The sequence below is a fragment of the Ranitomeya imitator genome, chromosome 2 (assembly GCF_032444005.1).
Source record: "Ranitomeya imitator isolate aRanImi1 chromosome 2, aRanImi1.pri, whole genome shotgun sequence".
In the NCBI taxonomy this organism is placed as follows: domain Eukaryota; kingdom Metazoa; phylum Chordata; class Amphibia; order Anura; family Dendrobatidae; genus Ranitomeya; species Ranitomeya imitator.
This window is the reverse complement of record NC_091283.1, coordinates 657,680,954-657,753,042: the sequence shown is the minus strand read 5'-3', so window position 1 is coordinate 657,753,042 and position 72,089 is coordinate 657,680,954. Positions and strand designations below refer to the sequence as shown.

At 43.6% G+C, this 72,089-nt stretch overlaps 1 protein-coding gene across 3 annotated transcripts; it reads right to left on the bottom strand.

Annotated features, from left to right (window-relative positions):
- Positions 1 to 14,266: 14,266 nt before the first annotated feature.
- LOC138665457 (membrane-spanning 4-domains subfamily A member 8-like) lies at positions 14,267 to 62,100 on the bottom strand. 3 transcript variants are annotated; one of them, XM_069752962.1, is made up of 9 exons: positions 61,927 to 62,100; positions 60,072 to 60,213; positions 43,168 to 43,262; positions 40,356 to 40,498; positions 35,341 to 35,460; positions 33,481 to 33,537; positions 30,047 to 30,196; positions 28,028 to 28,150; positions 14,267 to 14,788 (listed from the first exon to the last, which is right to left on the bottom strand). In XM_069752962.1, exons 3-9 carry the CDS (start codon positions 43,181 to 43,183, stop codon positions 14,750 to 14,752), a joined length of 648 nt encoding a protein of 215 aa, XP_069609063.1. In that variant the 5' UTR covers positions 43,184 to 43,262; positions 60,072 to 60,213; positions 61,927 to 62,100; the 3' UTR covers positions 14,267 to 14,749. The 3 variants fall into 3 exon arrangements, with proteins under 3 accessions (XP_069609063.1, XP_069609065.1, XP_069609066.1); XM_069752964.1 differs by lacking the exons at positions 43,168 to 43,262; positions 60,072 to 60,213; positions 61,927 to 62,100 and adding an exon at positions 40,610 to 40,672; XM_069752965.1 differs by lacking the exons at positions 43,168 to 43,262; positions 60,072 to 60,213; positions 61,927 to 62,100 and adding an exon at positions 40,610 to 40,656 and having other exon boundaries at positions 14,659 to 14,788; positions 28,023 to 28,150.
- Between the last annotated feature and the right edge of the window lie 9,989 nt (positions 62,101 to 72,089).

Genomic DNA, 72,089 nt, shown 5'->3' with positions numbered 1-72,089 from the left:
TTCATTTGGCTCATCCTGTTCGGCCTGGGGGCTCTGGTGAGGGTTTGGTGACCCCTCCTCGGGGGGGGGGTACTGTTGTGAATTCTTTTTTCGAACTCCCTCCTGTGGTCATGAATGGTACTTCGGCGAGTTCTGTCCATGGACTCCCTCTGGTGGCTGTGAGTGGAGCTGCTGCTTCTGAGGTTCCTTCCACAGGTGACGTAGTTTATACTTTGGCTGGCTGTTCTATTTAACTCCACTCAGATCGTTACTCCATGCCAGCTGTCAATGTTCTTGTATTGGTTCAGTTCGCTCTTGGATCTTTCTGGTTACCTGTCTACTCCAGCAGAAGCTAAGTCCCTGCTAGTTATTATTTGTTCATTGTTTCCTTGTCCAGTTGGCTATCATGATTTTGCCTTGCTAGCTGGAAGCTCTGGGATGCAGAGTGGCACCTCCGCACCGTGAGTCGGTGCGGAGGTCTTTTTGCACACTCTGCGTGGTCTTTTGTAGTTTTTTATGCTGACCGCAAAGATACCTTTCCTATCCTCAGTCTGTTTAGTAAGTCTGGCCTCCCTTTGCTGAAACCTGTTTCATTTCTGTGTTTGTGACTTTCATCTTATCTCACAGTCAATATATGTTGGGGGCTGCCTTTTCCTTTGGGGAATTTCTCTGAGGCAAGGTAGGCTTTATTTTCTATCTTTAGGGCTAGTTAGCTCTTAGGCTGTGAAGAGGCATCTAGGTCGTGTTAGGTACGCTCCATGGCTATTTCTAGTTGTGTGATAGGATTAGGGGTTGCGGTCAGCAGAGTTCCCACTTCCCAGAGCTTGTCCTGTGTGAGTTTAACCATCAGGTCGTTCCGGGTGCTCCTAACCACCAGGTCCATAACAGTTGGCGCAAAGTATTAACTGCTCTAAATGGAGGCCAGGGCCCCTGTATATTTTTATATCATCTATCATTTCAACAAATTTGTATTGGCAGTACTATTGAAGGATTCAACAGCACAGACTACACAGTGGTGGAGCAGGGAGAGGTAAGTTTTGCAAGTGGTAGAGCACTGTTCGAGCTGAGGGGGAACACTCTCTCGTGGGCGGCGGTACTGGCACAGGGCCCTTCATATTACGACGGTGTGTCTGACGTTGGTTGTGCACCACCACCATCAGAGACACTTCATTGTACTATGAGGGACCCTGTGCCAGTGCCGTCGCCCAAGAGTGGGCACACCCACCTGTCCAGGCAAATGGCACTCGCACGGGTGCTTGCGCCAAGTGGCGACCACGGCCCTGTGGGGGGAGTCAGCCCATTTTAGGGAGGTACAAAAATGGCCTATAGTGGACATTCAGCAGCTGCAAATGGAGGAATTGGAGCAGTTAGTAAGAGGAGGCCAAAAGCAAGACATTTTTAAGGCAAGCTAAGTGTCAGCAGGGGAAGGTGGGGCAAAATAATTTGAAATCCATGATTGGTTAATTTTAATGAAGCTTAGATCATTAACATTCTGGGTAGCCAGACGTGTCCTTTTTTTGGTCAGTATTGAACCAGCAGCACTGAAGACTCCTTCTGATAGCACACTAGCAGCTGGGCAAGCGAGCTCCTGTAATGCATATTCTGCCAATTCAGGCCAGGTGTCTATTTTAGATGCCCAGTAATCAAAGGGAAATGACCTGTGAGGGAGAACATCGATAAGGGAGGAAAAATAGTTGGTAACCATACTAGACAAATGCTGTCTCTTGTCACTTTGAATTGATACAGCAGTACCTGTCGTGTCTGCGGTCATTGCGAAATCACTCCCCAACCTGGTCATAAAACCCCTCTGTCCAACGCCACTTCAGATTTGTGCACCTCTAACACCTCTGCTATGTTGCCCCCCGCAGCTCGTGTGAGAACCATCACCGCCTCTGTGTGCTGGGAATGCCTGAACCAAACGGTCTACAAGAGTTGCTTGTTTGGTAGCTAATATTTGCTCCAGGTTCTCATGTGGCATGATATTTTGAAATTTTCCTTTGTATCGTGGATCCAGGAGGCAGGCCAACCAGTAATCGTCATCGGTCATCATTTTGACAATGCGAAGGTCCCTTTTTAGGATACGCAAGGCCTACTCTGCCATGTGGGCCAATGTTCCAGGTGTCAATTCACTGCTTGTGCTGGGTTAAGGAGCACTTTCTTGCAAATCAACATCACTTGTGTCCCGCAAAAACCCTGTACCTGACCTTGCAACGCCACCAGTTTCTATTGCCCCTTGAGAAGCATCCTCCTCCCATACATATTCATCCCCATCCTCCTCCTCCTCCTCTTCATCTGCCACCTCGTCCAGGAGAGTTCCCTGAGCAGACAATGGCTGACTGTCGGCAAGGTTTCCCTCCTCCTTGGCTGCAGACGCCTGCTCCTTGATGTGCGTCAAACTTTGCATCAGCAGAGGCATTAGTGGAATGCTCATACTTATGATGGCGTCATCTGCATTACCAGCCGTGTGCATTCCTCAAAACACTGAAGGACTTGACAGAGGTCTTGGAGCTTCGACCACTGCACACCAGACAACTCCATGTCTGCCATCCAACTGCCTGCCCGTGTATGTGTATCCTCCCACAAATTAATTACAGCACGCCTCTGTTCGCACAGCCTCTGAACCATGTGCAGTTCCACCTTGTTGCAACGTCAATTATTAGGCAGTGCTGGGGAAGATTCAGCGATCGCTGATGGTTGTGCGTACGGCTGGAGTGTACGGGCGACCGGTGGATGTGCGAGCAAAGTCTTCGCACCTTCAGGAGCGGGACTGGTAACTCCGGATAATTTTTCAGGAAGCACTACACCACCAGGTTCAAGGTGTGAGCCAGGCAAGGAATGTGTTTCAGTTCTGAAAGGGCTATGGCAGCCATAAAATTCCTTCTGTTATCACTGACTACCTTGCCTGCCTCAAGATGTACACTGCCCAGCCATGACTGAGTTTCTTGCTGCAAGTACTCGACCAGTACTTCCGCGGTGTGTCTGTTGTCGCCCAAACACTTCATTTTTAGCACAGCCTGCTGATGGTTACCACTAGCTGTTCCATAATGGGACACCTCGTGTGCAACACTGGCAGCTGCAGATGGAGTGGTCGTGCGACTGCGCTCTGTGGACAAGCTTTCACTTCTGGAGGAGGAGGAGGAGGGGTGGCGAATGCCTACAGCCAACTGTTTCCTAGACCATGGGCTAGGCAGAACTGTCCCATTCTGGCTGTCCCCTGTGGACCCTGCATCCACCACATTAACCCAGTGCGCCGTGATGGACACGTAACGTCCCTGGCCATGCCTACTGGTCCATGCATCTGTTGAGAGGTGCACCTTTCTACTGACTGATTGCCCCAGTGCATGGACAATGCAGTCTTTGACATGCTGGTGGAGGGATGGCTTTTCTCGCAAAGAAGTGTTGACTGGGTAGGTCATAGCATGGTATTGCGTAGGCCATCAGGGCTTTGAAAGCTTCGCTTTCAACCAACCGGTAGGGCATCATCTCTAACGAGATTAGTCTAGCAATGTGGGCGATCAAACACTGTGTACGCAGATGACAGGATGAATACTTTCTTTTCCTAACGAGAGTCTCTTGTAGGGTGAGCTGGACTGGAGAACTGCATATGGTGGAACTAGCGAGGGTGGTGGTGGACATGGCAGATTGAGAGAGGGTTGGTGATGGTATTCTTGATGTTGGCCTACCTACAGTGTTTCCTACCAAGAACCTTGTGATTCCCTGACTGCTTTGGCCTTGCGACAATACCTCCACATTTGCTGCTGGTGGTGTCCTAACCGGTGGGCTTACTGTGAGGAAAGCAATGTAGCGTTGCTGACTACCTTCATTCTGAGCAGGTGCACTAACGGTACGGGACGTTTGGTAGTTAGTCCAGGCTTGCAAGTGCATGCTGGTTAAATGTCTACGCATGCACGTTGTATTTAAACTTAGGAGATTCTTCCATCTGCTAAAGGTCTTTGAGCACTTCTTACAGATAACTTTGCACTGATCATTCGGATCTTGGTTAAATAATGCCCACACTGCACTCTTCCAACTATGGATTACCTTTTCAGGCATTGCACGCTGTGCTACTTTCACCGGATGGCCATGGTGTCCTAAAACTGTTTTTGGATTTGACAAACATTTTTGGCCAGATACGGGCCTGCCAGATGAAAGCTGTTGCGATGTAGATGGCTGCTGCGGATCATCCTCCTCCGCTTCTGAGCTACTGGCAGTGGCACCCTCTTCCCCCAATGGCTGCTAATCTGGGTCAACAACTGGGTCATCTATCACCTCCTCTTCAATTTCATGTGCACCTTCCTCTGTGTCACCGTGTAAGGTGCTATAGTGTTCGTGACGGGGCACCATAGACTCATCAGGGTCAGATTCTGGCTCAGTACACTGCGAGGGCAATGTAGTGATCTGAGTCAATGGAACAAGCATAATAATCTAGCTGTGGCTGTGCATCTGTGCACTCCATGTCCGATTCATCTTGTAATCTTCATCTTAACAATTTCCCTCTCTAACCCAGGCACGGTATGTGTAAAGAGCTCCATGGAGTAAACTGTAGTTTCGCCTGCCGCATCCTTCACTTTTGGTTTGGGTGAAGAACACAAGGACGTGACTTGTTCCTGAGCGGGAGCATCCACTGACGACTCGCTGCTTTTAGATTTCGAACCTTCTGAAGAGGAGGCGAAAGAGCTAGAGGCTGAGTCAGCAAGGAAAGCCAAAACTTTTTCCTGCTGCTCCGGCTTTTAAACCTGTTTTCCTACTCCCAGATAAGGGAGCCTTCGAGGCCTTGTGTAGCCAGACGATGATGTTGGCTGAACACCTCGAGCCTTTGGTGCTATTGTGCTTTTCCCACTACCACCAGATCCACCACCAACACCACCATCAGTACCAGCTGGCAACGCCCGCTCACGGCCTCTTCCACCAGACTTCCTCATTTTTGGAAAAATCTAACCAAAATAACAACCGTTATATGGTACTGTGAAGCATGGTAGAAGGTGTATATAAACTTGTGGAGAATTTTAATCTCACTTTCTTTGGGGGGGGGGGAGACTGCAACAAAACTCAGGCGTAGTGTATTACACTACACAATGTAAGTGGCAGAACGTGGCTGGAAGATGTACGACAAACTAACAGAACTGTGACGTAGTTCCACTTAATGCCAATTTCAATCTCCTTTTTTTGGGGGGAGACTGCAACAAAACTCAGGCCCAGTGTATTACACTACACAATGTAAGTGGCAGAAAGTGGCTGGAAGATGTACGACAAACTAACAGAACTGTGACGTAGATCCACTTAGTGCCAATTTAAATCTCCCTTTTATTTGGGAGAGACTGCAACAAAACTCAGGCCCAGTGTATTACACTACACAATGTAAGTGGCAGAACGTGGCTGGAAGATGTACGACAAACTAACACAACTGTGATGTAGATCCACTTAGTGCCAAATTAAATCTCCCTTTTATTTGGGGGAGACTGCAACAAAACTCAGGCCCAGTGTATTACACTACACAATGTAAGTGGCAGAACGTGGCTGGAAGATGTACGACAAACTGACAGAACTGTGACGTAGATCCACTTAGTGCCAATTTCAATCTCATTTTTTGTGGGGTGGAGACTGCAACAAAACTCAGGCCTAATGTATTACACTACACAATGTAAGTGGCAGAATGTGGCTGGAAAATATATATAAAAAATACAAGGGCTGTAGTACAATTTCAATCTCCCTACAATGATCTCAGGACAAGTATGGCAGCAATAAAAAGGACTGCTGCACACAAAAGTGTTGACAAAGAAACAAGAGAACTGTGCAGAAAGGAGCAACAGGATTTTTGCTTTTATAAAAGCAGTTGGTTTGCACAGCGGCGTACAAACAGCAATGCAGCTATCAGGGAGCCTTATAGGGCAACCTAATAAGCTACGGAGCTGATGCACAAAAAAATAAACTCCACTGTCCCTGCAAAGAAATGTTGGTGTTGGACAGTGGAAATCGCTACAGCACAAGCAGTTTCAGGGTTAATCTTCCCTCCCTAACTATATCCCTTCTTCTGATGAAGCTGCAGCAACCTCTCCCTATGCTAAGATCGGCAGAAGTAAGATGGCGGTTGGCGTGCACTCCCCTTTATAGCCCCTGTGACGCTGCAGAAAGCAAGCCAATCACTGTAATGCCCTTCTCTAAGATGGTGGGAACCGAGACCTATGTCATCACGCTGCCCACACTCTGCGTCCTCCTTCATTGGATGAGAAATGGCACTGAAAGCGTCATATGAAACACGACTTTGGCGCGAAGATCGCCGATCTCATGGCCGATCCCACACTAGGATCGGGTCGGGTTTCACGAAACCCGACTTTGCCGAAAGTCGGCGATTTTTGCATTTGTCCGATCCGTTTCGCTCAACCCTATGTGGATATAATGCTTGGAACTGCCACACTAAAAACAGCTCCCCTCCAGGCGGTGTGCCTCCTGGCGGTGGTTGCCCAAGAACATGATCCACCTCCATAGCCATAGGTGAGGGAGACACAGTTGAGGAAGTCGTGGATTTAGGAGTATTAGAACCTTGAAAATAGGACCCCTTTTCACGTTTGGTCTCCTGGATCGTTCTTGAAACCGTAGATCAATCCGAATTGCCAGGGAAATCAAGTCATCCAGAACTGTAGGTATGTCCCGTCCCACCAGCTCATCCTTTATTCTTCCTGAAAGACCCTGCCAGAAGGTAGCTACCAAGGCTTCGTTGTTCCAGGATAGTTCAGACGATAGCGTACGAAACTGCACTGCATACTGAGCCACTGTAAGATCCTCCTGTCGTAGTCGAAGAAGAGCCGAAGCTGTCGATGTAGAATGACAGGGTTCATCGAAGGTCCTGCGGAATGTCTCTAGAAAGGACTGAAGATTAGTAACCACAGGATCCATTCTCTCCCACAGCAGATTCAACCAGGCAAGAGCCTCTCCATCTAGGTGAGACATTATGAAGCCCACCCTGGCCCAATCAGAAGCAAACATATGCCCCAGGAGTTCAAAGTGCAACGTACACTGGTTAATGAACCCCCGACACTGAACTAGATCACCACAGAAGCAGGTGGGAGCTGCCAGGCGAGGGCCTTTACTTGCAGTACAGCTAGATACCTGGATACCAGTAGCAGAGACAGGTGCAGTCAAAGCGACCAGGGTGTCCATGCGAGCAGACACGTTGTGCAGAAAAGACATGATCTTGTTCTGTTGGTCCTTCAGATGGGTAACTTCTTGACATAGCTACACGGCCGGTAGAGTCTGGGATCCAGCGGTTTCCATGGCCGGAACAATCTGTAACGAATGGAAATGGAGGCAAAGAAGTTGAAGTTCACATTCGTTTTTATTTAGGTTTAATGTGGAACCTCGGGACCACGGTCTGGGGGGCTCCGAACGGGGTGTGACTACGTGAGCCCCAGACACCCGTGGTAAGTCCCCTCGAACAGGGTCAGAGTGGATAGCCTGGGGGACACAGGTGCTACCTCCAGTTAGACCCCGAACTCGTGGCAGCTGTCCCAGCGGGACAATTAGACAAGCAGGGCTAGCGGGAGACATGAAGCTAACCAGGTGATACCGGGTGTACGGGTAGAAGCTGGTTCCAATGGTACTGGCGTTATCCGGAGATGATGATGGCAGATTGGCTGAATGAGACGGGATTGCTTAGATAGAACAGTCGTCGTCCAGGATAGCTGGGTAACTGGTAGCTGATGATCTGTGGAAACAGACAGTATAAGCGGAGTACTAGAAAAAGCACTTCAGAAACAGGAGCACATGCAGACAGGAACCGGAAGAAAGCAACAGTGGATACTTGTTGCTCCGGCGCCCTCCCTATGGTGGAGGAGCTAGAAATAGCAATGAATAACACGCCATTGGCCAGAAGCATATTTTAACAAATGCGCGCTTAAGAGACCGGGGGCGAGCGCGCGCGTGCCCCAAGCACTCTGCCCGAGAACCTGCTGGCAGCACGCCAGGAAGCAGGAGAGGAAGGAGGGGGAGAAACCGCATCCTAACAGCGTGGAGCCAGAGGAGCGGGAGTAATGACGGGGACCCCGCAAAGGTACAGCGACCGGACCGGGTGTAACACATTATCATAACCCAAAAAAGAGTCCTGGCTAGGTTCACAACCTGCAGGATGTTGTAGGTGTTAGAAATGCAAAGCATACGGTTCCCTACAGAATAGCAAAACGTTTGTGAGTAACAGCACACATAGAGCCCACTATATTAGACAGTTCATCAATTGTCACACAAAGGGGGATGTCTACAAAGCCACCTGTGAATGTGGCCTAGAATATATAGGAAAAAAAAGAGAGAGTTCTGTAGAAGGATTAGAGAGCATATCCACGATATTGTCAACAAAAGAGATATCTCTATGGCGAATCATGTGAATAGACATCAGCAGGGAAACCCGAAGAAGATCACATTTGTAGGGATCGATAGGATTAACCCCTCAATTAGAGGGGGTAACTGGAACCAGATGATCCTTCAAAAGGAGTGTAAATGGATCATCTGGTACATCCAAAGGGTCTCAATGATCAACTTTCCTTTTCTTCTTTCTTTTAGATTAGGACTGATTAGGAATATCAGAGAGGGACAGCCATCGACGCAGTGCCACTGCCACTGCGCAGGTTCTAGGGTGCCAACCTCTGTGTGAGGTAGTTTTGAGCCAGTATAGGGTACCTGTTGTGAATTCTGTTGTCGAACTCCCTCCTGTGGTCGTGAATGGTACTTCGGCGAGTTCTGTCCATGGACTCCCTCTGGTGGCTGTGAGTGGAGCTGCTGCTTCTGAGGTTCCTTACACAGGTGACGTGGTTTATCCTTTGGTTGGCTGCTCTATTTAACTCCACTCAGATCGTTACTCCATGCCAGCTGTCAATGTTCTTGCATTGGTTCAGTTCGCTCTTGGATCTTTCTGGTGACCTGTCTGCTCCAGCAGAAGCTAAGTCCCTGATAGTTATTATTTGTTCATTGTTTTCTTGTCCAGCTGGATATCATGATTTAGTTTTGCTAGCTGGAAGCTCTGGGATGCAGAGTGGCATCTCCGCACCGTTAGTCGGTGCGGAGGTCTTTTTGCACACTCTGCGTGGTCTTTTGTAGTTTTTTTGCTGACCGCACAGATGCCTTTCCTATCCTCTGTCTGTTTAGTAAGTCTGGCCTCCCTTTGCTAAAATCTGTTTCATTTCTGTGTTTGTGACTTCATCTTAACTCACAGTCAATATATGTGGGGGGCTTCCTTTACCTTTGGGGAATTTCTCTGAGGCAAGGTAGGCTTTATTTTCTTTCTCTAGGGCTAGCTAGCTCTTAGGTTGTGAAGAGGCATCTAGGGAGAGTCAGGAACGCTCCATGGCTATTTCTAGTGTGTGTGATAGGATTAGGGGTTGCGGTCAGCAGAGCTCCCACATCCCAGAGCTTGTCCTGTGTCAGTTTAACTATCAGGTCGTGCCGGGTGCTCCTAACCACCAGGTCCATAACAGGTACCTAAGCGATATTAGGCCCCAGCCCCTTATCTCTGTTCCCATCTCTGTTTCTCTTCTGCCTGGTCTGTCCTCCTGGGATGTGTCGGTCCGTGTGCGCACGTGCGGTTCTAACGCTATGGTATTGCTCCTTTTGCCGTCAAACATTATGTCTACTGGCTTTGATGAATGCATTGGTAATGTATACGATATGTATGTGTGTCCTATTACGCCGTCTCTGTCCCTAGGATGATAAACTCAGATTTAACAAGGGGGTATGTCCTGATCTTCGGGGGTCGCTGTCTTAGTAATGCCAAAGGATCCTTTTGGTGTATTCCGTGGTGTGAAACCTGCACATAATAAAGTGGCATTATGATAGACCATAAGTTATGGTTTATAAGGTGAAGTACCGTGATTGCCCGTTACAGTAGCATGTCCTGAACTGCTCTGAATAGAGGGTGTGATGTAAAATGTTATGTTTTCATCTGTGGAGCAGATTGTTTATCACAGAGGAATACGGGAGAAGTCCCGCATATGTGCATGTGCACATTCAGCGCTTGCATTCCACGAAAGGCTTGGTGTCGCATATGGATGATTTCCAGTTCGCATATGCGTTCCACCAAGCGAGCTTCTGGTATGTGTATGCAGTCCAGGGACCGGAAATTACACAAGGCAGAAACCGGAAGTCTGTCTAGGTTTGAATGCAGGGCGCAAATCTAAGGCCGGTCAATACTATATTGTCCACGCGCAACAACCACGTCTTGTTGATAACATGATCACGCTGGCCCCAAAGCATCCCCTGATGAACATAGCGAAACGCGTCGAGAGTGGGGGAGAAAGTGTCCATGGCTGAATCTGGATTTAAGGTTGTGTTTGTGACAATATCCATGCGAGAGAGATCTTTCCAATTTGTGGAATATGCTTATCATATATGCTGCATCAATCACCTTTAATCTTAAAGAGTAAGGTGGGAGATTTGTGTCTTATAGTATGCACTGATGGAATGAGAGTTTGCAATAATAAGTAATACCACCCGGAGTTTGACATTGCTGATATTGTTGACCTCTTAATCTGCTGCTTATTGGTCTTTAAGGACATATGGTTTCAGAAGAGATTCTTATGTGTGGCAAATATCCAGGCCTAATAAGTGTAATGAGGTCCTAGTATACAGTCACAACCACTACAATGATATGCTGTTTTGGATATAAAATATCTGTGTTTTGATGAACTGTGAAGTGGGTGTCTTTGACTATTTGAGTTGTATGGAGGATGCACTGATTGGGCATGACCATAGCACTGGGATTGTCCAAAAGTCTGATCCGTAGGGAATAGATACACAAATGTGGCGCCCAGGGTCCTGGTAGTCACAGTAATGTTGCTTTCCTCACGGGGAGAGTGATGTTACGTTTAGAGGCAATGAAGGAGAACTCTTTGTCAGGTAACACAATTCATGCAACATGTTCACACTCCAGACCAGAAGGGGGAGCTCTAAGCCTGTTTAAGGTGAACTCCCCTATAAGAACATCCTGATCTGTAGGGAAAGAGTTCAGTTCCTGTCAGAGAGACAGAGGGAAAGGAAGCAGAGGAGCCGTGTAGGCTGAAGTGCTACAGCTCCTGGAAAGAGACTGTCACGGGGCTACAGCGACAGAGAGGTTCCAGACAATCGCAGCGCTCTGGGCCTCATTCACACATGATGAACAGAAGCTCTTCTCCTGAATTCTGACCTGGCTGTCTTGTGCCAGCAGGGCAGGAGTTAAATCTTGTTGCTGAAGTTGCTGAGAGCTGGTCTCTCAGCTGAATTAGTTTTTGTAATCTCCTCTCCTATACAGACTCAGCTTTGACTACAACCGTTGTCAGTGATCAGTTCTGCTGCCTGGCTTGAAGTAGGAAGGAGTATGGTGTTTGCAGCTTGGAGGTTTATTTACAGAGATTGGTGTCTGCTGTTTTGGTTGCATGTTAAACCTTTTTTCCTTCCTAGTTTTTTCCTTCTCTTCCCTTCTCTGTGTTTCCTCTGTGGTTGTATGAGCATTTGGTGAGTTTGAGATTTTAGTAACCTTGTCTGCATACCCTGTTTACTTGTCATATTAATACACTGGTGCAGTCCTCCTCCCTGGCGGGAGAGGGGGCCAGGATACGCTGGCGGCTCAGGCCTCCTAGCCATTATAGGTACCCCTGAGATAAGCGAAAGCCAGGGCCCCTTTATAGTGGCAGGGACAGGTGCGGGTCCCAGTACGCCGTCCTGCCCCTTTATCGCCATAAACGGCGTGACAGAGACATTTTGAAAGCAGAATTGATTGCAGTGAGTGTGAAGGAAAGCAAAGCACAGGAGAGGATACCAGAAGGGGACCAGCCCCAAGCAGGCTGCCTCCTTCTGAGGCGCAAAACGCCGGAAGCCGGGACACCGAGGTAGTAAGGACCTCTATGCCTTACTTCAGAGACTGGCAGGACAGCTAATTGCACGTTACCTGTCCACACCCACACCCAGTAAGCACACGGTGGCACCCCTCAGAGGCTGGGGCATGCTAGAGTCCCTGTAAACCGCCTCAAGCCACCAGCCATACGGGTTTTGTCCTATCCGACTATGGGGGGACAGAGAGAAAGACACAACATCTGTCAGGACCCTATTTGAAGCTTATGCAGTAAGGGACTACACCACTACAGCGCAAGGGAAGGCTATTGATTTCCACCTGGACAAGGGGACTCTGGACTTGCCTCCAAACCGGCCAGACTCTACCTGCCCTGTGATCCGGTGCCCTGGACTGTGGCTGCGGTAGACTTTAGTAAACGAGGTAAAGAGACTGCAAACCTGTGTCCTCGTTCTTCAGTACACCTCTCACCATTCTACCATCTACACACTGGGAAGCCCTGGGGATATACTTCACCTGTGGGAAAATATACCATCTAGCTGCCATAACATCACCCCAGCGGACCCCTTAAAGCAGCTGATACCTGATACCACAGGTGGTGTCACGAACATAAACTTTATCCATTTAAAGACCTTTTCCTTTTATACTGACGTCCCAGGGCCACTGACCGGGTCGCCGCCGTGACATCCCCCTTGGAGCCGACCGGACCCGGTACCGAGTACCCCCTTGTCCTGATGGGGCGCTCCACAAACCCTACTCCAATAAAATAAAGGGCTGTGGGTTATGTGGAAATATAGTTAAGGGCCAGACTATTGCAATTCTAGGGGTTTCATGCAAGGATTACCCCACATGGTCATGTGCACCCCATAAGTTTTTAGCGTTGTTTGTCCTTTGCACCTTGCACTTTTGTCTTGTTTTGTTTGGTTCATTACTCTGAGAGTGTTTTTCTAAAAATTTAATTAAAGGTTATATCTTAATCCAAATGCTAAATGCTTAATACTGTTTGGATTTCACCACTGGTTAAATTCAAATTAGGGACTTTGCAAGTCTGAACAGGAACCTGTCGAGCAAAGGTATTTTTCTCTCCTGGTTTGTACATTACCCGTGTGAGTTTGTTTATACAGTAACAACATCGAATTTCAAAGGATTCAATCACCTCTACATACTGTCTGTAAAAAGCAGGGGTGGCAGTATCATAGTTTAGTTAGCAAGGCCGAAAAAAGACATTTATCCAGTTCAGACTATAATTGGGGCAGAACAATTTGCCATCATTGATGGAACAATGAATTCTGACTCTTTCAGATGTCTGATGTTCGCATATAAGTGCAAATAATGATTTTCCAATATAGCACATGATATTCTATGGAGCCATTCACATGTTCATGATTTTTCACTGACCAAGTGTTCTGAGGAAAATCACAGAGACCTGTCCACTTTTGATCTAAGTGTCAGGACAAATTCGGCAATATAAGTTTATAGGTCTGAGAAAAAATGACATCAAATTGCTGACTGCATTTTATAGACTATTTGAATGGAGAAGGTGAAGAGACTTTTTTATCTTCACATAAAAGAAAAACTGTTGGCACTAAGACTACACTCTGATGAAAGTCTGATGAAAATAACTGGCCCGTTTCTCTCTTGCGTGAGAAAAACTGACATCGGGCAGCACGGTGGCGCAGTGGTTAGCACAGCAGCCTTGTAGCGCTGGAGTCCTGGGTTCAAGCCCCGCTAAGGACAACATCTGCAAAGAGTTTGTATGTTCTCTCCGTGTTTGCGTGGGTTTCCTCCGGGCACTCCGGTTTCCTCCCACATTCCAAAGACATACTGATAGGGAATTTAGATTGTGAGCCCCAATGGGGACAGCAATGATAATGTGTGTAAAGCGCTGCGGAATATGTTAGCGCTATATAAAAAGAAAGATTATTATTATTTTTATTACATCTGAATGAGGCCTAACAGACGTGATTTTAAATCATTTTCCTCATTTAATATTACATGCATTTTTACTTCTTTGTTTGAGCAGGTTCTCTTTATCTATTTTTAGAAGTTATGTGAAAATCTGATGTAATTATAGGTAAAATTTTCAAAAAAATATTGAATTTTCTGAAGGGTTCACAAAGTACTAGCACCACTTTGGGTGATCCTGTGGATAGGAGATAAGATTTTATTCTAGAAATAAAACAATAACACATCCAACATAAGAAAGCGAAATAAACCCCATTCTTTATTTTTTTGCATTGATTTTCCATATTTTACAAATTGTATATTGTCCACTTGTTAATTATATAGTATGAATAAGTTCACCCCATTACATCTCACTTTTGTTATTTCATACTTAGCAAATCATTATTCAGATACTGGTCATACAAGAAAAGTGCGTCAAAAAACGTTTGTAGTACAATCCTTTATGTACACATAGCCTTATGATCCATTCACATGTCAAAGTTTTGCATATGTGTTTTATTTATTTATTTTTACAGATAGAAAATGAACCTATTATAGTCTATGGTGTCATTCACATGTCCTTTTTTTGCGCACCAATGGTTCGCAAAAATAAAGAAGTAAAGACATGTCTGAGTCTGGTCAGATTCAAGGACAAGATTGACGTATATTAATGAATGAGTCTGTGATGCAATGGACCACATACGGATGCCATCCATATTGCATCCGTGTACTGTCTGTTAGAAAACATGGACATGCAAATCCAGTCTCAGGCTGGTTTCATATGTCTGAATTTCATATTCCGTGTACGGACTACAATTTCACGACGGGCCATGGCTTTCATGACCTCAGCTCAAAATCTCATAGGCATATTTAAAGGAGACCCGCGGCCGATATGGAAATTGCATTTCGAACACTGACGGTTATACTCGGACTTGTAAAGTTGGTCTTTGATCCAGTCTAAATTAAGTAATTCTAATAATTTCAGCTGCTGCATGTTGCATGAAGATGGATTCTGACTTATCAGAAGCTGGTAGGGTTTGGGTTCTGTACTATCATGACCTGTAAACATATACAAAAATAAAAAAATGATTAATTATTATAGTAATCTGAATTATTAAATCAAATTCTGAATCTACAAATATACTAATGTTAAATAATTTCCATTAAAGAAGATCTGTCACTAGGTCAAAAGTGGAAAGTTGTTGCTCTTATTTCTTCCTGCTGCTCCCCGAATTATTCTATTTATTTTTTTTAAATCTCTATTTTAATTTAGTGCTACTTGTTATACTCTTTAACAAGGGATCATGGTTCACAGGGTAATAATGCAGAGCAGCCTTAAGTCACACCCCTATGAGTCACGCCCCTTTGGAAAAAAACATAAAAATTTGCATAAAATAAAGACTATCCCATATCAGAATCAGTGGATGGTTGGTGTACTGTTGAATCTAATATAAGTAACACTGGTTCTTGATCTGATGCTGCTTGTGATCTGGTGATCTACGGCCAGACACATCGATAATCTGCATTTGAACTTCAAATATGTGAAATATAGCCGCAGCTTAAAGGGAACCTGTCACCCACAAAATGTAAGATGAGCTAAGCCCACCGGCATCAGGGGCTTATCTACAGCATTCCGTAATGCTGTAGATAAGCCCCCCGATGGATCCTGAAAGATGAGAAAAAGAGGTTAGAATATACTCACCCAGGGGTGTTCCCCGCTGTGGTCTGGTCCGATTGGCGTAGCGGTCCAGTCCGGGGCTTCCTATCTTAATAGGAAGACGTCCTCTTCTTGTCTTCACGCTGCGGCTCCGGCACAGGCGTACTTTGCCCTATTGAGGGCAGAGCAAAGTACTGCAGTGCGCAGGCACCAGGAAAGGTCAGAGAGGCCCTGCGCACTGCAGTTGACCGTGACGACCATCGGATCGGACTGCCTGCCCAGGTGAGTATAATCTAACCTATTTTTCTTATCTTTCAGTGTACATCGGGGGCTTATCTACAGCATTACAGAATGCTGTAGATAAGCCCCTGATGCCGGTGAGCTTAGCTCATCTTCCATTTTGGGGGTGACAGGTTCACTTTAATATGCTTGTTTGGTGGAACATATTTATAACACTTGTGGTCTAGTGACTAACACAAACCATGTGCATTGATAATTGATTTACAATTAGACACCTGATGCATGTAATGTGGTCATAACTTACATGCGTATATTTGGTGCTGCATTTATATTCATGGCATATATAATTATGTGCCATGATATATATATATATATATATATACCTTATATACTCGAGTATAAGCCAAGATTTTCAGCCCAAATTTTTGGGCTGAAAGTGCCCCTCTCGGCTTATATACGAGTCACGGTCGGCGGTGAGGTCGGTGGGTGAGGGGGAGAGGGCGCTGAGGCATACTTACCTGCTCCCGGTGCTCCTGGCACTATCCCTGCAGTCCCACGGTCTCCGGGTGCCGCAGCTCTTCCCCTGTTCAGCGGTCACGTGGGACCACTCATTAGAGAAATGAATATGGACTCCACTCCCATAGGGGTGGAGCCGCATATTCATTTCTCTAATGAGCGGTAACGGTGACCGCTGATAGAGGAAGAGGCTGCGGCACCGAAGACCAGCTGTCCGGGGGAAGGAGCGGGACGCCGGGAGCAGGTAAGTATTACATATTCACCTGTCCGCGTTCCACACGCCGGGCACCGCTCTGTCTTCCCGTCCTCTGCACTGACTGTTCAGGTCAGAGGGCGCGATGACGCATATAGTGCGCGCCGCCCTCTGCCTGAACAGTCAGTGTGGAGAGACGCCGGGACGCTGAGGAGCTGCAAGCAAGAGAGGTGAGTATGGCATTTTTTTTTTATTGCAGTAGCAGCAGCAATGGCACAGCTTTCTATGGTACATCTATGGGGCAATAATGAACGGTGCAGAGCACTATATGGCACAGCCATGGGGCAATAATGAACGGTGCAGAGCACTATATGGCACAGCTATGGGGCAATAATGAATGCTGCAGAGCACTATATGGCACAGCAGCTATGGGGCAATAATGAACGGTGCAGAGCACTATATGGCACAGCTATGGGGCAACAATGAACGGTGCAGAGCACTATATGGCACAGCTATGGGGCAATAATGAACGGTGCAGAGCACTATATGGCACAGCTATGGGGCAATAATGAACGGTGCAGAGCACTATATGGCACAGCTAAGGGGCAATAATGAACGGTACAGAGCACTATATGGCACAGCTATGGGGCAAGAATGAATGGTGCAGAGCACTATATGGCACAGCTTTCTATGGTACATCTATGGGGCAATAATGAACGGTGCAGATCACTATATAGCACAGCTATGGGGCCATAATGAACAGTATGGAGCATCTATTTTTATTTTTGAAATTCACCGGTAGCTGCTGCATTTTCCACCCTAGGCTTATACTCGAGTCAATAAGTTTTCCCAGTTTTTTGTGGCCAAAATTAGGGGGGTTGGCTTATACTCGGGTCGGCTTATACTCGAGTATATACGGCATATATATATCGATATATATATATATTTCAACAGTCATTATACTGTAACTAGCTATTGAACCCGTTCTACGCCCGGGTGGCGAGCATTTATATTGGTATATGGTCTCCATCCTGGTATGTGCTGCTCCATCCTGCGTTCCCATCCTGTCATGTGCTGCTCCATCCTGCGTCCCCATCCTGTCATGTGCTGCTCCATCCTGCGCCCCCATTCTGTCATGTGCTGCTCCATCTTGCATCCCCATCCTGCCATGTGCTGCTGCCATCCTGCGCCCCGTTCTGTCATGTGCTGCTCCCATCCTGCGCCCCCGTTGTGTCATGTGCTGCTCCCATCCTGCGCCTCCATTCTGTCATTTGCTGCTCCCATCCTGTCATGTGCTGCTCCCATCCTGCGCCCCCGTTCTGTCATGTGCTGCTCCCATCCTGCGCCCCCGTTCTGTCATGTGCTGCTCCCATCCTGCGCCCCCGTTCTGTCATGTGCTGCTCCCATCCTGCTCCCCTGTTCTGTCATGTGCTGCTCCCCTCCTGCGCCCTTTCTGTCATGTGCTGCTGCCATCCTGCGCCCGTTCTGTCATGTACTGCTCCCATCCTGCGCCCGTTCTGTCATGTGCTGCTGCCATCCTGCGCCCATTCTGTCATGTGCTGCTGCCATCCTGCGCCCGTTCTGTCATGTGCTGCTCCCATCCTGCGCCTCCATTCTGTCATTTGCTGCTCCCATCCTGTCATGTGCTGCACCCATCCTGTGCCCCCGTTCTGTCATGTGCTGCTCCCATCCTGTCATGTGCTGCTCCCATCCTGCGCCCCCGTTCTGTCATGTGCTGCTCCCATCCTGCGCCCCCGTTCTGTCATGTGCTGCTCCCATCCTGCGCCCCCGTTCTGTCATGTGCTGCTCCCATCCTGCGCCCCCATTCTGTCATGTGCTGCTCCCATCCTGCTCCCCTGTTCTGTCATGTGCTGCTGCCATCCTGCGCCCGTTCTGTCATGTGCTGCTCCCATCCTGCGCCCGTTCTGTCATGTGCTGCTGCCATCCTACGCCCGTTCTGTCATGTGCTGCTGCCATCCTGCGCCCGTTCTGTCATGTGCTGCTCCCATCCTGCTCCCCTGTTCTGTCATGTGCTGCTCCCATCCTGCGCCCGTTCTGTCATGTGCTGCTGCCATCCTGCGCCCGTTCTGTCATGTGCTGCTCCCATCCTGCGCCACCATTGTATTATATGCCCATAAGACGCTCCAGTGTGTATGCCCACGTATGCTGCTGCCATATAAAAAAAAAAAAATACCATACTCACCTATCGTCCGGCTCCACTGCAGGTGTGTCTTCAAGAAAATGGCGCCGGAAAGCGCGGACTGCGCAGGCGCCGATTCCGGCAGCAGGAATCGGCGCCTGCGCAGTCCGCGCTTTCCGGCGCCATTTTCTTGAAGACACACCTGCAGTGGAGCCGGAGTGTGTCTTCAAGAAAATGGCGCCGGAAAGCGCGGACTGCGAAGGCACCGATTCCGGCAGCAGGAATCGGCGCCTGCGCAGTCCGCGCTTTCCGGCGCCATTTTTTTGAAGACACACTCCGGCTCCTCTGCCTGTGACTGGTAAGTCAGAGGGCGGCGCCGGCGCGCATTAAGCGCGTCATCGCGCCCTCTGAACTGTCACAGCAGAGGAGCCGGGAGACGGAGCCGCACGCAGCGCTGGAACGGGGAAAGGTGAATATACTTACCCTCCTGGCGGTCCCTGACTCTCCGGTGGAAATCGCGGTATGCGTTCAGTGCTTACGCATACCGCGATCTCCTGGGAGTGTCACTCTGTGGGGGCCAGACTGCGCCGGCGCTTGCGCCTGCGCAGTCTATAAAGGCTTCGGACAGAGTGACGCTCCCAGCGTTATATTATAGATGGCCAGAAGTGCTGGCAACCTTGAAATTATTACAGAAAATGAAATATTTCTGCCAGAAAATGACTGCAGCTTCATAAGTTTTCTTAGACATATGTTTATTTCATTTGTGTGCACTGGAACAACATGAAAAAAGGATAATTAAACATAATTTCACGCAACCCCAAAAAATGTTGACACCTTTCCAAAATTGTGGGTAAATAACTTTGATTCATGTATGTGTTGCTTGTTCAAATGCACTGTGGCAAATAACAGGTGTGGGCAATATGAAAATCACACAACTGAAACCAAATAAAAAGGGAGAAGTTATCTCAATATTTTTGTGCCTGTGTGTGCCACACTAAGCATGGAGAATAGAAAGAGGTGAAGGGAACTGTCTCAGGACTTGAGAACCAAAATTGTTGAAAAATATCAATAATCTCAGGGTTACAATTGCATCTCCAGAGATTGTGATGTTCCTTTGTCCATGGTTCACAATTTAACTAAGAAATTTACAGCCCATGGTACTGTAGATAATCTCCCTGAACGTGGATGGCAGAGATGAATTGATGAAAGGTTGCAACACAGGAAAGCCTGAATGGTGGATAAACACCCCCCAATCAAGTTTCAAAGAAATTCAAGCTGTCCTGCAGGCTCAGGTTGCACAAACTATCCATCGACATTTGAATGAAATGAAACACTATGCAGGAAACTGAGAAGGACCACACTGCTCACACATAAAGGCAAAAAAAGCTACACTGCAATATGCCAAAGTTTACAAGAGTAAGCCAAATCCTTCTGAGAAAGCGCTTTGTGAACAGATAAGAAAGAGCTTTTTGGTAAAGGACAGCATTCTACTGTTTACCAAAAATTGAATGAGGCCTACAAAAAAAGAACACCGTACCTACAGTGAAAAATGGTGGAGGTTTAAAGATGTTTTGGGGTTGTTTTGCTGCCTCTGGTATCTTGTGCCTTCACTGTGTGCAAGGCATCATGAAATCTTAAGATTACCTATGGATTTTGGGTTGCAATGTAGTGTCCAGCGGCAGAAAGTTGGGTTTGCATCTTAGGTCATGACCATAACATAATTCCAGAAGCACCCAAAAATAGATGAAAACTAAGTGCTGGAGAGTTCTAAAGTAGTCAGCAATGAGTCTGTATCTAAATCCCATTGAACACCTGTGGAGAGTTATTAAAATTGCAGTTGGGATAAGGCACCCTTCAAATCTGAGAGACCTGGAGCAGTTTGCAGAAGAGTGGTCAAAAGTTCCAGTTGAGCACTGTAAGAAACATTTTGATGGAAATAGGAAGCAATTGATTGCTGTTATTTATTCCAAAGGGTGTGCAACGAAATATTAAGTTGAGGGTGCCAACAATTTTGTCCGGCCCATTTTGGGGTTTTATGTGAAATGATGTCCAATTTGCATTTTGTTCTCCAGTTTTTTGTGTAGTTCCAATACACACAAAGGAAATAATTAGGTGTATAACAAAACTTGTGCAATTGCAGTAATTTTCGGTGAGAAATACTTCATTTTTTTTAAACAATTTCAAGGGTGCCAACACTGTCTGTACATACTGACTGTATGTACATGGTTACAAACTAAATGCAGTTTTTTATATAATGTGAATGGCTACCTTCAGTTATATAAATAAACTCATTTGCACCTTATTATGGGAGTCAATTTTCAACCATATGAATGTCAGCATAATTACATCTTCATATTTCAAACTAATTGAATAATAATAATAATCATTTTTTATATAGCGCTAACATATTCTGCAGCGCTTTACAGACATCAATTGAATGTTTTCATCCTGTGTTCACTCATAGGCATACAAATTGATGTGCATTGTTACTGTATATAGACACTGGATCCATAAAGTATGATGCTATTTTATATACATATGTTTTCTCTTGCACTTATACTATTGATATACAATCATATGTACTGGCCCTGGATATATGTATGGATGCCCAACATATGTACGTTACCCTAGTTAGTCTTGTTCATACATACAGGTGTTTATAATTGAGTATTATTTAAGACCCACACATATATATATATATATATATATATATATATCCATGTGGCCTCCATAACCACTGCTGCCTGTGATCATATATTAACTGTGGACTCTCAGTTCTCTTTATTTTTGTTGGATATATATTTGAGTCACTATGATTGTATGCAACTATGTTATGTAATCAATATGAACATCTGGAATTATATAGAAATTAATAATTCAATGCAGTGCTATTAGCAGTAGTGGTATTAGTAGTGAAATATTAAATACACCTTTACTACGACCTTAGAGTTTGAGGGTAAATAGCAGCCAGATGCTGATAATCAAATGCCCTTGAATGACTGTCCATCACCAAATGTAAAAGCAGAAGTTTGGGCAGTTTGCTGGTCTGGAATAGTTTACGCATGTGTTGAAATAATGCCAAGGAAAGGAAAACATTAGCAATAACTAATCATCAACAATTACGCTTAAACATAAGCGGATTATTAAGAGGGCAGTCTGGGCTACTGTTGTGAATTCTGTGGCTGAATTCACTCCTGTGGTCACAAGTGGTACTGCAGCTTCTGAGCTTCCTCCCTCAGGTGTTCTGGTGAGCTCGTTAACTGCTTCATTACTTAACTCCGCCTGATGCTGCTATCCTTGCTCCTTGTCAATGTTTCAGTGTTGGATCTGAGCTTCTCCTGATTGTTCCTGTGACCTGCTGCTCTGTATAGCTAAGTGCCTTTTGCTTTTTTGTTGCTTTTTTTCTGTCCAGCTTGTCTTTTGTTTTGCTGGAAGCTCTGAGACGCAAAGGGTGTACCGCCGTGCCGTTAGTTCGGCACGGTGGGTTTTTTTTGCCCCCTTTGCGTGGTTTTGCTTTAGGGTTTTTTGTAGACTGCAAAGTTCGCTTTACTGTCCTCGCTCTGTCCTAGAATATCGGGCCCCACTTTGCTGAATCTATTTCATCCCTACGTTTTGTCTTTTCATCTTACTCACAGTCATTATATGTGGGGGGCTGCCTTTTCCTTTGGGGAATTTCTCTGGGGCAAGTCAGGCCTATTTTTCTATCTTCAGGCTAGCTAGTTTCTAGGCTGTGCCGAGTTGCCTAGGTAGTTGTTAGGCGCAATCCACAGCCGCTTTTAGTTGTGTTTAGGATAGGATCAGGTGTGCAGTCTACAGAGTTTCCACGTCTCAGAGCTCGTTCTTGTATTTTTGGGTATTTGTCAGATCACTGTGTGCGCTCTGATCGCTAAGCACACTATGTTTCTGGATTGCCTTCATAACACCTGTCATTAGCAAACATAACAGTACAAGGAGCCCAAATAATAATTCTCAATAGAGGGAAAGAAAAAGTTCTGACATCATTTTTTTTTTTTTTTTTTCCTGCTCTGTGTTCACTTTTTTTTTTCCCCTAGACATTTGGGTGCTTCTGGACACAGGTGTGGACATGGATATTCAGGGTCTGTGCTCTTCAATGGATAATCTCGTTATAAATGTACAAAAAATTCAAGATACTATTGATCAGAAATCTATGTTAGAACCAAGAATTCCTATTCCTGATTTGTTTTTTGGAGATAGAACTAAGTTTCTAAGTTTCAAAAATAATTGTAAGCTATTTCTGGCCTTGAAACCTCATTCTTCTGGTAATCCTATTCAACAGGTTTTGATTATTATTTCTTTTTTGCGCGGCGACCCTCAAGACTGGGCATTTTCTCTTGCGCCAGGAGACCCTGCATTGAGTAGTGTCAATGCGTTTTTCCTGGCGCTCGGATTGCTGTACGATGAGCCTAATTCAGTGGATCAGGCTGAGAAAAATTTGCTGGCTTTGTGCCAGGGTCAGGATGATATAGAAGTATATTGTCAGAAATTTAGGAAATGGTCAGTACTCACTCAGTGGAATGAATCTGCGCTGGCAGCTTTGTTCAGAAAGGGTCTCTCTGAGGCTCTTAAGGATGTCATGGTGGGATTTCCTATGCCTGCTGGTTTGAATGAGTCTTTGTCTTTGGCCATTCAGATCGGTCGACGCTTGCGCGAGCGTAAATCTGTGCACCATTTGGCGGTACTGCCTGAGGTTAAACCTGAGCCTATGCAGTGCGATAGGACTATGACTAGAGTTGAACGGCAGGAATACAGACGTCTGAATGGTCTGTGTTTCTACTGTGGTGATTCCACTCATGCTATTTCTGATTGTCCTAAGCGCACTAAGCGGTCCGCTAGGTCTGCCGTCATTGGTACTGTACAGTCCAAATTCCTTCTGTCCATTACCTTGATATGCTCTTTGTCGTCATTTTCTGTCATGGCGTTTGTGGATTCGGGCGCTGCCCTGAATCTGATGGATTTGGATTATGCTAAACGTTGTGGGTTTTTCTTGGAGCCTTTGCGGTGTCCTATTCCATTGACAGGAATTGATGCTACACCTTTGGCCAAGAATAAACCTCAATACTGGGCCCAGCTGACCATGTGCATGGCTCCTGCACATCAGGAAGTTATTCGCTTTCTGGTGTTGCATAATCTGCATGATGTGGTCGTGTTGGGGTTGCCATGGCTACAAACCCATAATCCAGTATTGGATTGGAATTCCATATCGGTATCCAGCTGGGGTTGTCAGGGGGTACATGGTGATGTTCCATTTTTGTCGATTTCGTCATCCACCCCTTCTGAGGTCCCAGAGTTCTTATCTGATTATCAGGATGTATTTGAAGAGCCCAAGTCCGATGCTCTACCTCCGCATAGGGATTGTGATTGTGCTATCAATTTGATTCCTGGTAGTAAATTCCCTACAGGTCGATTATTTAATTTATCCGTGCCCGAACACGCCGCTATGCGCAGTTATGTGAAGGAATCCCTGGAGAAGGGACATATTCGCCCATCGTCATCACCACTGGGAGCAGGGTTCTTCTTTGTAGCCAAGAAGGATGGTTCGCTGAGACCGTGTATTGATTACCGCCTTCTTAATAAGATCACTGTTAAATTTCAGTATCCCTTGCCATTGTTATCTGACTTGTTTGCTCGGATTAAGGGGGCTAGTTGGTTCACTAAGATAGATCTTCGTGGTGCGTATAATCTGGTGAGAATCAGGCAAGGAGATGAATGGAAAACTGCATTCAATACGCCCGAGGGTCATTTTGAGTATCTAGTGATGCCGTTCGGACTTGCCAATGCTCCATCTGTGTTTCAGTCTTTTATGCATGACATCTTCAGTGAGTATCTGGATAAATTCCTGATTGTTTACTTGGATGACATTTTGATCTTCTCAGATGATTGGGAGTCTCATGTGAAGCACGTCAGAATGGTTTTTCAGGTCCTGCGTGCTAACTCTTTGTTTGTGAAGGGATCAAAGTGTCTCTTCGGTGTGCAGAAAGTTTCATTTTTAGGGTTCATCTTTACCCCTTCTACTATCGAGATGGATCCAGTTAAGGTCCAAGCCATCCAGGATTGGATTCAGCCGACATCTCTGAAAAGTCTGCAAAAGTTCCTGGGCTTTGCTAATTTTTATCGTCGCTTCATCTGTAATTTTTCTAGCATTGCCAAACCATTAACCGATTTGACCAAGAAGGGTGCTGATTTGGTTAATTGGTCTTCTGCTGCTGTGGAAGCTTTTCAGGAGTTGAAGCGTCGTTTTTGTTCTGCCCCTGTGTTGTGTCAGCCAGATGTTTCTCTTCCGTTCCAGGTCGAGGTTGATGCTTCTGAGATTGGAGCAGGGGCGGTTTTGTCACAGAGAGGTTCTGATTGCTCAGTGATGAAACCATGTGCTTTCTTTCCCAGGAAGTTTTCGCCCGCTGAGCGTAATTATGATGTGGGCAATCGAGAGTTGCTGGCCATGAAGTGGGCATTCGAGGAGTGGCGTCATTGGCTTGAAGGAGCTAAGCATCGCGTGGTGGTATTGACTGATCATAAGAACTTGACTTATCTCGAGTCTGCCAAGCGCTTGAATCCTAGATAGGCCCGTTGGTCGTTATTTTTTGCCCGCTTCGACTTTGTGATTTCGTACCTTCCGGGCTCTAAAAATGTGAAGGCGGATGCTCTGTCTAGGAGTTTTGTGCCCGACTCTCCGGGTTTATCTGAGCCAGCGGGTATCCTCAAGGAAGGAGTCATTGTGTCTGCCATCTCCCCTGATTTGCGGCGGGTGCTGCAAAAATTTCAGGCTAATAAACCTGATCGTTGTCCAGCAGAGAAACTGTTCGTCCCTGATAGGTGGACTAATAAACTTATCTCTGAACTTCATTGTTCGGTGTTGGCTGGTCATCCTGGAATCTTTGGTACCAGAGAGTTAGTGGCAAGATCCTTCTGGTGGCCATCTCTGTCACGGGATGTACGTACTTTTGTGCAGTCCTGTGGGATTTGTGCTAGGGCTAAGCCCTGCTGTTCTCGTGCCAGTGGGTTGCTTTTGCCCTTGCCGGTCCCAAAGAGGCCTTGGACACATATTTCGATGGATTTCATTTCTGACCTTCCCGTTTCTCAAAAGATGTCAGTCATTTGGGTGGTCTGTGATCGCTTTTCTAAAATGGTCCATCTGGTGCCCTTGGCTAAATTGCCTTCCTCCTCTGATTTGGTACCTTTGTTCTTTCAGCATGTGGTTCGGTTGCATGGCATTCCTGAGAATATTGTTTCTGACAGAGGTTCCCACTTTGTTTCAAGGTTTTGGCGAGCCTTTTGTGGTAGGATGGGCATTGACCTATCCTTTTCCTCGGCTTTCCATCCTCAGACTAATGGCCAGACCGAACGAACCAATCAGACCTTGGAAACATATCTGAGATGTTTTGTTTCTGCAGACCAGGATGATTGGGTGTCCTTTTTGCCGTTGGCTGAGTTCGCCCTTAATAATCGGGCCAGCTCGGCTACCTTGGTTTCTCCATTTTTTTGCAATTCTGGGTTCCATCCTCGTTTCTCTTCAGGACAGGTTGAGTCTTCGGACTGTCCTGGTGTGGATTCTGTGGTGGATAGGTTGCAGCAGATCTGGACTCAGGTAGTGGACAATTTGACCTTGTCCCAGGAGAAGGCTCAACGTTTTGCTAATCGCAGACGCCGTGTGGGTCCCCGACTTCGTGTTGGGGATCTGGTTTGGTTATCTTCTCGTCATATTCCTATGAAGGTTTCCTCTCCTAAATTTAAACCTCGTTTTATTGGTCCGTATAGGATTTCTGAGGTTCTCAATCCTGTGTCTTTTCGTTTGACCCTCCCAGACTCCTTTTCCATACATAATGTATTCCATAGGTCGTTGTTGCGGAGATACGTGGCACCTATGGTTCCATCTGTTGAGCCTCCTGCCCCGGTTTTGGTGGAGGGGGAATTGGAGTATATTGTGGAGAAGATTTTGGATTCTCGTGTTTCTAGACGGAAACTCCAGTATCTGGTTAAATGGAAGGGTTATGCTCAGGAAGATAATTCCTGGGTTTTTGCCTCTGATGTTCATGCTTCTGATCTTGTTCGTGCCTTTCATGCGGCTCATCGTGGTCGGCCTGGGGGCTCTGGTGAGGGTTCGGTGACCCCTCCTCAAGGGGGGGGTACTGTTGTGAATTCTGTGGCTGAATTCACTCCTGTGGTCACAAGTGGTACTGCAGCTTCTGAGCTTCCTCCCTCAAGTGTTCTGGTGAGCTCGTTAACTGCTTCATTACTTAACTCCGCCTGATGCTGCTATCCTTGCTCCTTGTCAATGTTTCAGTGTTGGATCTGAGCTTCTCCTGATTGTTCCTGTGACCTGCTGCTCTGTATAGCTAAGTGCCTTTTGCTTTTTTGTTGCTTTTTTTCTGTCCAGCTTGTCTTTTGTTTTGCTGGAAGCTCTGAGACGCAAAGGGTGTACCGCCGTGCCGTTAGTTCGGCACGGTGGGTTTTTTTTGCCCCCTTTGCGTGGTTTTGCTTTAGGGTTTTTTGTAGACTGCAAAGTTCGCTTTACTGTCCTCGCTCTGTCCTAGAATATCGGGCCCCACTTTGCTGAATCTATTTCATCCCTACGTTTTGTCTTTTCATCTTACTCACAGTCATTATATGTGGGGGACTGCCTTTTCCTTTGGGGAATTTCTCTGGGGCAAGTCAGGCCTATTTTTCTATCTTCAGGCTAGCTAGTTTCTTAGGCTGTGCCGAGTTGCCTAGGTAGTTGTTAGGCGCAATCCACAGCCGCTTTTAGTTGTGTTTAGGATAGGATCAGGTGTGCAGTCTACAGAGTTTCCACGTCTCAGAGCTCGTTCTTGTATTTTTGGGTATTTGTCAGATCACTGTGTGCGCTCTGATCGCTAAGCACACTGTGTTTCTGGATTGCCTTCATAACACCTGTCATTAGCAAACATAACAGGCTACTGCCTGGGCCCAAGGCAAGATTGCCCTCATTATAATATTTTTGCACCATCATTGGTGGCACTTATCGCCATCAGGGAGGGTTCCTGTTGCTCTGCTGCCAGCAATAGAGAGACGGAGCGTAGCTGCAACCTGTTGCCTTCTCTATGACTCAGCCGGAGCGATCAGCTGCATCATTTACCATGTATGCAATGGCAAGAAGTAGATGGAAACAGCTGTAAGGGATCCCCATAGAGGAGAGGATATTTACCGTATTCCTTTTTTTCTTCTTCTTTCTTTAAAGTGAATGAATTGGGGAGGGGGGGATGGGTGAAATCACAGTATGATATAATACATTTGGATGTAGATAGCGGAAAGAACAATATGTTATAATGAATTGGGATGGGTGAGATCACACTGTTATAATGAATTGGGATGGGGGATGGGTGCGAGAACACTATATTATAATGAATTGGGATAGCATCCCGTCTTGTTATGTATAGCCCTGTCCCTTATTACATAGTATCCTTTATTTTCATAAATAATGCCAGGATGGTGTACATACTGCAGTACATAATAATCATTAGCAAGACAGCAAGGTACTGAATACGTATGACTAAACATGGCTACAGACAGGTACCATACCTGGGGTACAGTCGGAGTCTTCTGTTTTAGTGAGCGAATACTAAATGCCACGGCTGAGGCAGACATGCTGAACTGCAGGAATGTGATCAACAATAGGTGGATAAGAGTGATCAAGCGGATAATCTAAAATAAAATAGTAAATACATGAGTATTCCGCAAAAGTAACATTATGCTCAAACTAGGTTATCACAGTTTTACTGGAAAAAAGCAATAAGCTACAAAAAAAGGAACATTAGTAATGCCAGCAATATTGAAGACATTAGATATGGCCTCTGATACTGCTCATTGGTCTGATTAAAGGAAGCCGAAATCAGTGAAACTTCTTGAATGTGTTATATTACATTCCAAATTCATCTGAGTTTGGCTAAGTGCACACTGAATCTGTGCACCTTGGCCTACAGTATATATACAATATATACACTTGATATTGAATAAATCAAATTTTTTGAACATTTTGCTTCCTTTTTTATGATTAACATATCAATAACATACTGTGTAAATTGATCTTGCACACTAATGGTCTGTGTGCTCTCTGAGTGTAGCACATAGACAGCACACAGGCAGAAAATACAGTCGCCTGAATGAGCCCTAAAGTCGGCTAAACCTGCTAATTTTGCAAAATTAACTGATCAGTTAATACGGGAGTCTCAAAGTTGGTTCAAAAGCCTCATGTGGCCCCTACGCATGCCATCTGTGGCCTTTGGGGCACTGGAGCTTCTGAGACAGGGAGAAGGCTAAAAGAGGAGCGCCCACTGCCCATTAATGACAATATGTTGGAGCGTAGTGTGTTGCAGCTGAGGCATCTGTTTTCTGCGCTCCTGCATTGCTGGTCGTAGTTGAATATGGAAAGGAGGTTTTTTTTCATCCCTTCCCGAAATCTGCCATACATGTACGATGCAGCAGAACACGACTCACTGCAAACCACCATACATGTACAGTGCAATGATGGCGGCTCTAGCTCACAAGAGGAATCAGTACCATCATCAGCAGGTGTCAGCTGTATATCTTAGCTGACAACCTGCTGCAATGGCCACCGTAGGTATTAGCACTAATTGTGCCCATTTAATTAGATCCATCTGTCATTCAGTGGCAAGAGCACGGTTACAGCCACGGCTCACTATGCACAAAGTTGTGACTGGAACCGTGCCGACACCACCCCTATGACTGAAAGAGTGGGGCTGCTGGGGAAATAAAAAGTCTCTTTTCAATGCAAGTATATGAGATCTGGCCTCGTTCTGGCTCTCATACACTTACAATGACAACATGTGACTGTTATCCCTGACTTCCGATCATTCAGAAGTTGCGGTCACAAAATGGCAAGCAAAGTGATGCCAACAAAAGGTGAAGACAGGGGTAGGTAAGTATAATTTTATGGTATGTGACTTATAATAAGTAGCACCACTCCAGAGCTGAAAAGAAATGCTGGATTGGTGCTGTAAGCGGGTCTATGTGCTCTCAAATGCCAGGGCTGAATTTCAGTCCAAGTCTGGCCCTGGGAAACGTAAGGCCAGATGTGGCAATTGCTATGGCTGTAACTTTTTTTTTGGGTCAAACACCTTTTATCCCACAGAATAAAATAATTGCATAATTGGCAGTTTTTCACAATGGCAATTGGCCACTGTGGTTCTCAACCGTGACACGAATGCCACACATGGCCTCACCCTAACTGCATTTTATCACTGATACATGAATGGTAGTTCTATATTATGTGTAGCTTCTGACATGATGCTAAACATGCATCACTAAGACAGCAATTCATTTTTAAAACATCTATCTTATCTTTGAAATATTGTAGATCAATACTGTAGAACATTATCGATCACACTGGTAGAACGATTGACTTGGCTTCTGAGTCACTCCACTATGCTCCACCGTTCTACCTCACCTCTTACTATAAAGTATTCTAATTTAGGACAGTTACTGGTTTCCACTTTATAACTATGGACTGTCTTTCCAAAGTTCATTCTGCATAAATGAGACAGGAAACTATAATAATATTAAGGAAAATATAACACTTACCAGGATGGTATTTTGAAATAAAGAGCATGGATTTGGGAAACATGGTCCATATCTATAATAATATGTACGAGCTAGATCAACAATGACCAGTGAAACTTCACACAAAGCGATTAGACTGCTGATCACATTTGTGCCTAAAGTTCCTTTAACCTAAAATGATAAGAAAGAAAAATAATCTCAGATCTGCTTATTCAATCCAGATTCTGTACTTGATCTACTAATGCAGTCTAATATAAATGTCTGGAATCATGCATCCAGGCTGCAATTCATGCTGCCAATAATTTGGGAAGCATTGGGAAGGTCTCCACAGTTTTATAGTCTGGGCAAGGTGCGAAGAGACCCTTCAGCAGTCCAATAAATATCATAGAGCCGACATCTGTGATTGAAACCCCTCTCTTCAGTGAGAACTAGTAACATCCCTCAGTTCGCACATCAGTGGTGAAAACTGTCCAGCCTAATGTACTGTTGTGCATGCCCTAGTGTCCGTAGTGAAAGCAAATACAATATTTAGTTTTTGTGACATGGAAAATGGAACTAAAAAAACACATTTTAAATATTGATTTTCTCATTCTTTCCTTAACCCATTACTTGCTAAATTAAAATTTTTACAAGTACGGATTTTTCAGAAAAGGGCATCCCCATATTCAATTAAAAATGACAATGACATGATCTCCTATTTTGAAAACATTCATTTTACAAACACAACACAAAAAATTTGACCTAATTATAAAAATTATAAAATCTTAGTTGCTAGAAGCTAAAGATTAGGCGTCCCAAAAAAAGGACATTAGTAGATAATGGGTTAACCAGGATCTCCAAACATTGGTACGGACTTCTGGGAAAGTCGATGTTCGGTATTTAGCACTGGACAGGTACAATCGCTGAATTCATAACTTCGGGTTCGCCCATCTGTACAGGAGACTAAGGGTATGTGCACACGATCAGTAAACACGGGTTAGGTGCTTCGTACTTGTGCAGTGTCCAACCTGCAGGGTCCAGATGTTACAGCATAGTGGATGGGATTTCAAGAAATCCCATGCCCACTATGCATCCAGAGATGTCCGAGGCTTACCCACAAAAACGGACATGAGGCACATCTTTCCAGACCGCAGCATGTCTATTTATCTTGCGGTGATGTGAGTCGCTAAATTGTAAAATCATGTTAATTAAATGATAGAATTAAGTATTTGCTGCGCTTTTGTCTACTTTTTATTCACACAGTTTGGTCAGAAATCTCTTGCACACTGTTTATTTTTTCGTTGCAGATTTGCAGTATCTTCATATATGCAACATGTCAATAATTTCAGCGCTTTTGCAGCGTTCTTCACCTATTCTAATGAATGGAGGAAAAAACGCATCAAAATCGCATAGAAAAAAAACATACCAAAAATGCATAAACATTTTTCAAAAATGTGCTTCTCATGCCAACACTTCCGTATTTGCAGCAGAAATGTCTGCAGCAAATGCCTCATGTGGGCACATGCTCTTGGGCTATGTTCACATGCAGCGATTTTGCAGTGTTTTTTTTTTTCTGCAGCGAACACCAGCTGTCTTGGCAGTAAAACTATGTTCAAAATGCATGTTTTTGAGGCGTTTTTCATGGTGTTTTTGCGTGCAAATTATGTGTTTCAGTAAATGTTTAATAAAGTTAATTTTATTAATAGAAAACACTGCATAAATCCAGCTAAAACTTTTGTTGCATTTTTGCACTTTCTCATTGCTTTCGGTGGGTGAAAAAATGCTGAAGAAATGCTGAAAGAACTGACATGCTGCAGATTTAAAAAAACTCTGAAGTTTTAAAATTCATTCCGGAAAAAAACAAGTGTGGCACTATTAAAAGCCAACTTTTAATTTGCATAAAAAACGCAGCAAAAAGTGCTGCAAAAAATCTTTCATGTGAACATAGCCTTAGTGCTCTTTTTTGTACACTTCTGCATGGCTGGCAGAATACTTTTTTCGGCCGGTTTCACATGTCCTGGTACCGGAGATATCGGTGTCCATGTGTCCGTTTGTGTACTACATGCGGCACATGTGTGGCAACCGTGTGTCGCCCGTGTGCTGCACCAGTACCACACGGACGGCGACCGGAAAGTAGCGCTACTGTAAGCGCTGTTCTCAAGCGTGTGGTGCTGAACATGGCTGTCATCCATTCTCCCCTGCTCGTCAGTGAGCAGGGGAGAATAAATGATTGAGAAGCAGAGGGCACAAGCTCAGTAACTAGCGCTTACGTCACTAAGTCTGTGCTCGCTGCAGGCATGAACTCCTGTGACCTCAGGACCGTGGGAGAACGCAAGTGATGAGGTCACGGCATTTCAAGCTCTGTCACAGTGACCTCATCACTTGCATTCTCCCATGGTCCTGAGGTCACAGGAGTTCATGCCGGCGAGCTAGCACAGACTAAGTGACGTCACCACTAGTTACTGAGCCTGCGCCCGATGCGGATCATTCAGTCCCCAGTAGTTTACAGCCGGGCCGGTCACATTAGCAGTGCTTCCGATTGTAAACTGTCTATCCCCTAGATATGGATTACGCTGTGGGAGTGACTGAATGCCGGACAGGTATGGGTATATTGTTGGTTTATGGAGATTGAGGGCGTCGCTTGGATTACCAGTATAATAAAGATGGAAAAACTGTGTGGTGTATGATTTCATCAAAAGACTTTATTCTTACTGTGTGGTGTGTTTAATTAACCCTTTACCAACTATAGGATTAGTAATGGAGAGGTGTCTTATTGACATCTCTCCATTACTAAACCGGGCTTAATGTCACCTTACAATAGAAAGGTGACATTAACCCCTCATTACCCCATTTGCCACCGCTACAGGGCAAGTAGGAACAACCGAGCAAAGCTCCAGAATTGGCGCATCTAATAGATGACCTTTTCTGGGCAGCTGGGGGCTGCTGTTTTTAGGCTGGGGGGCCCATATCCATGGCCCCTTACCAGCCTGAGAATAGCAGCCCTCACTGTGAGTTTTGCCAGGTTGGTCCTCATTGTCCTCTGCTCACGCTGCTCGGTGGCAGAGCAGGGGAGAATGGATGAAAGCGGCGTTCAGAACCACACGCAGAGGAACAGTGCTTACAGTAGCGCTACTTCCCCGGCGGCTGTCCATGCACATGGAGGACAGTGTGCATTGTTCTTCATGTGCACGAGTGTGGCACGTTTTGCGGCCTGTGTGTTTGGGTAAAAACAGACATGCCCGTGTGTTTTGCACATGGACACATGATCTGTGAAAACACACTGACATGTGCATAGACTCATTCATTTGAATGGGTCTACGTGTGTCAGTGTCTCTGGTACGTGAGAAAACTGTCAATACACGTACCACAGACACTGACGTGTGAAACCGGCCTTATTTGGTAACTATTACTGTGGCTCAGAAATTTTTGCCTGTCTCTTTTCTTTTTTACTGATTTGATGAAAAAAGAACACTCACCAGACTGCGAGATGTTTTTTCTGCTGCCGCGACCGTCACTGATCCCGAAATAATGTACTGCAATGAACAAAATATAAGGTAAAGTTTTCCTACGTGACACCATAATCATTGGCAGTCAGTTTACAAATCATAGAAAATATAGTATATAGCAATAATAAATTGGGCCATTGAGAAAACATAATTTGCACAAGCTAAGTGGTTAGCACATTAAAGGGAATCTGTCACCCCCAATATCGAGGGTGAGGTAAGCCCACTGGAATCAGGGGCTTATCTACAGCATTCTGTAATGCTGTAGATAAGACCCGATGCATCCCAAAAGATGAGGAAAATAGGTTATATTATACTCACCCAGGGGCGTTCCCGCTGCTGGTCCGGTCCGGCGCCTCCTATCTTCATCAGATGACGTACTCTTCTTGTCTTCATGCTGCGGCTCCGGCAAAAGCGTACTTTGTCTGCCCTGTTGAGGGCCGAGCAAAGTACTGCATTGCGCAGGCACCGGGAAAGGTCAGAGAGGCCCAGCGCCTGCTCTCTGCAGTACTTTGCTCTACCCTTAACAGGGCAGACAAAGTACGCCTGCGCCGGAGCAGTAGCCTGAAGACAAGAAGAGGACGTCATCTGATGAAGATAGGAGGCGCCGGCCGGACCAGCAGCGGAAACGCCCCTGGGTGAGTATAATCTAACCTCTATTTCTCATCTTTCAGGATACATCAGGGGCTTATCTACAGCATTACAGAATGCTGTAGTTAAGCCCCTGATGTCGGTGGGCTTAACTCACCCTCGATTTTGTGGGTGACAGATTCCCTTTAAATGTGAAATGCTGTTATAACAAAAGGAAGCCCTATGTAAAGGTATAGCGAACACCCTGTAAATAGCTCTAATATGACATGAGATCATAATGGAGGGGTTCCCACATTGGGATCCCTTGTTCTCTGCTCTCCAAATAATTATCCACTAAAGGTCGACAGAGTTTCTTGTAACACAGGCCTATTCATTGAGTAGTTGCTTTTCTGTGCACAGTATTGACTGATTCTGCTTAGGGAGACACTGTGCATGAGTCTCAGTGCTGAACCAGCTTTGTGAACACTTCATTCTCAGGATCATGAGGGACTTAGCTGTCAGACACCCACCAAAGACATGGTGATGGTGTATGCTAGCAAAAATTAGCCAGAAACAGACCATGTGCCAGCATCATTTAGGACGTAACCAGAGCAATTACATAACTGATGTCTAATATATTGGCAGTACAACATTAGTTTCATTGATTGGAAGACCACATGAAATAGTAAGGATCGTTTACTGGCCAACTGGACTAAACAACCCCTGATAAGTAACTTGTTTGGTGATCGGCGGTTGCGTAAAAGCCTGGTTACACGGGCAGACAGTGTTTAGCTATGCGCAATGAAAGATCTGTGTAATCGATGGTGCAGTGCACCCTCGGCTGCCAGTGTTCTTGGCAGCTCTGGTTCTGTTCTCTATGATGTTTATTTGGATGTGCTGCTGAGGATGATAATCTGTTGTGTAGCACAAAAGTTCATTCCACCCAACGAACAAATATTTTGCTTGTTCATCGCGTGATCAACAGCTTGCTTCGATTATAGTGGTACAAGTGTTCCTTGAAATGCTCTTTCATGATAAATTTGCAGTGTAAATGGACCCTTAGTCGTGGACCTCATTTGGTCATGTATTCTTAGGCACTGTAATAGCAGTCAGTTTATCTCAGGTGACAACCCAATTTTCTTCAGATGAATTTCACAAATGATACAAAATACAATAAATATTATTATAAAAAAATGATACTAACAATTAATGCTTAAAATAAGAAGCCATAAATATCATGAAAGAGGTGGGGTCTTTACTTACCCAGGCTCCCCCCCAGTAAACAATGAAGCAGTAAGCTGTTATTGAAGTGTAGGCAGCAAATGTGTAGAGCAACACAGTACCCACTAAGATTTGTACGAGGCCCAAAGAGATCTGAACAGCCTGCAATGAGAGGAAAGAAGAGTTTGGCATTATATATTCGCATACAAGTTCAATAACATTGAGTTTTTTGATAACAATGGTCACAGGTGTATACAACAGTGAAAAACACATCTAAAGTTTGCCTTGCTGGAAAAAGGCTAATGGAGGGTTTATGCAGCACAGTCCGGCCCTTTGAGCAATCACCTATAGGTATGACCAAAGTTCTAAGAGAAAAAATGAATATTCTGTGCTCATAGAATGTCAATTGGCAACACATCACCTATTTAAGTGGGATGAAGTGCTCCAGATAATGATTTTTAAACTGACTTAAAAATCATTGCGCCTGTTCGTCCTTTGTGTGTTTGCCGCTACACGTTTTTAGGTATAGCTAAGTGTAGCTGGGTCCTATTTTTCTTCAATTCATTTGAGACCAAGGCACACAGAGGTGGTGTCTTTAGTATAGTGTCCCACCTAAAAGAAGATGTCTTGTGATTGGCAGATGGGCATACACACGTTGATCAAAATTAACAATTCTCCATCTTTATTGATTACAGAGTGTACACTGTAGATTCAGACTGAAGGCAGCAAAGCCATGAAGAATAAAGCTTTGCGGTAAATAGTAAACTCCTGAATTGCTTTTCTTTTGTTCACTTTGCATCCCAAAAATCTCTGTGCCTCAAATTGGTACTTGTAAAAATGTAAACTTATCCTGCAAAAAAACAAGTCATTATTCAGTTCTGTGATTGGAAAAATAAAAATGTTATATCTCTAAGTATATGGTGATTAAATAACTATTTTTTTAAAATTGTTTTTAGTGTGAAAAAGTAGCAAAACAACAACAAAACAAAAAAATGACATCACTGTAATTAAACTAATTCACAGAATAAAGTTATCTAATCACAAATAACATCCAGTGTACATCGAAATACAAATAAATAAAAAGAATTCTTGAACTGCCATTTTTTGTTCATTCTGGCTCCCAAAAATCAGAATAAGGCACAGTTCATTTCTATCATGTGCTCTACCCTGAGGACCTATGTCAGCTTTTCCACCTAAATCCTCAAAAATCATGATTCAGACCAAACTGCCGATGGAAACAATTAGTATAATGAGGCAAATGTAGTCACTTTGGACTCTCTTTGGCCTCTGTTCCGGTGGCATCCTATTTAGACAGGCACAAAACCTTGGTTTACCTGGGATTTGTACATGACTAAACAGTAGTTTCTGAACACATATGAAACAACATGCAAGTGGAAAAAAAATCGTTTTTAATTTTTATGGACTTCAGATTAGTGATGATCAAATGTGCTCAGATAAGGTCTTGTCCACGCATGCTCGTGTGCCAACCCAGTGTCTTTGGCTTGCTCGAAAAATCTGTTTGAGTCTTTGCGGCTGCATGGCTGTCAAGCAAACAGACAATCTCTGCATGGGTAGCGGCTGTCGAACAGATGTGAAACATGCAGCCACAGGGACTCTGTATTTTTCGAGCACACCAAAGACACTTGGTTAGCACACGAACATGCTCGAATAAAACTTATCGGAGGTTGTTCGCTCATCACTACCTCTGATATAAATATTCTGTGAAATACCAATGTTAAAAATGCTCAGTACACCCCTACATAAATTCGTTAAGGGGTCCAGTTTCCAAAATGCTGTCACTTGTGAGGATTTTTTGTTGGTCTGGCACCTCAGGAATTTTTCAAATGTACCATGGTGTCCGTAATCTACAGTACTCTTGCAAAATTTGCACTCCAAAAATCAAACAGTACCCGAACAGTTGCAATTGACCACATATGGGGTAGCACTGCATTTGGGAGAAATTTAAAACTAAATAACGTTGTCCATTCTTTCCAAATAAAGCCGTTGCCAAAATGGAAAATTGGAAGCTAAAGAAACATTTTAGTATTTGCAACATGGCAGACAAATGGGCACTCCAAAAATTAAACAGCGCTCCTTCCCTCCCATGCCCTGCCATGTGTTCCAACAGTCTTTGAACTAATTCTTATGAAGCACTTGAAGTGTTAACAAATTTCCTGACATTTTAAATTCCTATAGGATACAGTTTTTAGCATGATAACTTTTGGGGGGGTTTTACAATAGATAGGCACTTCAAAGTCCCTTCATAACTGAATAAGTCCCTAGAAAAATAGGTGTTACGAATTCTCGTGAAAAAACAAAAGCCTCCTAACATCATATCAAAAAAACTATGTTTGAGAAATAGACATAAACTAGATGTATAGTAAATGTTAATTTTTTGCGTGGTAAAACTATCTGGTTAAAGGGTGTAAACATTCATAGTTTGAAAATTGCTAATTTTTCAACATTTTCATCAAATTTCAAATGTTTTCTTAAATGAACTCAAAACATATCACACTAAATTTTCTACTAACATAAAGTAAAATGTGTCATAATAAAGAGTTTAAGATATGCCGGGATATATAAAAGAATTCCATACAGAGTTATTACTATATAGAAAGTGCCCCATCAGATTTGAAAAATGTGACTTGGTCACCATAGACCAAAATGTGCTCCATTACTAAGGTTTTAATTATCTTGTGAAAGGGAGGTAGGAAATATAAATAGGGAAACTGACTATAAAATACTGTAGGTATTAAAGGTCAATCACTAACTGCAGCATTTAAGCTGTGCAATCCTGCCTGTTCGGGCACCCATTGACTCTTTGAGGACGTCATCGCAGGATGCCAGTGGGTTGCCATAGAACCCAGGCCCTGATAAAGGCCCCTGTCACTGCTATGTTGGTATTCCTGGAAAGCCCAGCAACAGTCTGAGATTCATAGGAGGCAGTGATTTGTTCTTCATGCTACAATATTATCATGTTCCAGTATATAAAATAAGTATTCAAGTTTGAGATTGCAGGTTCAAATCCCCTATCAAAATGATAGTATAAAGTGAAACATTTTTTCTCTTTATAGAGAACCTGACATCTGATACATGCTCCCTGGTGGCTTCTCCCTTACCGCTCACCTGGAGTGACAGGTTGCTGCCTATATGCCAGAAACCCAAATGTCTGACTAGTCTATAGTGCGTCTCAGTCCCCAGCAGCTATTAAAAGCGTATTTTTCTCTGAAACGCTGAGTCAAACATACTTGGCTGGGATACATGATATCGTGGCTGATACATGCATATTTTTTCATCTGTGCAGTCATATTAGTTTTTCTCTTTTTTATATTAAATTGAAAAAAAGGGTGCATTTCTAATTTTTATATTTTTTGCATGTTTCTTTTTTTCTTTACTTAAGGCTGTGGTGCCCATGATGAGTTTTTGTTGAGTTTTTGACGCTGCATATTTTTGCTTGATCAAAAGCTCAGCATCTTACAGTTTCAACAAAGTGGATGGGATTTATAAAGATCTCATGAACTCTGTGATATTTTTATGCAGCATAAACCGACCTGCGGTTCATGTTTCAAATCCACAATGTGTCAATTTGTTGCGGAAACGCACCAAAAACACATGTAATGCGAACTTGACTGTATCTATAAAGTTTGGTCAGAACCAAATACCAGGAAGTATCAAAAACAAATCGGCTTTATTTAAAGCCTGACAAACCAACTAGAGACAAAAGCCGCATTGTCAGAGATGGGATAAAAACACAATGAATCAAACGGAAGTGACCTAATTTACATAACAGGTGCAAAAATGCTGCAGAAATTCTGCAACATCAAAAACTCAAAGTTTATTGTGGGAACGCAGCCTTCGAGGACTTAACCCCTTCACAACCTTTGATGTATAAAATCATATATCATAGTATATCTAATAAAGTCTAATAAAGTCTAGTTTACTCATTATTTCTGCACATTATTTTTGCTTTTCCTTACTGTTGACAACAGAACTGAGAAATGAAGCAAATCTATATCTTCTTTAACTCCATAATGGCCAGGCACCATACATTTACAGAGTTTAGTACTGGGCTTTTACCCCTTCATTATAAATTTACATGGCAGGGTTAAAGCTCCTGCAATCTAACAGGTGCAGGTCTGGTCTTCAATCCGCAGACACCGCTTGGGACCCTGGGAAGTAGATAGAAGCAGTTTATCACTGCTGCCTTCTCTTTTGCTAAATACATAGAGCTCAGCGAGCGCTTTGTAGGAAACAGAATCAGTGGCACCGCTGATGCCGCTATAGGACATGGAAATCACATGAGCATTGAGTCTCTGCCTTGCATTGCAGAGCTGATAGGTACCGGTAGACCCATCAGTCCTGTATGTGTGCCCCAACTACACTGAAATGAGCATAAAAGAGAAAAACTGTTCCCCAGAGAATTTTTAAGTTCTGTTAATGGACAAATTATGTAAAACATAAATATATATATAATAGTATAAACCTCTGCAGAAATTAATTAAAAAATAAGCAAAATCAAACGGAAAAAGTCGCCATTACATAAAAAAAAAATCTGTTTTTTTTCAGTAAAAAACACATCTTAATATATAACAAAAAACAAAAAAACTACACATTAATAGATAACCACAAAACCACAATAATCTGAAAAGTTAATTCAACTGTTTACTTGGTGTGAAATATAAATAGTAATAAATAAAAACAAACAAAATAGTAAATTAAAATTGTTACTTTTCTATATGTGCATGGCAAATATATATATATATTACATATATATACATATTACAAGAAAATTTACATGTACCGCAAAACAGTGCTAAAAATGTATATGATTTTGTCCCTGAAAAAGCAAATGCTCTTAACAGCCATGTCAATGAAAGAATAAAAAAGTATAGGAGATGAGGCATGCCCCACCAAAAAATTGGATGGTGACTAATGTTTTTTTCAGATTTGGTCAGTAAAGGGTTAAAATAGATATATACAATGTATATATAATGTCCATAAGTGTATATATGTATATATAAGAGGGGTAAATATTAAATTGCAATCAGTAAACTTACCCCAAGAGCTTTTGGTTGTCCTTTGAAGAAGGTTTGATGAAATGGTGGTGCTTGTATGTGTTCCACTGGGAGGCTTACAGTATTTTCCTGTGAGCCTTGACTAAAGACTTGATTTGTTGCAGGGAAAGCCATAACTGTGGTTCCTGAAAATATAATGAACAGCCTAAACAGAAGAACCTATTCGTATATCTGGGAAGGTAGCACAAAAAAAGATTTAATCATCAGTGTAGATATCAGGAAAACGTTGAGCATACCTTGTATGGGTCACTGAGAAATACCTAGAAGATCTGCGTCCTAACAGTTTTCAGTGAGTATTTAACTCTAAAACTCCACCCTCCGCCGTTAATTAATTTTCCTATTTTGTGACGTGAACATATTCCACCTTCAAGATAAGACTTTGTTCATTGCTCAAAAGATCCATTACTAATCTGTATCAGTTAACACTCAAACCATTACTATCAGGTATTTTACTGCTTCCTAATGGAAACATAAGTACAATTCTACTTTATGTTTTCTAAACAAGACTGTTTATAGAAGTAGCTTATTATTACCGTATATACTCGAGTATAAGCCGACCCGAGTATAAGCCGACCCCCCTAATTTTGCCACAAAAAACTGGGAAAACTTATTGACTCGAGTATAAGCCTAGGGTGGAAATGCAGCATTTACCGGTGAATTTCAAAAATAAAAATAGATCATTATTTCCCCATAGCTGTGCCATATAGTGCTCTGCACCGTTCATATTTCCCCATAGCTGTGAACCATATAGTGCTCTGCACCGTTCATTGTGCCCCCTAGCTGTGCCATATACGGTGCTCTGCACCGTTCATTGTGCCCCATAGATGTGCCATATACGGTGCTCTGCACCGTTCACTGTGCCCCATAGCTGTGCCATATACGGTGCTCTGCACCGTTCACTGTGCCCCATAGCTGTGCTGTGCCATATACGGTGCTCTGCACCGTTCACTGTGCCCCATAGCTGTGCTGTGCCATATACGGTGCTCTGCACCGTTCACTGTGCCCCATAGCTGTGCTGTGCCATATACGGTGCTCTGCACCGTTCACTGTGCCCCATAGCTGTGCTGTGCCATATACGGTGCTCTGCACCGTTCACTGTGCCCCATAGCTGTGCTGTGCCATATACGGTGCTCTGCACCGTTCACTGTGCCCCATAGCTGTGCTGTGCCATATACGGTGCTCTGCACCGTTCACTGTGCCCCATAGCTGTGCTGTGCCATATACGGTGCTCTGCACCGTTCACTGTGCCCCATAGATGTTCCACATAAATTTGTGCCGCCGCTGCCGCAATAAAGAAAAAAAAACACATACTCACCTCCCTTGATTGCAGCTCCCGGCGTCTCGTTCCGGCGCCTCCATCTTCCCGGCGTCTCTGCTCTGACTGATCAGGCAGAGGGCGCCGCGCACACTGTATGCGTCATCGCGCCCTCTGCCTGAACAGTCAGAGAGCGCAGACGCCGGGAAGATGGAGGCGCCGGCCGGGAAGATGGATCGGCGCCCGGCGGCTGGAACGAGGACAGGTGAATATGCTATACTCACCTAGTCCTGGCGATCCTCGCGCTGTCCCCTCCTGTCTTCGGCGCTGCAGCTTCTTTCTCTATCAGCGGTCACCGGCACCGCTGATTAGAGAAATGAATAAGCGGCTCCGCCCCTATGGGAGGTGGAGCCGCTTATTCATTTCTGTAATGAGCGGTCCCACGTGACCGCTGAAGAGAGGAAGAAACTGCAGCGCCGAAGCCCGTGGGACGGCAGGGACAGCGCGAGGATCGCTGGGACTAGGTAAGTATACCTCAGCGCCCTCACCCCCTCACCCGCCGACCCCACCGCTACCGTGACTCGAGTATAAGCCGAGGGGGGCACTTTCAGCCCAAAAATTTGGGCTGAAAATCTCGGCTTATACTCGAGTATATACGGTAACTAGAAATATATAGTTGTCATATAGTATGGGAGATTCCCTGCATAGAGTTGATGGCTAAACATATTTTTAATAATAGCATACAAAACAATAAGAATTGAAAAATATTTAGAACATAATTGATATAGCTTGTGTTAATTTCTCTAGTTGCACTATTTGCAAAACATTTGTTTAAAAATATATTGAAACTATAGATGAATACAAAACACAATCAAAATAACTCAGCACCCATTGCAAATTAGACTTGTAAGCATAATTTTAAAACTTTTTACTGTTTGAAATAAACCAAATACTGTAGAAAGCTGAACACTACTAATATAACAAGTGGTTTCTCCAAATTTACCACGTCTAAATTCTACTGAAATATCGCCTACAAAGTTGATTTCTTAATTTTTATTTTACTCACTTATACAGCGCCATTAATTCCATAGCACTTTACAGACATTATCGGTGCTGTCCCCATAGGGACTAACAATCTACATTCCCTATCAGCATCTCTGTGGATTTTGTTAAGAAATCCATGCAAACACAGGGAGAACATACAAACTCCTTGCAGATGTTGTCCTTGGTGGGATTTGAGCTTTCCAAAGATTTTACCTGATTATTCATGGGCAACAGCCTTCAGATCACTAATATTCTTTGGTATACAGCCACTGTCAAATATCACCAAAGATCTTTTTCATGGGGTTTAAATCTGGCGACTGACAATAACTCCACAGTATTCCAAGAATTCTTGTGAAACCAAACCTTGGTGGACTTTGAGATATACTTAGGATCAGTATCCTATGGGAATGTCTAATGATGCTAAATCTTCAGTATCCATTCATAAGACTTAGTTTTCCTCTAGGGTTTTCTGATACTTGATTTAATTAATCTTGCCTTTTACACGCTGCATGTTTCCAGTGCCAAAAGAAGAAAAGGAGCCCCAAACAACAAGCCACCGTCATGCTTCAATGTAGGCAGGGTGTTCTTTTCTGTAACACATTTCAGATATGCTATGATGAAAATACACTGATTTCAGTTACATTTCCACCTAATGACATTAATTCATGAACAATTGATGCACCTATGACCCTGTTTAATAAAACATTGACACTCTCACAGCATCCTTATTGCCATGCCCTCTGTTAATTTCACAGTTCAGATATTCTATGCTATACACGCAGGGAATAGCATGTTTAAGCTCTGAAGATCCCCATGAACCACTAATCAAATGTGGATTTTGTAAATAGTATTGAATATTAGTCAAATAATGGGTTACAGTCACTGCATTCAAAATGATCAATGGTCAGCATCCATAGAAATGACAATTACCCATGTTAAGATCTACAGTATATGTAACAGGGAGGATACAGGATAGCAGAGGGAGAGGCCTGCAACACCGAGATGAAGCAGGGTGTTGCTGGGAAATATAGTTTTTGCAAATGGGATAGGACCTCACATTTAGCTCTATGAAGCTGAATGCAGAAATGAACAGAAGAAGATAAAAAAGACAAAAGGGTACAAGAAAGAAACTTTGTTTGGCTTACCCTGTACAGTCATACAAATGCTGTGCTTTGTAAAAAAATATTGCCATTATTAAGGTAACCCTCTAATTGCACCACATAACAGAATCCCAAACCACATTTTCTTGTGATTCTAGGTTAGCAGAGGCTTTTGTCTTGTGCGTTCAGGCATGAAACTTTCAGCACTTAGTATGTGTATAAGTGTTCCTGTTGTCACTCAGTATCCTTGCAGAGCATTTGCAGTCGCTCAAGCAATGATGGCTTCCTCTTACAGCCACGTCCCGCTACTGTAGCCAGTGGTCCTTCAAGTTTGTACTTGGCATCAATGCTTTCAACTGAATCTTTTGGAACAATCAATGTTTTTTCTAAAATTGTGTATCCTTTTCCTTGTCTGTGCAAGGCAGTGATCTCTTAACTTTTTGGACCACTCTCATAACTTAGGCATATTTTTAATATGCAATATAAAAGATCACAGTTAAACCCTTACCTAGTGCAGGTATTTGAAGAATTTTATCTTTAGTACACCTGATGAAGCCCCAGGTTAGGCTACATTCACACTAGCGTTAACTGCAAACCGTCACAAATCGTCTTTTTTCTGAAAAAATGGATGCGTCAAAAAAAGTGGAAAACGTATGCAAGGCATACAGCATTTCGACGGATCCATCGCAAATCCGCTAAATGGTTCCGTCGAAATGCTGGATGCGTTGCATCCGTTTTTACCATCTGTTGCATCCGTTTTTACGACGGATCCGTTTTTAAAATGGGAGGCACCCAAATTTGATTGGCTACTGGAAAATAAGGAAAACTATATACTGACTGTATTTACAGCCCATCTTTGAGGGTTTTAGTTTAGTGGCAAGGATGGAAGGTGTACTTGGTAGGATTGCGAGTTTGGTAACTGACGTTATATTTGAGACGAAGCGCCTGGATATCATAGTGCGGGAGAAGGAGGCGGCAGCAGAAAGACGGAGGATGCAACGGAGAGTGAGACGACTCTGGATACATCCGATCAATGAGCTGCGGATGACCAGGGGTGTCCAGTCCACTCTCTATCTGGAGTTGCGGCACAACCCACAGAAATTCTTCAATTACATACGGATGAGGATGGAACATTTTGACTATTTGGTTGAAAAACTAGAGGATGTCATCCAAAGGCAGGACACAAGGATGAGGCTTGCCATCACACCGGCGGAGCGGCTCCTGGTGACACTGCGGTAAGCATCTTTTTTTGTGTCATTGCTCATATTGAATGTTATTACATGCTTGCAGACAATACTGCGCTGACACATTGCGCACCATTTTCTGCAGCATGTAATTTTTTTTATTGGTTTAGGCCATTCCACTGTTTTTTTTTATGTCATTGCTCATATTGAATGTTATTACATGCTGCAGACAAAACTGCGCTGACACATTGCGCACCATTTTCTGCAGCTGTAATTTTTTTTATTGGTCTAGGCCATTCCACTGTTTTATTTTCATGTCATTGCTCATATTGAATGTTATTACATGCTGCAGACAATACTGCGCTGACACATTGCGCACCATTTTCTGCAGCATGTAATTTTTTTTATCGTTTGAGGCCATTCCACTATTTAACACATGTTTCATGCAGGTTTTATTGTGCGTCCCGTCATACAAAAAACATTTTCACAGTGCCATTTATTGTAACTTTACCAGGAAACCAAAAAATCAAAAAGTTGATGGTCTGTGCAATTTTTTCTTACATTTTTTTTTCCTACAGCTTTATAGCTATGGGTGAGTCTCTGACTTCTCTCCATTACCAATTCCGGCTGGGGATTTCCACTATTGGCGGAATAGTGAAGGACATATGTCGGGCTATTTGGGACACTTTTCAGCCGGAGAATATCCCCCAACCATCAATGGACATCTGGTTGAGAAGTGCAGAACAGTTTGAGCAAATTTGCAATTTCCCAAATTGTGTTGGTGCCGTGGACGGGAAACACATAAGGATTGCTAAACCGGCAGGAACAGGCTCTGAGTACTACAACTATAAGAAATACTTTTCGATTGTACTTATGGCTATAGCAGACGCCAACTGCAAGTTTCTTGCTGTGGACATAGGAGCCTATGGCCGGTCCAACGATTCTCAAGTTTTAAAAAACTCTCCAATGGGTCGTTGCCTGTATGGAGAGACATACGATTTCCTGCCAGCCTGACCGCTCCCAGGAACAACTGAACCAGCCATGCAATATGTTTGTGTAGGTGATGAAGCGTTTCAACTCTCGCTGCACCTACTTAAACCATATAGCAGCTGTGACTTAAACCGTACAAAGCGGGTATTTAATTACCGTCTTACTAGAGCAAGATGAGTAGTAGAGTATTCTTTTGGTATATTGACGGCAAAGTGGAGAGTTCTGCTGACGGCAATAAAACTGCAAACCAAAACTGTAGATGATGTTGTTAAGGCATGTGTGGTGCTCCATAGCTTTGTCCTTTCAAAGGAGCCCGTTTCCTTGGATGACGAAGAATTGGAGACAACCTTGTGGGATTACCGCAGTACCTCTGTTCGCTCCACAGGTTCTGTTACTAGGATGAGGGACCAGTTTGCGGATTATTTTGTGTCACCTGTTGGGCGGATTCCATGGCAAGACATCATTGTGTGACATGTTTTTCATGGGTTTTGTTTATGTAAAAATTGTGTTTCTGCAAAAAAACAAGAAAAAAAAAAAACCCAAAGCGTGGTTTGCTTGGTAATAAAACCATTGTGTAATACCTCTCAAACGTCTGGTGTTTATTTTTATTTTACCTTTTTTAATAGTTACCATATTACCTTAATGAATCCACACACACAAAGAGTAGATTTTAAATCAGAACGAATTTTATTGTAAATTTTTTTTTTCTTTGCAAAAAAAATTTTTTTTTTTTTTAGTTTTCACAATTTATTTTTTGTAAAGTTAGAAACATAAAATATTTACAGACATAAAAAAATCACAAATCTTCAAAGTGTTGGGTGGAGTAACTATGGGAGGTGGGGCTGGCAGTTTGGACCACGTCGATAGGTGGGGAAACCCTACTTGTTTGGGCTGCAGTGGAAGGGTGGTGAAAAGCAGGAGGTTGACCAGAGGGGGGTTGTGTTGGGGTAGGTGGAAAACTTAATGGGGAAGGAAAGCTGGGCAAGGAAGAAGAAAACACTGGGGAATACATTTGGTTTGTGGGCCGGGTTGGGTATTGGGACTGACGTTGATATTGGGACTGGCGTTGATATTGGGGGGCATGGTGTTGAAATGGGGACTGGGATGTGTGGGGAGGTGTGGGGGTAGATTGGGGTTCGTGGAGGACCTTAAATAGAGCATTATGGCAGCTATTCATTACCCGCATCTGTTGCTCAAAAGAAAGCTTCTCGGAAAAAAAGATTGGCTGGAGATTGACTTACATCTAAATGCAGCCTATCCAAACGACTGCTGGTTTCATGGTGGGTTTCACTGATGCGTGATTGCACCATGTTGAAACCAGCAGTCACTTGCTCTCCCAAAATTTTGAAAGAACTTTGGAAGGATGCATTTAGATGTAAGAACTCAGGAGCATAGCTCCTTTCCTGACCCCTCTGTCGCTGCCGCCACAAACCTAATGGTGGTCTAGAGGTGGCAGGGTCAGAGGGGTGGGGTAAAGGGAACGCTATCTGTTGAGCATCAGATTCGAGTAACGAAGGCTGCAATAATGCTCCAGTGCTTGAGGTGGATGAAGTGGAGGGGACAGAGAGGTCAGAGGTGTGGGGCCTACCGACGTGGTCCTCGGTGGCGGACTCAGGAGGGATCACTCCAGAGGGCGCAGAGGAAGATGCAGGTGCACGGTGGCTGGAGAAGGTGCTGTGAAAGAAAAAACAAAAACAATTAATATATTGATATGAAAAAGCCCGGACTGAAACAAAAGTTTTGTGATTAGACAGGTTAACATGGTTATTATTGGGATGTTGAATACTTACACTCTACTCAGCATGGTTTGCCTCAGGAAGGAGAGGGCAGGTGCGTATCTATAGCTCTTCTTCTTCCTTCCTGCTGAGCCACTTGGGGCCTGCATCTCCTCGTTAAATTCCCTCTTAAAGCGATCCCTCAGTGACCGCCACCGCTTCCTAACCTTGCCATCTGTGAAGACAGGAATGAAGAGAAAAAAAAAATGGTAAATGCAATACATTAGGCTACGTTCACATTAGCGTCGCGTCGCTGTTGCGTCGGCGACGCAGCGGCGACGCGCCCCTATGTTTAACATAGGGGACGCGTGCGTCTTTTTGCACGCGTTTTCCGACACGTGCGTCGTTTTAGACGCTAGCGTCGGACGCAAGAAAACGCTACAAGTTGCATTTTTCTTGCGTCCGATTTCGTCAAAAAACGACACACGCGTCGCAAAACGCGCGCGTTTTTGCGCGCGTTTGCGCGCGTTTTTCCGTGCGTCGCGCGTTGCGTCGCCGACGCAGGGCGGCGCAACGCTAGTGTGAACGTAGCCTTACATTCAGCTCTAAACATCACTGAAAAGTGAATACTTACCAAATTTGCTCTGCTGCTGTGGAAGAAGGTCCTCCCACCTCGGAAAGATGTTCTGGCATATTTCCTCCCAGAGCCGACGGTTGACACTGGTATCGGCATGCCTGCGGTCAGCCATGTTCCACAGCGGCTCCCGCTCGCGAACCTCCTCAATTAGACACTCAATGTCGATTTCAAAATCTTCGGCGGGAGCACGCTGTGAAGCCTGTGAGAAAAAAATAAGAAAAACATAACAATTAGTACACTGAAACACAAAAGTACCAATCGAATCCCCCCCAAAACCAACTCACTGATGGCTGACCGCGGCGACGAGTCCGCCGAATCTGGGAGCGGCTGGGAGAACCTTCACGGTTTGCTGAAAGTTCAGCAGCAGGAGCAGCAGCAGCAGCAGGAGACTGAAATAAAGGAAAAAAAATTATCTTTAATGTAGGTATATGTTTTCTGTGTTAAGTTTTATATGAAAATCTGTTTTGTGTATGGTGCAGTGTGATGTGTGAAGCAAGTGTTTCGCCACTACTTACACTTGGTTCCTCCTCCACTTGCATCTCTCCACCCGTCTCGGTCCCTTCTGACAGCTCCTCATCTGATTTTGATTCCTGTTTAAGCATAATAAATGCATGTAGTGAATAAAAATGATGTAAATTTGAAAAATAAAAAAATGTTTTGTTTACTTAGCGATACATGCTGTTGCTGTGGAGGAGGGCTGTCAGAGGACATTGTGGCTGTGGGATGGCCGGTGGCTGTGGTCCTGGTGGGATGGCTGGTGGCTGTGGTCCTGGTGGGAAGGCCGGTGGCTGTGGTCCTGGTGGGATGGCTGGTGGCTGTGGTCCTGGTGGGAAGGCCGGTGGCTGTGGTCCTGGTGGGAAGGCCGGTGGCTGTGGTCCTGGTGTGTCTGTAAGTTAAAAGACACTTGCAATCTGCTCTACACATTGAAGTAGCAGATTTGGGGTCTTCAAAACTTACTTTTAATGATGTGAGGATGTGGTCCTGGTGGGATAGCCGGTGGCTGGAGTCCTGTTGGGATGGCCGGTGGCTATGGTCCTGGTGGGATGGCCGGTGGCTGTGGTCCTGGTGGGAAGGCCGGTGGCTGTGGTCCTGGTGTGTCTGTAAGTTAAAAGACACTTGCAATCTGCTCTACACTTTGAAGTAACAGATTTGGGGTCTTCAAAACTTACTTTTAAAGATGTGAGGATGTGGTCCTGGTGGGATAGCCGGTGGCTGGAGTCCTGTTGGGATGGCCGGTGGCTGTGGTCCTGGTGGGATGGCCGGTGGCTGTGGTCCTGGTGGGAAGGCCGGTGGCTGTGGTCCTGGTGTGTCTGTAAGTTAAAAGACACTTGCAATCTGCTCTACACATTGAAGTAACAGATTTGGGGTCTTCAAAACTTACTTTTAAAGATGTGAGGATGTGGTCCTGGTGGGATAGCTGGTGGCTGGAGTCCTGTTGGGATGGCCGGTGGCTATGGTCCTGGTGGGATGGCCGGTGGCTGTGGTCCTGGTGGGAAGGTCGGTGGCTGTGGTCCTGGTTTGTCTGTAAATTAAAAGACACTTGCAATCTGCTCTACACATTGAAGTAGCAGATTTGGCGTCTTCAAAACTTACTTTTAAAGATGTGAGGATGTGGTCCTGGTGGGATAGCCGGTGGCTGTGGTCCTGGTGGGAAGGCCGGTGGCTGTGGTCCTGGTGTGTCTGTAAGTTAAAAGACACTTGCAATCTGCTCTACACATTGAAGTAGCAGATTTGGGTCTTCAAAACTTACTTTTAAAGATGTGAGGATGTGGTCCTGGTGGGCTGGTCAATGGATGTGGTCCCTAGTGTATCTGTAATATAATAGGTATAATGGATTTATAGTTAGACCACCCCCCGAACTAGGTAATGTTTAACAATAAACACCCTGTTAAAATGTGAGAAATGTTCATTAGGGTGAACACCAAAACCCAAAAACAGGTGCACGTTTTACCATTCATTTCCATGTCCAAAAAAATATATTTTAAAATGTGAACCCACCATGTAAAAATATTTTTACTACATTTTTTTTTCAAAAATAACCTCCCCCAAAAAACCTTCAAAGGATAACCTTTAGTAAAAAATGAGCCCTCAACCAACTCTGTATTGCATGTGTAACCATTGGTACATACACCTGTTTTAAATTTACCTTTATGAAATTATACTACGGACATTTTTTTAATAAACATTTTATTATATATATATATTTTTTTTTTTTTACATCACAATTAGGAGCAGAAATGCTCTTTATTTTAAATACAAGTACATCAACTGGGAATAGTTTCAACAGTAATAAAAAAATCAACACTTTAAAAAAAAAATAGCACTCACACATTCTAACCACAAGCTGCAGACCACTAGACTTTGCAATAATACATCCGATTTAAAAAAAAAAAATTTTTAAGAGGAAAAAAAAACATTCCCACAGGCTGCACAAACCACTATACTTAGCAAATACATCAAAAAAGGACATTAACCAATATGGCATGGACAAATGCACATGCAATCAACAAGACGCACATAAACATGCCTGCAAGCACACAGGCGCAGTCGTAACACAAGCATAACACATGAACAGGCATAATATTGGCGAAGGCATAATAAGGTGCAGGCACGTGAAGACATACATACAAAACCACACAGCAGTACAAAAATACACACACACACACACACACACACACACAAGAGCACATAGGGCTATGCAAATACACACAGATGCATAAAAGCACACAGGCGGACCCAAACACGAAACGCATACGCACACACACACACACACACACACACACACACACACACACACACACACACACACACAAAAGGCCATCAGTCCTCCGGCTGGAGCTGGATTTCTTCACAGTGGCAGGCCTCAGGGTGGATCTGGACTGTAGCAGGGCACTGGCTGTTGCAGGACGACGGCAGGCCTCAGGTTGTATTCAGGTTTTAAGCTCTTGCTGTAGTCAGTACGTCATACAGACACAAATGCACACACACACACATGGACATGCAGACACATGCACACAGACGCACACAAAAATGGCAATACTCACACTGTTTCTATGGTGGTTGGAGTCTGGTGTGGCAGGAGCCTGTAGGTTGGAGTGTGGCTGGAAGGCTAGGTTCTTGCTGCCAGGCTGGGGTCAAGATGGAAGGCTGGGGTCTTGATGGAAGGCTGGGGTCTTGATGTCAGGCTGGGGTCTTGTCTTTGTGTCTTGCTGGCATATGTGGGGTTCAAGGCCCAGGCCAGGTTTATATAGATTTGGGGCCAGTTGGCTACAAAATCCTGGTTCTGAGCATGCTCAGTAGAAAAAAAACGTATTGCAGCGCTGCATTGCGTCGTACGACGTGTCTCGAAGGATCCGTCGCTCATAGACTTTCATTGTAGCCAACGCCGCATGTCGCAGGATGCGTAGCGACACGTTTTTTTGTCGGAGCCAAAAAACGTTACAATCTACGTTTTTTCCAGACGACGTGTCGCCAAATTTCGACGCATCCGTCGTACGACGTATACGACGTATGGCAATCCGTTGCAATGCGTCGCCAATACAAGTCTATGGGGAAAAACGCATCCTCCAAGCACTTTTGCAGGATGTGTTTTTTCGGAAAAACGACGCATTTTAACGTATTGCAGTTAACGCTAGCGTGAAAGTAGCCTTAGTTGTAACAGTGGTGCTTTGAGACAACGTATAGGAAAAATGTACTGAATTGCAAAGGCTACTATACAAAATAAACCAGCCTTCAGAAATGCACGGAGTATAATAACGAGTCAAATGATTACTACAAACCAATATAAATGAATAAAGTTGGTAGACTAGGCTGAAACGGTCATCACATAATTATAGAAAATCTTTACTGGGCACATCCAAATGAAAACAGGATTAAAATGGGTAAAAATAGAGATCTATAATGGAGGAAAGAAAACGTCTCATCAGAGAAAAAATTATGCATGTAAGCAGAGGGCTGCCACTAGAAATTTCGGTGCCCCATACTGGCAAAATTTTTTGGGCCCCCTTGAGACTCCGCCCATGCTCCACCCCAGCCCTGCCTCCACGCTCCACCCCTCGAACTGTCCACAGTCCCATCGCTCTCTCTTGGAAAAACTCCACTTCTCACCTATCACACATTAACAGTTCCCATCACCAGATCACACATATAGCCGGCAGCTTTTGTTTTGGCCAAAATATTTTTTAAGGCACCACCATAACACAGTAGACAATTTTGGCCGGGCCCTACTCTGCTGTAGCCTATTAAATATTTGTTAAATATGCAATACAATTTAGGTATATTTTCATTTATTTTTAAAATAACCAATTATATCATATATAAGGAACAAATACTGCCACACCCTGTTAAGACCACATATTACCGCCACAGTGATCGAATAACATCACATACAAGGAACAAATACCACAACACCATGTCCAGACACCATATTATTACCACATAGTGACCAAATAGCACATACAAGGAACAAATGCCAAGGCACCATGACCAGACCACATATTACCACCACAAAGGGACCGAATATTACAATACTGATCAGTAATAAAAAAACCACAATACCATCACCATAAGTGCCATTATAGACAGGAGATCTTTACTTAGTATGCAGTGTCTGTATACAGTGATCACTGGTGATATTATACACAGGAGCTCTGTATATAGTATACAGTGTATAGTGTCAGTGTATAGGTAACACACTGACTCCCCAGTGACGTCTCTAGGTGAAGTCCTTCATCTTTCAACTTTCATCCAGCACAGACCGCCATCACTTCTTCCAGCCAGGACTTGTCTCTGCAGGAAATAACACAGTTATCTCGAGCTCCGCTTGCAGAACACATTTCTTAATTTTTCACAACTTCTACATTACACCACATGAAGAAAAAAAGGCGACATAGTATCTCTACACAGTAACAGGACCACCCCCCCCCATTTAAAAGAGTATACTCATAAAATAAAATAAATACATCACTGCAGTAATAATATCCATTAATTAGCCCCTATGGTAATAATATTCCCCATCCTGGTCCCCATGTGTCTCATTCCTGGCTCCAGCCATATGTTCTTGCATCCTGCCCTCATGAGTATCCCTTCTGCCCCATATGATCTCCCCATCCTGCCCCATATGATTGCCCCATATGATCTCCCCATCCTGCCCCATCTGTCTCCATCGTATCCATCCTGCCCCATGATCCTGCACGATCTGTCTCCAATCCTGCCCCCAGTGTCTCCAATCATGCCCCCATGTCTTTCATTCTGCCCCATGTCTCCAATCATGCCCGTATCTCCATTCTGCCCCCAGTGTCTCCAGCATTTCTGCCCCCAGTGTCTCCAGCATTTTTGCCCCCGTGTGTCCAGCATCTCTGCCCCCAATGTCCAGCATCTCTGCCCCAGTGTGTCCAGCATCTCTGCCCCAGTGTTTCCAGCATCTCTGCCCCAGTGTGTCCAGCATCTCTGCCCCAGTGTGTCCAGATTCTCTGCCCCTGTGTGTCCAGATTCTCTGCCCCCAATGTCCAGCATCTCTGTCCCGAGGGTGTGTCCAGATTCTCTGCCCCAGTGTGTCCAGCATCTCTGCCCCCGTGTGTCCAGCATCTCTGCCCCAGTGTGTCCAGCACTTTTGCCCCCAGTGTGTCCAGCATCTCTGCCCCCAGTGTGTCCAGCATCTCTGCCCCAGTTTGTCCAGCATTTCTGCCCCAGTGTGTCCAGCATCTCTCCTCCAGTGTGTCCAGCATCTTTGCCCCAGTGTGTCCAGCATCTCTGCCCCAGTGTGTCCAGATTCTCTGCCCCAAATGTCCAGCATCTCTGCCCCGAGGGTGTGTCCAGATTCTTTGCCCCAGTGTGTCCAGCATCTCTGCCCCAGTGTGTCCAGCATCTCTGCCCCAGTGTGTCCAGCATTTTTGCCCCCAGTGTGTCCAGCATCTCTGTCCCCAGTGTGTCCGGCATCTCTGCCCCCAGTGTGTCCAGCATCTCTGCCCCAGTGTGTCCAGCATTTCTGCCCCAGTGTGTCCAGCATTTCTGCCCCAGTGTGTCCAGCATTCTGCCCTGGGGCCCCCTGGATCGCCGCTCTCAAAAAAAACACCAAACCACGACTTTTTACCTGGCCGCGCTCCCGCAGCAGGCGAAGCTCACTCCCTCCCTCCACGCAGGTGAAGCGCGCAATTGCCGGTGGCTGATAATGATGTCACACGCCGGTGAAGTGCGTGCTGTCAATAGCGTGCCGCAGCGCCTGTAGGGGGGGCCCAGTGAGCAGATGAGATGGGGCCCGGTGTGGGCCCCCTCTGCCCACTGGGCCCCATACACCCGTCAGGGCAGTAATGCCCTGATGGCGGCCCTGTGCAAGCAGACAAAATTTTCTATATATAGAAAAGGTCAGTCAGTGAATACGAAAAATCACATAAGCAACCTACAGTGTACAAAATTCATCCATACAATGCAATTATGATCAAGATATAAAGTGTAGAGTGCAAAATCATTAATAATGATTAAAACTAATAAATTAATGTTTCAGTCTGTGGTATCCTGAGAGGTAATACAGGTGCTTCTCACAAAATTAGAATATCATCAAAAAGGTTATTTATTTCAGTTCTTCAATCCAAAAAGTGAAACTCATATTATATAGAGTCATTACAAACAGAGTGATCTATTTCAAGAGTTTGTTTCTGTTAATGTTGATGATTATGGCTTACAGCCAATGAAAACCCCAAAATCCTTATCTAAGTAAATGAGAATACTTTGTAACACCAGCTTGAAAAATTATTTTAAAATCCAAAATGTTGGCCTACTGAAATGTATGTTCAGTAAATGCACTCAATACTTGGTCGGGGCTCCTTTTCCATCAATTACTGCATCAATGCGGCACGGCATGGAGGCGATCAGCCTGTGGCACTGCTGAGGTTTTATGGAAGCCCAGGTTGCTTTGATAGCAGCCTTCAGCTCGTCTGCATTGTTGGGTCTGGTGTCTCATCTTCCTCTTGACAATACCCCATAGATTCTCTATGGGGTTAAGGTCAGGCGAGTTTGCTGGCCAATCAAGCACAGTGATATTGTTGTTTTTAAACCAGGTATTGGTACATTGGCAGTGTGGACAGGTGTCAAGTCCTGCTGGAGAATGAAATTTCCATCTCCAAAAAGCTTGTCCGCAGAGGGAAGCATGAAGTGCTCTAAAATTTCCTGCTAGATGGCTGCTCTGGCTTTGGTCTTGATAAAACACAGTGGACCTGCAGATGACATGGCTCCCCAGACCATCACTGATTGTGGAAACTTCACACAAGACCTCAAGCAGCTTGGATTGTGTGCCTCTCCAATCTTCCGACAGTCTCTGGGACCTTGATTTCCATATGAGATGGAAACAAGTGTTGTTTTCATCTGAAATCAAAACTTTTGACCACTGAGCAACAGTCCAGTTATTTTTCTCATTGGACCAGGTAACACGCTTTTGGCATTGTCTATTGGTCATAAGTGGCTTGACACAAGGAATACAACACTTGTTGTCCATGTCCTGGATACGTCTGTGTGTGGTGGCTCTTGAAGCAATGTCTCCAGCAGCAGTCTATTCCTTGTGAATCTCCCCAAAATTTTTGAATGGCCTTTTCTTAACAATCTTTTCAAGGCTGTGATTATCCCGGTCGCTTGTGCACCTTTTTCTACCACACTTTTTCCTTCCACTCAACTCTCCATTAATATGCTTGGATACAGCATCCTGTGAACAGCCAGCTTCTTTAGCAAATGACCTTTTGTGGCTTACCCTCCTTGTGGAGCATGTCAATGACTGCCTTCTGGACATCTGTCAAGTCAGCAGTCTTCCCCATGATTGTGGAGCCTAGTGAAAAAGACTATGGGACCATTTTAAATGCTTAGGAAGCCTTTGCAGGTGTTTTTTGTTAATTATTCTAATTTACTGAGAAAATTACTTCTGTGTTTTCATTGGCTGTAAGCCATAATCATCAACATTAACAGAAATAAACACATTAAATAGATCAATGTGTTTGTAATTACACTATATAATGAGTTTCACTTTTTGTATTGAAGAACTGAAATAAATTAACTTTTTGATGATATTCTAATTTTTTTAGAAGCACTTGTATGTATGTAATGTGTAACAACAACCACTGGAGGGCATAAGGCTGCAAGGAAATGTAAAATGCTGCAGTAACATTCTCTATGTGATTGGAAATATAGAAAAGGCTAAAAAAAAAGTACAGCAAGCAATAATGAAAAAACATTGTTATTGAGTGGTTTGATGCAGATACCTGCAGAAGCAGTGCAGATAAAAAGCAGCATGCATGCTACATGTGAACAAAGACACAGTATTATATTTCAATTACACTTTTTATGGGTTTAGTCGCCATTTTTTTAAGCCACTTAACAATCACCATATTGTACAGTTTATACAAAAAGCAACTGGTGCACCGCCATAAAGCTGGTATATATATACATATAGGGGGTGCAAAGTAGTGGAAAAAACCTAAATACAAAAACAAAGAAAAAAGACTCCACTATAAAATGCACACCACCCAACACAATATAACAAAATACAAATTTTATTGGCACAAAAATTAAAACACAATTAAAAGCACTATAGTGCTTGCAATCCTACAAATAGCTACAAAACATCCATATTACAGCCTGGGGCACAGATACAAACTTAATAATCTGTATACCATATAATATGATTTAGAAGTGCCCTGCCTAATGGCTCATGGGGAGTCCAAATACATGTAGACACTGATAGTCAGAACCATACAAGACTAAACAAAAACGCCATAAGCAGATACAAACCAGCGTTTTGAAGCGAGCAGGCTGAGGGATGTCCGAGGAAGTTCCCCTGACGAAGCCTCATTTGGGAGGCGATACGCGTGGGGCCAAGTGCTTGTTTTATCCTCGGACATCCCTCAGCCTGCTCGCTTCAAAACGCTGGTTTGTATCTGCTTATGGCGTTTTTGTTTAGTCTTGTATGGTTCTGACTATCAGTGTCTACATGTATTTGGACTCCCCATGAGCCATTAGGCAGGGCACTTATAAATCATATTATATGGTATACAGATTATTAAGTTTGTATCTGTGCCCCAGGCTGTAATATGGATGTTTTGTAGCTATTTTGTACCATGTAGGATTGCAAGCACTATAGTGCTTTTAATTGTGTTTTAATTTTTGTGCCAATAAAATTTGTATTTTGTTATATTGTGTTGGGTGGTGTGCATTTTATAGTGGAGTCTTTTTTCTTTGTTTTCATATTGTACAGTTTGTCACGATTCCTAGGATACCAAATACCATATGTCTGTGTTATTTGTCAATTTGTGTTTATTTTTTTTAAAATGTGTTAGAATAATATAATATAATGTGTAATTGTTTAGTATTATTTTTTAGTAATTATAAAAGAACAAAAATAGATTTTTATTTTACCCCCTAGAATACAGGTACGGTAAATAGAAATGCAGTGACATATAGATGTATCTAGGTGCCAGTACAATCTTCCAGTAATTTAGGAGAATACACAGTACATTCAAGTGGAGAAAATTCTTCTCATCTAGTCAGTGCAGGCTGTGGCTTATAATCTTGGCTACTGTCTCCAATAGTAAGGGGCTCAAATCCTTGTGAGGTCAGATCTCAAGAAAAGAGAAGAATGAGTTATTTAATTGAAAGTAAGTATGCTGAGAGCAGATAGATGCGACCAGAGTAAGGGGAAGAGGAGTAGCTACTGAGCAGAGAGGACACAAGGAGAGATATACAGAGTCAGTAGAAGTCAGGACATCGACCTCCCAGAACAACGGGACAGCTCCCTCAAATTGGGACTCTCCCACTGGATCCGGAATGGTTGGAAGCTATATTAGTTGGGTTGAGTAGAGATGGGCAAATTTACTTGAGTGCATTTGAATTCTACTCAAAATTTACAAAACTCTGCTTTCTTGAGATTACAAATTTCTTGTAGGAAGCAACACTGTTTTACAATCAATTTCACATGCTGTTGTGCAAATGGAATAGACAACAGATGGAAATTATTGGCAATTATCAAGACAAACTCAATAAAGGAGTGGTTCTGCAGGTGGGGACCACAGACCACATCTCAGTACCAATGCTTTCTGGCTGATGCTTTGGTCACTTTTGAAAGTTGGTTGTGCTTTCACACTCATGGTGGCATAAGATGAACTCTACAACCCAGACAAGTGGCTCAGGTGGTGCAGCTCATCCAGAATGGCACATCAATGCGAGCTGTGGCAAGAAGGTTTGCTGTGTCTGTCAGAGTAGTGTCCATAGGCTGGATGTGCTACCAGGAGACAGGCCAGTACACCAGGAGACATGGAGGGGGCCGTAGGAGGGCAACAACCCAGCAGCAGGACCGCTACCTCAGCCTTTGTGCAAGGAGGAACAGGAGGAGCACTGCCAGAGCCCGGCAAAATGACCTCCAGCAGGCCACAAATGTGCATGTGTCTGCACAAATGGTTAGAAACTGACTCCGTGAGGATGGTCTGAGTGCCCGACGTCCAGAGATGGGGGTTGTGCTCACAGCCCAACACCGTGCAGGACGCTTGGCATTTGACACAGAACACCAGGATTGGCAAATTCGCCACTGGCGCCCTGTGCTCTTCACAGATGAAAGCAGGTTCACACTGAGCACAAGTGAGAAACGTGACAGAGTTTGGAGACCTCGTTGAGAGCGATCTGCTGCCTGCAACATCCTTCAGCATGACCGGTTTGGCAGTGGGTCAGTAATGTTGTGGGGTGGCATTTCTTTGGAGGGCTGCAAAGCCCTCCATGTGCTCGCCAGAGGTAGCCTGACTACCATTAGGTACCGAGATGAGATCCTCAGACCCCTTGTGAAACCATATGCTGGTGCGGTTGGCCCTGGGTTCCTCCTAATGCAGGACAATGCCAGACCTCATGTGGCTGGAGTGTGTCAGCAGTTCCTGCAAGATGAAGGCAATGAAGCTATGGACTGGCCTCCCCGTTCCCCAAACCTGAATCCGATTGAATACATCTGAGACATCATGTCTCGCGCCATCCACCATCAACCATCCATTATGTCTTGCACCACAGACTGTTCAGGAGTTGGTGGATGCTTTAGCCCTGGTCTGGGAGGAGATCCATCAGGAGACCATCCGCCGCCTCATCAGAAGCATGCCCAGGCCTTGTAGGGAGGTCATACAGGCACGTGGAGGTGTATCTAGCTGTTCTGGCACCCGGGACAAGAATTCAGTTTGGCGCCCCCCCCCAGGACATATGTGATTTGCACACTTAGTCATGTACCCACAAGCTCCTCTCCCTAATGCTCTCAATGTTCAGTGAAAAACAGAGAGAAGCAGGACGAGAAGCTTGCTGTCACAGGTCCATGAGTATGAAAACCGCATATGAGTGAAGTGTCCATGTGACGACTACTGGAACCTGCAGAGCTCAATCCTAATATCGTAGGCTTCTGAATTCTCACAGCGAATGCAATGCACACTTTTAGGATTCTCCTTTGCCGGTGGACAGTCATGTCAGTACAAGCATGTGATTTGTATACTTCTGACCACATTCCGACTAGATGTGTCTTGGCTCACTCAGTTCATTTTCATTGAGTGAGACCACACATGTCTAGTCAGCACATGACTGCATGAATGTAAATCGCCAGCACAAAAGAATCCTAACAGTGTGCAGTGCGCACTGTGAGAATTCAGAAGTCTGCAGTCACAAAGAATGACTGCAAACTCATTACAAACCTGGACATTCCCTTTAATGCTCCTAACATAAATAAAAACATGAGAATTAGTTAGCATCACAAATAACATTTACATCCAGGTACCTTATAGATGACGTCGTCTCTGGAGTCGTTCTCCTTCTTTTATTCATCTTGTCCAGACCCCATGATGAGTTTTCTCATCCACAGCCGTCTCTGCAGACTTCCATCTTCTCTGCTCTTTTGTAGAAGATCTCCACATGATGCCCTTAAAGATACAAGTGTCATTATAATGCTCCTGAATAAAAAATTGCCCCTCACTATATTGTCTGCACAGAATATGAATATAAATTATGTAATAATTTACGACTTTATTACCTGCAAGAGTAAATTCGTTGTCTATGTATTATTTTGTCCCTGCAAATATTATTATATAGGGAAAACAATTCGACCCCTAATAAGTAGATTTTGCGAACATTACAATTCCATACTAACAGGCAAAGTCTGCATGCGCTTAATAAAACACATGCAGGAAAAGCACAATGGAAATCCAGAGCTATTGCAGTTTGCCGGGCTTGAAATTATTCAATTCCCTCCCCAGGGAGGTAATCACAACAGCCTGCTTCTTAAAGGGACTCTGTCACCTGAATTTGGAGGGAACCATTTTCAGCCATAGGGGCGGGGTTTTCGGGTGTTTGATTCACCCTTTCCTTCAGGTACGGACTGGGGATGAAATTCAGCCCTGGCATTTGAAATCACGTAGGCCCATGGTGTCCCTGTCCCCAAGAACCAGATGGGATATATCACTAATATTACCCTGGATGGAGGAAAGGAAGATTTACTACAAGACCAATATTTCTAATTATACCACGGCATGCTGAGGTAAGTGACAGAGTGACCGGCTTTGTGCTCCGTCACAACTGTTAACTGTATGGGTGTCTTGAGAACATTGATTCTGTTAACAACGTAGCAGACAAGGCAGCCCACAACCAGATCGGCCCTTCTGGCATTTGCCAGAATTGCCAAATGGCCAGTCCAACCCTGCTTTCCTTACCCGCTGGCTGCATGCTGGCTGCAATATTGGATTGAAGTTCATTCTCTGTCCTCCGTAGTACATGCCTGCACAAGGCAAAATTCAGGTGACAGAGTCCCTTTAAACATGAAGCAAAATGGATAATGAACACAAATGCTCAAGGACCCATAGGCCTGAATGATAAGTTAGATATGGCTATATTTTTGTAATTTTTGTAATTTTCGTAAATCTTTATACTAATGTAATTGGCGCAAATAGATTTTGTATTAATATTTATTGTGAAAAGCATTTTGAAAAAATTGTAGCAATAATATTAACCCTTGCTGATGTTCAGACCTTGCTTTTAAAGGAAGTGACATCATTTTAATTTCACATGGACCCGTAGAAGCGCACATTGCGCGAAATGGCCGTCATCGCTTTTACACCCCCCGCACCCTCACCGTTTTCTGATAAACTGCATGCAATGATTGTAACCAACTGATTGGACTATTAAAGACTACAGTTTCACGCAAGCTGGGTGAGTGCCACATATATTCCTTTCTTTTGTCGTGCATTTGAAAAAAATATAACTGACTTGAAAAAATGCAAATGATGAATCAGGCCCACAGTCTCTTCATCTATTGGTGCATATGTAGGAGTGATGGTCTGCTCCCTGACACTATGTATTTTATATTCATGCATGTTGTCAAGGGTAAAACATGGTGGGGCTGCAGTCTAGCCTAGGCAGGGTTAACAGTAATGGCCAGGCCCAGTTTAGGGAGGGGGAACTGAGAATTAGTGCCAAGTTCAGGAAGTAACAGTTCAGTGGAGGATAGTAGTGTGAAGTGACAGCAGCAGTCTCACGCAGAAGGCTGCTAAGGACAAAATACATGGGCCTCAAACTGGGGAGCTGGATGTGCAGGAAGCGTGTCACCAGAAGACAACTGACACTGTTAGCCGGAGTATTACCACAGCAGCGCGTGTTACTTCATATAAGCAGCAGAATCCAACGTAAGGCAAACTGTGTTTAATATATGCAGCTTGAACTGGAACAAAATAAGAAAGCTTTGACAGTAACTACCGATATAATCTAGTCCATGTAACACATGTCTCTCTGTGAAGGAAACAGCAGCAGAATGATGCAATCAGTGAGAGTCCTCTGACCTTTTTGTACAAACTTTAACAATCACAGCATAGCTGACAAATGAACACTCATAGACATTCAATGCAGACTACAACAGGAATGGAGTTGTTGCATTTAAACTTATTCCAACACCCCCACTCAACAACTGCTTATCCTGTTAGTCCCATTGCAGTTCTGAATTCTTCAAACTTGGCTCTTGACAATGGCTTTGTCAAAACATCTGCTAACATCTTGTCAGATTCACAGTAAACAAACTTTAGAACTTCACGCTCTACTAAGTCACGCAAGTGATGATGTTTAACATCAATGTGCTTTGTTCTTGCACTTATCCTTTCACTGCTGGCGAGCTTGATACATCCTTGGTTGTCCTCATAGATAACAGTTGGTTCAGCTAGTGGTTTGCCGAATTCTTCCAAAAGTTGCTTCAACCAAATTAACTCTTGACTTGCATGAGCAGCTGATGTATATTCTGCTTCTGTAGAAGACAATGCAACTGACACTTGTTTTCTACTGGACCATGAGATTGAAGTGTGTCCTAACTTGAACAAGTAACCACTTGTTGATCTTCGATCACTTGAGTCTCCAGCCCAATCTGCATCTACATATCCTCTGAGAATTAGATCTCCTGATGCAGAAATCTTTAGACTTAACTCTTGGGTTGCCTTAAGATACTGAAGAAGTCTCTTAATTGCATTCCAATCTCTTTGGCGTGGCTTGCTTACACGTCGGCAGAGAATTCCCACTGTGGCTGAGATATCTGGACGGGTTGTGGTTGCTATGTATAGAAGTGCCCCCACTGCTTGTCTGTAACTGTCATTTGTGGGTAGCAGATCTTCTTCTCCTTCCAATTTTAGGTAAGATGGATCCATTGGAGTTGATATGCCTTTGGCTTCTGACATTCCAAACTGGTTTAGAACTGTGGAGATTTTAGAATTTTGATTAAGAAGAAAACTTCCATCTTCCTCTCTCTGGATTTGGATTCCCAAATAGTATGTCACATCTCCAAGGTCCTTGGTCTCGAAATGCTTGTTCAGAATTTGACCTAGTTTTGAAATTTCTCTCTCTTCTTGATGCGCTATTATTACATCATCCACATATAGAATAACATACATCCAATCTTGTGATACACCTTTTGTATACAAACATGGATCCGCTTGAGACCTTTTAAATCCTTCGTCGATTAACACTTTGTTCATCTTAGTGTTCCATGCTCTTGCTGATTGCTTAAGGCCGTAGAGAGATTTTTGCATTCTGCAAACAAGGTTCTCTTTACCCCTTTTAACATAGCCTTCTGGTTGAGTCATGTACAGCTCTTCTTCAATGTCTCCATGTAGAAAGGCTGTTTTGATGTCAAAATGTCTTACTTTCATCTGCTGAACAGCAGCTATGGATAATAAAGTTCTGAATGTAGTTTGCTTGGCAACTGGAGCAAAAGTAGCATCATAATCTTCACCATATTTTTGTGAATATCCTTTTGCGACCAATCTTGCTTTAAAACGGTGAACATTACCTTCGGAGTCATATTTGTTCTTAAAGACCCACTTACATCCAATTGCTTTCTTGCCTTGAGGTAGCTCTGTGAGCTCCCATGTTTTGAGCTTATGAAGGGATTCCATTTCTTCATCAGCAGCTTTTATCCATTTTTGCTTCTTATGAATAGGCAGTTTTTGCATTTCCTGCCATGACTGTGGCTCTTCTTCTGGAATTGATCTGACCATATAAGAAAGGCGTTTAGCTGGAATTCCTTTATTTGATCTTTCTGATCTTCTGATCTCCTGAGGTTGGCTTGGTTCTTCTGTTTCTTTTTCAGTACTTTCAGAGCATATCCAGACTTCAGTATTTTCTTTGAGATTCTCTTCAATGTCTGGAATCACTGACTGAAATTCTTGTTCCTTAGGTTGAATTATTTGCGTAACCTCATGAAATTTGAGCGATACTGAGTTTTCATCAATCACTACATCTCTGCTGATTGTTACTGTGTTGGTCTGTGGGTGCAGGATTCTGTATCCTTTCTGAGTTTCACTGTACCCCACAAGAACTCCTTCCTTTGCATGAGATTCCCACTTAGAACGTTTTTCTTTGGGAACATGCACAAAAGTTTTGCTTCCGAATATCCTGAGATGCTTCAGGTTGGGCTTCTCACAGTTCCATAGCTCATATGGAGTTTTACTTGTAGCTTTACTTGGCAGTCGATTTTGAAGATAGGTAGCAGTCATGATGGCTTCTCCCCAATATGTTGTAGGTAGGTTTCCATCAAATAGCATACTTCTTCCACTTTCACAAAGAGTTCGGTTCTTTCTCTCTGCTGTCCCATTCTGCTCTGGGTTGTATGGAACGGTTGTCTGGAACACGATTCCATTCTTTTTCAGGATGGTTTGCACTTTACCACTTGTATATTCAGTTCCATTATCTGCTCGCAGTACCTTTGGTATTCTTCCAAATTTGTTAAGAACTGCAGCAAGATATTCTTCAAGTTTCTGTGGAACTTCATCTTTACTTTGAAGTAGGTAAGTAACAGTATATCTGGAATAATCATCAATGAATGTGAGAAAATATCTCTTCTTGCTGGGAGTAAGAACACTCATTGGACCACACACATCTGTATGTATCAAATCCAGTATCTGTGCAGATTTAGTAGTGCTTACTTTAGGAAACGATTTTCTGGACATTTTCCCTTTTAGGCAACTTGTGCACTTCATTGTTTGATTACACTGGTTGATTGCAATACCATTTGCAAGTTGAGCTAGTTTCTTTACTGCTTCTGGATCTCTGTGGCCTAGGCGTCTGTGCCACACATGAATACAGTCCTTATGAAAATCTTGTCTAGCACTGTAAACAGTTTCATTGCATTTCAGCTGATAAAGTTCATCTTTGATTTTTCCTTCGGCAAGGGTATGACCCTTCTTTGAAATGATGCATCTGTCATCCTTAAATGTAACTATATTTCCCTGTTGTGCAAGCTTCTTTACAGATAAAAGGTTACTTTCAAGTTTGGGAACATACAGCACGTCTTTAACTGGGATTTTTCTGACTTGTGCTGAGGATTGAACTTGACAATGGAGATAACCATCTCCTATTCCTTCTGATGTCATATAGTGACCATTAGCTAAAATTACCTTTTCAGACTTGCTTTCATCTAGATTAATGAAGAAATCTTTATCACGTGTCATGTGAGCAGTCGCTCCAGAGTCAATACACCAAACATGGTTTGCATATGGGCTTGTGCTGACCCCAAATGCAGTCGCAATACATGCATCTTCCTTCTTTACAGCTGTTTTAACCTTTTGATGACTGTCCTGCTTTTTAAACTGATTCATTCTTGCTTTCCACACTCTGCAGTCTGCTTTAAGGTGACCAGGCTTTTTACAGACAAAACATTCACGAGTTTCCTTTAAATGACTCTGAGCTTTAGAAAAGTACTGTGTCTTTAATGCTGCTTCTGCTTTGCATATATTATTGCTAATAGTCTCTGACTTTCTCTTGTATTCATCTGCAAGTTTCCCTTTCACATATTCTAGTGTGAGTTCATCATCTGGTCTGGCATCTAATGCAGTCACAAGCGTGTCATAACTTTCTGGAAGACCACTTAATAGTAATGCAGCAACATGAAAATCTTTAATTTCTTCACCAATACCCCTTAGGCGCTCCACAATCTCTAGGGTGTTTCTGATATAGTCCTGCATATGCTGGCCATCACTTAATTTAGACTGATACAGCTTTCTCATAAGATATAGCTTATTGCTGAGATTTGACCTTTCATGCACTTTCTGTAATTCTTCCCACATTTTCTTTGCAGTATCACATTTGCATACATGTACAATCTGGTTATCATCTATGCTGAGGGAAATAGTGCTTTGTGCTTTCTGATCAGTCTCTAGCCAATCACCCGGTACTGGGTCAGGCACAGGCTGTTCAATACATTTCCATGTACCCTCTCTTATAAGTAACATCTTTACCTTGAATTTCCAGGAGCTGTAATTGTGATTTGTGAGACTTGGCACTGTGTACTTCACTGCATTCCTTTCTGTAGACATTCTTGTCTCTTGTACCTTTTTTTTTTTTTTTTTTTTTTTTTTGTTACTGGCCCTTTAAGCTGCGCTGTCCGGTGCTCTGTACACTGCGGTACCTTTGCGTTCCGGTGTCCTTGTATTCCGGGGGTTCCTCTGTGCTGTCTGCGCTTGGCTCGCTGCTTATTCCGGTGACTGGGCTTTTTACCATTTACTTTCCGGTGGCTGGGCCCATAACCTGTTAGCCGGAGTATTACCACAGCAGCGCGTGTTACTTCATATAAGCAGCAGAATCCAACGTAAGGCAAACTGTGTTTAATATATGCAGCTTGAACTGGAACAAAATAAGAAAGCTTTGACAGTAACTACCGATATAATCTAGTCCATGTAACACATGTCTCTCTGTGAAGGAAACAGCAGCAGAATGATGCAATCAGTGAGAGTCCTCTGACCTTTTTGTACAAACTTTAACAATCACAGCATAGCTGACAAATGAACACTCATAGACATTCAATGCAGACTACAACAGGAATGGAGTTGTTGCATTTAAACTTATTCCAACAGACACCATTTTCCTTTCTGCATGCGGGGAGTGGGGAGCATCATGGTGAACCGATTGGTAATAGCGCAGAGCGGATGGAGCACTGGTGGGTCTGTTGACTGTACAGCTATAAGTGAGGCAGGAGGCCATAGAGAATGCCCAGACCCAGGGACGGGTGGTCGAATTTTATGTCGAAAAAGGAAATTATTTGGTCGAAGCAGAGTGGACTGGGGATGAAATCTACGGGAACTACGACATGGTGAAGCGTAAATATCTGCCCTCCTTACTCCACAGTCTATATCCAGGCAAGATTGTGGAGTTTGTGAATAGAGATGAGCGAATATCTTCTGCTCCCTCCTTATTCGGCAAGCTATAGCACTTACCGAATAAGCTGCATCTTGAACCCGGCTAACTGGAGCGCTTCCGATAATCAGCTGTTCTGAGCCACTTCTGCATGTGTCGTAGCTGTGTGACAGGCACAACACATGCATGGAGAGCATGCAGGGCCTGTTTGTTGGGCTCTCCATGCTTGGCCACTAAAATTGTTGCAAATGTCAACTGTCAGCACAATGATAAGATAACTGTTAATGAAACAACGATTTTATTTGGAACATACAGCAACCACACGGAGGATGAAGGAAAATTATAATTTTTATTTCTATAGCACCAACATATTCTGCAGCACTTTACAATTCAGATGGTATTTATACAACCAATAAAAACATTACAAAGTAACACATAGTACAACTCATACTAAGAGAAAGGGGTCCCTGAGCAAAAGCTTGCAATCTTTGAGGAAATAGGGTTAACTAAAAAGTAAAAATAATGTTTTTGTAAAAATATCCCAAATTACATCTTCATTTTGGCAGGACTGTAAGTCCATAAATCTTTGTTCTTAGAGATACCTCACAAAATGTAACTTCACAACAATCTACTTGGTGCTTAGGTTAACGCTTTGTCTTTCTTTGGGTGTCAGATATACTTTATCATTCATGGCTTTCACTTCTTCATCTGCAGCAAATATGCCTTCTCAAATTATGGGTTGATAAAGATTGACTGCACTCAGTTTCTGAGAGAGACATATGCAGGTGGTTTACCTTTGTTTTCTCTTGTTGAATGCCTTGGTCCTGTATTTGGGTTAATTGTATCTGTTCACTTGCAGTGTTTGTGCTTGCGCGGGCTGACGTGCACTGGCTGACCTGCGACACCTCTCCACAAAGTACGGTAGCTCCAATACTAGATCAAAGGGTCAAATATAGGGCAAAAGAAGGAGGTTTGGCAGGAGATGGAATTTAGGCACACAAAGAAGTTTTTAGATTAAGAACTGACACTAGCCCCAACATATTGCATTCAGAGCAGTTATACCCAGAGCAAATAAAGATACATTGCAATAGGATTGGGGTAAGGAATAAGGATGGAAGTTCAGATTACCAGCAATACTACATGTGAAGCAAATATCATTAATCTATCTTAAAGAGACATTACATAAGATGAAACAAGCCTTCTCACAAAAGGACTTTTACCTGTCACTACAACTTGATTAGCCCCTTTGAATCAATAATATTCACAAATTGGCCCATAAATTTTAATTGGCAACATTTTTTAAAAAGCATAATTTACGTCCATGTGGTGAGTGGGGTTTATAAGAGGAGGATATTTCAGAATTCCTCATCTTGATGCATTTAATTGAGAAAGGCCAATGGGAGATAGGAAAAGGTTCCTTCCTTTGAAGAATAAGGTGAGAGGGCACTCCCTATTGGATATACAACAAATATTGACCTATTTTTCTAATTTATAACTAAAGAGTAGGAGTACCTTGTAAAAAAAACCTTTGTATTTGTAGTGGTACAGCAATTTATCTCCTAACTTATCCTAGCCTGCTCATAGATACTAGTATAACAATTAATCCAGCAGACAAAGTGGGCAACCTACGTATTATGGATACATCTCAGCACAAGGAAATGTGTCTATTATTCTAAAATATTGTAAATAGTATTAAAAGTTGATCACTATTCCATGGAGGATCTAATGGAGGATAAAATAAAAATAATAAAAGGTTTTATAAACGTAAATTTGAATTTCAAATTCATTTAACATCCTCAGAGCGCTACATTTTATAGCCTTTCCAAGATTCATAAGGGCATGTCACTTTTGCAGGATCACCTTATCGTATTGACACAAAATGTCAGTTTCTATGTCAACTGAACACTGAGAGGTTTTGTAACCAGCTTATCCTCATATGTCAGATATACCATAGGTTTCCTTAAAGTTGAAAGACATTAACCTTCCACTTAATACCCTCCTTGCCAGCCTCTTGTGTCGAGGTTCTATATAGTGACTGTTTACAAAGGTAGGTGAGTCACCGATGGCACTTCTGTGTAAGGAAGAATCCCAATGCGATTGGATATAGGTAGGTTAATTGACCGCAATTACAATACATTAAAAATGTTTTTTTTTTTAACTAAATAACTTAAAAACTGAATAAAAAACTAAACACGAGTTTCCTCTCTTGAGTCTTCATCAGGTGTATATAGGACATACACCTGATGAAGACTCATAAATGTTGAAACGTGTTGTGTTTAGTTTTCTATTTAATTTTTAATTTTTGTTATTTTTATTTAGTTTTTTTGTGTGTTTTTTTTAATTAAAAAAAGAAAAGTTTTATGATTGCGGTCAATAACCTAAATTTGAATTATATCCAATCACTTTGGGATCCTTCCTTAAATGGAAGCGTTATCAGAGACTCACCTAACTTTGTATCCAAGCGGAGAGTCTTCGGGGCTGGAAAGCACACTGCCACGCTAATGGATGAGCTGCGTGCCACAGGCGCGATCCCGGTCCTTTTGAAAATCATGTCCAGTGTTGTACCTGTACAGCACAATCGGCTCAGATGAGCACAATATAAAACCTTTTCCTCTCTTTATATGACTTCACATTTACTGTGCTTAGATAGCACTCCCCTCTTTTCTTCCCACCCCACTTTTCTTTTCCTGCCCAGGAGATCCCCAAAATACTGCTTAAAGTGAATGTCATCAATAAGGATCAATATAGACCTGTTGTTTCAGTGTGTATGCAGGTTAATTTGACTACTCATGGCGCCATGTATTAGGTTACGCGGTCGTGAAGTTCTGGTCTGACCTTATTTTGTATTAAAAGATATTTTATTTTGGATACATAATGGGATACATAGTAACAAATAGAGCAAACCAATTTACAAATTGATGACTGTTGTAAATAGACAGAATTTTTCTACAAATTCTCATTCCCATGCTGTTACCATGTGTCAGTCTTTGCACTGGTTGCCCATCATCTATAAAATCCAAGAAAAAAACAAATCAATTTTACACACAAAGCTCTCCAGAGTTCTTCACCACCCTACATCTCTTCCCTAATCTCTATCTGTTACCCAACCTGTTCTCTTCATTCCACTAATGACCTAAGGCTAACATCCTCATTAATCTGAACCTTCCACTCCAGTCTCCGAGACTCTTGCGCTGCACCAGTTTTCTGGAATGTTCTGTCCCAGATAATCTGGTTAATTCCCAGTATCCACAGTTTCAAACATGCCCAAATGAAATCATGTCCTAAAACTTATTTCTTTAGACTGGCTTCTCACCTCACCTGACTGAACTAACTATCTCCTGTACTCTCTTCAATGCTCTGGCGTTATCTGGGCTAATGGTTAGAGATCTAAATTGTTCTTGTGTGCAAAAGTGTTTTTAACATTTAATTGATGTCTAGTAAAGCTGAAAATAAATCCAACTTTTTTCTGGTACAAAGTTTAATGCAAATGCCAACACTTTCAGTTGATCCAGGATAAGTTGTAACAATGATAAATTCAACACATTGTTTGTTTGACACTGAGTCACCTCTCAAGGACAAGTCGTGAGATGGGATAGTCAAGGAGTCCAAGGGCAGAATTCAGGAAGGTAAGTCATAAATGGAAGGATGAGATAAAGGCGTAGTCAGGTAACGTTCCAAGGTCAGCAGCCCAGGAGACAGCGGATCAGAGCAGAAGGGGTTAGAGAGACGGATAAGTAAGGATGAGGCCCAAGGTCAGGCAATAAAAGATCAAAGCACAGAGCGCTAGGCACAGAGAGACAAAAAAATAAGTAGCTGAATGTACATCTGGAAGAGGTCTGGGAGTAACAGCCCAGTTAAGTAGCCTGGCAATCACCTAGGACAATGAAAACCTGAAGACAAGCAGTGATTCCCAGTCTCAGATTGGATGGTCAATCTGTCAATCAACTGTTGTGAATTCTGCTTTTGGGTTCCCTCCAGTGGTTGTAGGTGGGAATGCAGTTGTCCCTGAGTCGCAGTCCTGGCCAGGTGTATCTGCTGATTGCAGTTCTGACTGGGATATTTAGGTGTGCAGGATTCATTAGTCCTTGCCAGTTGTCCATGGTTCTGGGAGGTTTTGGATCTTTGTCTGGTTCCTCCAGCCTTGCTGCCATTTCAGCAAAGATAAGTGTCTGGTTTTTGTTTCTGTGGCACACATGCTGTGTGCTTAATAATTCTGTGCTATTCATTTGTTTTCTCTTGTCCAGCTTAGATTGAGTCAGTGTTTTTCTCTGTCTTGCTGGATTCTCTGGAGTTGCAGATATACGCTCCACATCTTTAGTTAGATGGTGGAGTTTTTTGTATTTTCTGCTGTGGATATTTTTGGAAGGGTTTTAATACTGACTGCTTAGTATTCTATCCTATCCTTTCCTATTTTAGCTAGAGTGGCCTCTTTTGCTACGGTAAATCCTGTTTCCTGCCTGTGTGTGTCTTTTTCCTCTACTACTCACAGTCAATATTTGTGGGGGGCTGCCTATCCTTTGCTCTGAGGCAAGGTAGTATTCCTATTTTCATCTATAGGGGTATTTAGTCCTCCGGCTGTGTCGAGGTGTCTAGGATTTGTTAGGCACACCCCACGGCTACTTCTAGCTGCGGTGATAAGTTCAGGATTTGCGGTCAGTATAGTTTCCACCAACTCCAGAGAAAGTTCCATGCGGCTCCAAGGTCACCGGATCATAACAGTACAACTGGCCGATAATGAGTTAAATGCATCTCAGAAGAAGGGAAGAAAGGTGTTGAGCCATTTTTTTTTTCTGTCTCTTCTCTTCCCTCTTTTTCTCTGGGTGGCTGAGGAGTCTTGTGCTAGCATGGATATTCAGGAATTAGCTTCTCGTGTGGACCAGCTTGCTGCTAGGGTACAGGGTATTTCTGATTATATTGTTCAGACTCCTGTTTTAGAGCCGAAGATTCCTACTCCTGATTTGTTTTTTGGTGACAGGTCCAAATTTTTGAGTTTTAAAAACAACTGTAAACTGTTTTTTGCTCTGAGACCTCAATCCTCTGGTGATTCCATTCAGCAGGTTAAAATCATCATCTCCCTGCTGCGTGGCGATCCACAGGATTGGGCATTTTCCCTGGAATCAGGGAATCCGACTTTGCT

Coding starts and splice junctions, on each gene's coding strand:
- LOC138665457 (XM_069752962.1), bottom strand. Junction 30,197..33,480: donor AAAAAACATCTCGCAGTCTG/GTGAGTGTTCTT, acceptor TTATCATTTTAG/GTTAAAGGAACTTTAGGCAC. Junction 14,789..28,027: donor AGACTCCGACTGTACCCCAG/GTATGGTACCTG, acceptor ATATGTTTACAG/GTCATGATAGTACAGAACCC.